The 52,193-nt window shown below is 40.6% G+C and overlaps 3 protein-coding genes and 1 long non-coding RNA gene across 9 annotated transcripts; 1 reads left to right on the top strand and 3 right to left on the bottom strand.

Moving 5' to 3' along the window:
• The first annotated feature begins 281 nt into the window (after nucleotides 1-281).
• LOC113653877 (mucin-12) lies at nucleotides 282-7,020 on the top strand. Of its 2 annotated transcripts, none has more exons than XM_047820125.1 (4): nucleotides 282-466; nucleotides 656-844; nucleotides 3,034-3,289; nucleotides 3,679-7,020. In XM_047820125.1, the coding sequence occupies exons 2-4, from the start codon at nucleotides 776-778 to the stop codon at nucleotides 5,274-5,276; spliced, it is 1,923 nt and encodes a 640-aa protein (XP_047676081.1). In that variant the 5' UTR covers nucleotides 282-466; nucleotides 656-775; the 3' UTR covers nucleotides 5,277-7,020. The 2 variants fall into 2 exon arrangements, with proteins under 2 accessions (XP_047676081.1, XP_047676080.1); XM_047820124.1 differs by having other exon boundaries at nucleotides 653-844.
• A 93-nt stretch (nucleotides 7,021-7,113) lies between these two features.
• Nucleotides 7,114-10,909, bottom strand: LOC113654059. Its single transcript, XR_003443293.2, has 3 exons — nucleotides 10,344-10,909; nucleotides 8,117-8,171; nucleotides 7,114-7,598 (listed from the first exon to the last, which is right to left on the bottom strand). It is a non-coding gene; the product is annotated as an uncharacterized LOC113654059 (long non-coding RNA).
• Nucleotides 10,910-12,613: 1,704 nt separating this feature from the next.
• Nucleotides 12,614-29,664, bottom strand: upf2 (UPF2 regulator of nonsense mediated mRNA decay). Of its 5 annotated transcripts, none has more exons than XM_027163910.2 (22): nucleotides 29,537-29,664; nucleotides 27,260-27,631; nucleotides 26,405-27,184; nucleotides 26,159-26,319; nucleotides 25,433-25,624; nucleotides 25,194-25,349; nucleotides 24,961-25,064; nucleotides 24,608-24,693; nucleotides 23,163-23,271; nucleotides 22,922-23,035; nucleotides 22,710-22,826; nucleotides 22,357-22,542; nucleotides 22,054-22,257; nucleotides 21,145-21,420; nucleotides 20,845-21,028; nucleotides 18,419-18,570; nucleotides 18,005-18,106; nucleotides 17,804-17,902; nucleotides 16,854-17,021; nucleotides 16,470-16,611; nucleotides 16,253-16,373; nucleotides 12,614-13,505 (listed from the first exon to the last, which is right to left on the bottom strand). In XM_027163910.2, the coding sequence occupies exons 2-22, from the start codon at nucleotides 27,625-27,627 to the stop codon at nucleotides 13,496-13,498; spliced, it is 3,831 nt and encodes a 1,276-aa protein (XP_027019711.2). In that variant the 5' UTR covers nucleotides 27,628-27,631; nucleotides 29,537-29,664; the 3' UTR covers nucleotides 12,614-13,495. The 5 variants fall into 5 exon arrangements, with proteins under 5 accessions (XP_027019711.2, XP_027019709.2, XP_027019712.2 ...); XM_027163908.2 differs by having other exon boundaries at nucleotides 27,260-27,628; nucleotides 29,537-29,663; XM_027163911.2 differs by lacking the exon at nucleotides 29,537-29,664 and adding an exon at nucleotides 28,944-29,239 and having other exon boundaries at nucleotides 27,260-27,628.
• A 2,236-nt stretch (nucleotides 29,665-31,900) lies between these two features.
• LOC113653905 (protein FAM180A) lies at nucleotides 31,901-38,305 on the bottom strand. The gene is made up of 3 exons (XM_027163783.2): nucleotides 38,066-38,305; nucleotides 34,825-34,922; nucleotides 31,901-32,720 (listed from the first exon to the last, which is right to left on the bottom strand). Exons 1-3 carry the CDS (start codon nucleotides 38,145-38,147, stop codon nucleotides 32,391-32,393), a joined length of 510 nt encoding a protein of 169 aa, XP_027019584.1. The 5' UTR covers nucleotides 38,148-38,305; the 3' UTR covers nucleotides 31,901-32,390.
• Between the last annotated feature and the right edge of the window lie 13,888 nt (nucleotides 38,306-52,193).

Raw genomic sequence — 52,193 nt, 5'->3', positions numbered from 1 at the left:
CACCATATTAAATACGTTTTATTTATTGTGTATTGTTTAGATCTGTGGTTTTTGGGGACTGATGTCTAGAATAGAAGACCACAAGACGCTTGGCTCAGAGACTATAATTTGCAAGGATGGATTTGGCTCCACAGTCCAAGAGCGTTTAAAGCATATAGCCATGGAGTTATGTAGGCTTTAATAAGGCTCATGAAGGTGGCACTTTGTGGTGGGTGTGTAGCTGTTACAGCACTACCCTGTTCTGCTCAGGGGCGGGGGCGGGGCCGTCGCTATGACGTCACCTAGGCGAACCGGACGCGCCACTTCAGGCGCAATGAAGCAGCTCCACAAAGTTAAAACACCAAACACACTTCCACTTACTTCAGAACTGCTCAAAACATCACGCTTTACTTACCACACGGCAAGCTGATTTCGACTTCAACCGAATTCTTTCTGAACTCCTGTGGCTTTTTCTCTCAGGCCAAAGGTGCGTATTTTTCCCTTACCAATCGTCATCATTATTATTATTATTATTATTATTATTATTATTATTATTATTATTATTATTATTATTATTATTATTATTATATTTCAGTGTATTTAGTTGGAACGAATTATAGCCCACTGTGGATGTGCCATTTAATTATCAAATGTGTGTGTGTGTCTCCTGTAGTAGCTGTGTGTTAACGCGCGCGAGCCGGAGTGTGAGGTCCCAGGCCCCAGGTGGAGATGCTCGTGTTGAACGTTACCACGTGACCGCTGAGCTGCGAGACACGGTGTCGCTGACCTTGTAACCATGGACGTACCACGTCAAGTCCAAGGCACCCCGCGTCTTCACTACAGACTCAACGGCTACCAGCAACCTGTGAGTCCTGAGGAGTGTTTCATAGACTTATAAACAGGGAGAGAAGCTGACACACACACACACACACACACACACACACACACACACACACACACACACACACACACACACAGCCAGTCTTAGTACCTTCTTAAGGACCTTCCATTGACCTAATTAATACAGTTAATAATACAGTTAATGCAGTTAATAAAGCTCCTTAAAAACCTTCTTTAGGTTTTTCTTTTCTTTTTTCTTTTATTATTATTATTATTATTATTATTACTAATAAAAATAAAAATCAACTGACTTTTGTAAAAAAAAAAAAAAGTCTTCACAAAGTCATATGTGTTCTGTTCAGCTGTTCAGAGAAAGATTTGTTAATAGAGTCAATGAGTCACAAATTGTCAATTCTAGATTCTATAGGACTGAAATTGATCTATTTTTCAATAATGAGAACTATATCTGGAGTTAACTGAGTAGATCTCTAAAATGAATATGAATAATACATTTCTGTGTGGACAAAAAAGAGGTGTCAAATAATAACACCTGCTTCATCATGACCTACACACAGTATGTATTGTTTAAACATGAGGGGAGGTTATCGTTTTATGAGCAAAAATTTTGCTTGGTTTTGAAACAAAACAATGAGAATTCGCGTATTTTTACCTAGAAAAAACAGCGAGTGATATTTTTAAAGCTTTTAGAAACAGATGTATAAATATACACATTTATTTTCATGAGGGTAAACACTATATATTCTCAAAAACACACTGATTAAAATATTTACATAGATACACACTTACACATCCAGAAGAGAGGAAGGGAAACCAGTTCTGCTGCAGTTTTGGACAGGACAGCGTGTCAGGAGAGCTCATTATTCTTCTCATACTTTTTGTAAGGTGTGGCCCCTAACACAGACGTGTCTAAATATTCCCTGAAAAAGCAGAAAATATAGAATCCTGATAAAACTAAGCTTTATTCTTATAACAGAGAAAACCTAAAAGCTTATTTGTCGTGCCAGTTTAACCGTCACAGAACATGTCACAGAATCTGGGTGATTTTTTTTTTATTATTATTATTTTTTTTTTTACAAAATTAAAGACAAATATAAACACTTATAGTAGAACAGTCATGGTTATTTTCTGATTGTATTCAGCTTGGGCTGGGATTGTGCTTAGATAAGGTCAGAGCTTAGATAGAGCTGCTCTGGCCACACCGCCACTGCCACAGAGCCTAAAGCATTGTGTTTGTTACAAAGTCCGAGTAACATGAGAGCTCGCTGTGATGCGTTGAGTTGCTTACTGAATTCAACACAGGCAGAAAAGCTGGTTCTACTTCTTTTCTCTCACCTGTCTCTTTTTCTCAGTCTGCCCCACATCTGTCATCAATAATGATGTTAATCAAGGAAAGGTTCAGGATCTATAATAGCTTTCTACTAGTTTTAGCTTCCTATTTAATCCTTCATTGATTCAAACTCTAAGGACACGGTATAATATTGCTGTGACTGCCTCTGTGCTTAGAGGGTGACTTTATGTTTTTTTACAGAAGCATTCAGGGCACCCCACCCTTACATAATCCTCCAGCACAGATGCAGGTATAGTTATCCTGTCTTCCACGTTAGGTTGAGAGGTGGGGGCATGGGACCAGAGAAACAAGTAGCCTACTGTTCACTTGTGCACACACATATACACACACACACACACACACACACACACACGAGAGAGAGAGACAGGAGGGTGCTGACTGCTTGCACACTGTGCTGTGTGTTGTGTATGTGATGCCGAGGTGAAAGATTTCTGCACTGAATCAAGCCATGGTAAAATAACTGACATGGCAGACGAGTCAGAAAAGTCACTTTTCTGCTTTTTATTTATTTTTAATTGTTCATTTTAGGGAAACTCCTTACAATTATAGATAAACCAAGCCCTCTATTTACCATGCATCTCTGGGTGGGGGTGGTTTGTTATTTATCTTGAATGTGAACACAGTTCATTTCAGATAAATAGATAACAGATATTGTATAAATTTGCACTACAACACTCTTAAATTTAGTTTTTTGCCCCTTGAATGTCTAAAGATTAATGATGCTGTCAAAGGTACGATGCACAAAATCAGTTTTTACTGTGTAGTCAGGATGTGCTGATTTTTCCTTTTCCTGAGTAGATTGCAGTATTTCAACAGCAGCTTTGTTGTTGTTTTTTTTTGTCTAGAAAGATGATGGCTTACAGTTTCTTAGTGTGGAGGAAAAGGAGTGTATTCTGTTCTTTGAGGAGACTATAGACTCACTAGAGGAGGGTTTTGATGATACCACAAGATTGACCTCACGAAGAACCGCTCCTGCTGAGAACCTTCAGACTCAATCTCATTCACCGTTAAATCCTGCCATTGCTGCAAATGTTTCCCCCAGCGTAATGGAGCATGACATCATTGACTTGGTCCATTCTCCATCTAACTTCACTATGCCAGGTACTGGTTCATATTTCTGATTACTGATTACTAAGTGATTTACTTATTTGACCAATTCTACAACAGGGCTGTGTACAAAACTATATAAATAGATAAGTGAAAAGAAATGCAATCTTATTCATTTGGGGTAAAACCTAAGCATAACAGTTATAGAATTGCCTATAAAACACAACAGAAATAAGAATGAAACAAGCAAACACTAGAGTTATGAAAGGCACGTGAGTAATAGAGTATAAATAAATCAGCACAATAGACAAAGGTGGTTGTAATGGCAGTAATAATCAAGGGAGTGATCAGACAGAGGTGGTGCAGGTTGCTTAGTCACGCCAATATGTTATATATTTGAGAAATTGAATGTAATCTAATGCTGAACATGTTTTGCTCCACAGATTTTCAGAACCTTGCTGTACCACCAGAGTTTCATTATGAAATCCTACCAAAAAAGGATCCTAATGAGAGTGTCGTCCCATCCTCGACTGCAAGCTGTAATGATTATGAGGAGAACAACCACCAGCCTCCTCCGGGATCCGTTCCCACACCCGTTGTCATAGCCAGCAAGATCGCCGAGCACCAGGGCACTGGCGGAATTACTCCATCCACACTATTAGGCCACAGACGCAGCCTAGAATCCAAACGTGAGCATCCAGTGTCTGCTAGGAACCCCCGTCTCCCCAGCAAAATCAGCATGACTCGGAGCACACGAGACACCAGCCCTCACTCAATTGCCACGGCAGCTGTCAACATTCAGGAACGCCGCTCACAGGTGTTTGCTAACCTGCCTGCTGGCAGCCACCCACTAGAGGGGGGAGAACCTTCCTGCATCCGCAACTTGCCCATACGCAGCGTGTCGTTCAAAGATACGGCACCTGAGAGATCCAGGATTGAGGCATTGTCCAAGCTTGGGCTAACAGGGGGCAAAACAGCTAATTTGACACCCAACTATGGTATTACAGGGAGCAGCAATATTTCACCTATCAGCAGCCCTAACAAAGTGAACAGCAGTGCTAATTCACCTAACAGCAGCCCTAACAAAGTGAATAGCAGTGCTGATTCACCTAACAGCAGCCCTAACAAAGTGAACAGCAGTGCTAATTCACCTAACAGCAGCCCTAACAAAGTGAACAGCAGTGCTAATTCACCAATCAGCAGCCCTAACAAAGTGAACAGCAGTGCTAATTCAGCTAGTAACAGTGCTAACAAAGTGAGTGTCAACACACAGGCTCATATTTCTAACAACATCCATACTTCAAGTAACATCTATGAGCCAAAACCCAAGAGTGAAGTCTCTTCCAACAGCTTTAACTATTATGGGGGAAAGGGAAAATCTGCAGCGATCTCACCTATGAATAAAGACACTGCCGCTATTGTAAACCAAGAAAGAAGGTCTAGCGTCCCACCTTCAAGTGCTGAATTGAAACAGACCGACTTTAACAGCTATGGGGGTAAGACCACCATTTTGAATCCCACAAAAAGTGTCAAGGAAGAGTCCGTCCCTTCCTCCTCTACAAACTTGTCTGAGCCAGCTGAAACCCATTTCAACAGTTACGGTGGCAGATCAAAAGTTATAAATCCTTTGTTGAACACAGACGTACCACACGGGGTGGATTGCACTCATAGCCACTCACCAACTAATGCTCTCACACCCACCACGCATCACAGTCACCCCACCAGATCAAGACAGCCATCCGATCAAACCAGCTATCATGCTACACCCAAAGCTCCAACCCCTTTACAGCCTGACCCAGTTCACCAACCTATAGTCAGGACCAGGCCTGCAACGCTGCCTCCTCCAACAGCCCCTAGACCCCACTATTCCTCTGGATCTGTAAGACCTCGTCCAGATCTGGTTCCTCCAGAGATCCTCAGTAAACCTGCACCGTCATTCCGCGCTCAAGGCATCACAGTACAGTTTTCTGGCAAAGGAACAACAGGAGAAGCCAGGCGAGATGCTTTGCGCAGACTTGGACTGCTAAAGAACACACACTAAACACAGTACCTTTGAACATTATTTCCTGAAACCCATTTTAACAAAAAGTCTGAGGAACTAAAGGCAAAAAAGTTTAAACAGTTGTCCTTGATAATGGAGCTCATCGACTGCTATAGTATTATTTTCTATTTTGAAAATATGTAATCTGTCATAGTTATTTGAATTATATCTAATCTCATGGAAATGTATTTAAGATTGTATAGTGCTTAAGAGTTGATACTTTGCTATTCAACAAACCACCAACTATGACACAGGCTACTTATTTAGCCAGTCTAAGGAAAAAGGCAGACCTTTTTTTGTGATTTCTGAGACAAGTTGGACTGATGTATATGCATGGCATTTAGCCCACGTGCCAAAGTGACTTGCACTTATTTCATTTATTCAGTTGAGGATTAAGCATCTTGCTGGAAGGTCCAGCAATGATATCTTGACAGTGCTGGGATTTAATCCGTCCAGCGTGAAGTCCGGGATCTCTGAGCTACTGCTGCCATAGCGTTGCTTGTTGGAAATTTTCTCTACAACAACCACTACAACAGTGGTATACAATGCAAGAAGGATCACAGTGCCACAGGCCAAATATGGTTGTTCCCTAGCAATCTCTGAGCACCTGAATGGCCTCTTGGTTGACAGTACATTGAGCAATGTCTATAGAAATGAAGTTACACACAAACATTGTAGTGAACATGAGCGAAGTCTCCTCTACTGATCTGGTAGTGGGTGAACCACATCTGGGCTGGACATTTGGATAATACGCTATAAAGGACCATGTCACTGATGATCTTTTACCAGATGTTATGCAGAAACCACACCATTCAGATGTAACACGTTTACGCCTGTCAACTCTCAGTTGAGTTATTTCTCACAATCGGGCCTGAGATTAACCTTTTAAAGACAGCAATTTGTCAACAGTTCTCAGCATTTTGAAGCACAATTGATAAACAATGAATCTGCAGATTCCAGCTCCTTGTTTAGAGTTGGCTTCTTTATGCTGTGCTCATGTCCGCAGGATATTTTTAAACGGGACGGCAGCATCTCCCACACTAAACCACAGCAATCCAAATGTAGCCTCTATAGATGAGGGTGGTGATGGAAAATATATTTTTTCCCCTCTTTTTTGGTTCTGTTTCTGTTTGGATTGGCACCCTTTTATTCTGGACTTTTTAACTCTGAATTGAAGTCTTTAATATTTGCTGCAGCTTTATTTTCAGTTTAGACAATGATTTAAGTATATTCAGTGATTTGTGTTGTATAAGGAGTTTGTGTGCAGAAGTATGTGTAAGGAAACATCTTTGTGACAATGCAAGTGTGTGTGCATTTGTATGTATGAGTGTGTGTCTGTGTGTGTGTGTGGAATGTGTTGAATGATGTATGTATGTTTTTATTATTATTTTTATTTTTATTGTATTTATTTTTTAAATACTGACTCCGGTTTTTTGTAGCAATTCTACAAACATAATTGAAGGACCTAAAACACAAGGTTGTGTCTTTGCCTACATGCACACAACACACAAACACACAAAGCAAACCAATCTTAATATCCATTTTTCATTTTATTTCAGTCTTCACAAATGGTGCCACTGCAATAAGAAACAGAACCATAAGCCTTGTTTTCTTTTACGTTTTTCCTCCATTTAAATAACATGTCTACTTTGAGCTATTTGTATTGTCAATTCTAAGTTATAAAGTTATTCCTGTATCTCAGCCTGCTATTTTTTCTGTGAATAAAAGCAGTTTCTCACCCTCACGATTGTGCTTATGCCTTCAGAATCTGTGCCGTGTTCTTAACCGAGTAATGAATTAATAAAGCTGTAAATATATTTTAATTTCAAGCATTTAATTAAAACATCATGCTTTAAGGGTAGATGTATGAGCACTGTTTCCTTTCAGCTCCCTTTAGCAGATTATGCTTTTCAAGAAGTATTAGCACACAGAATCTGATGAAAAATTCCGTACTGGAATTCCTAACTTGGAAAGAAACAGAGAAAGCATTTAGGCTTGGAAAAAAAAGAATGTCAAAACTAAATGAACAAGAACTGGCCTGGAAATAAATGAAGTACTGTATATAACAAACAAGGTAAGTGCCTTAATCCTTATAAAATGATCACATTTTATGCGATATGATGCATTATGAGATTGAATCGAGACTGTCTGTAATATTTATTAGTATTCACAACCACAGGGCTTGATATAACAGACTATATGATCTTCCTCATCAGCTGATCATCATGCCCTTTATTAGCTGTGTCAGGTGTGTTACAGCAGGAAGCTAAAAGTGTGATTAAAAGTGAAGTCCAGTAAACATTCATGTCCCCTCAGGTCCATCTGGATAAACAAACAGAAAGGTTATAGAAGAGGCAGACATTGTCATAGTCAAACTTAAAATGATAAAATATTAACCTCTGTGCAGTTGAACTACAAAGTAGGAGAAAAATTTGTACACCTCCATGTTGGTCTTTTGTTAGCTAAAAGCTAGCTAACTAACTGAAACGAACACAAAGCTAACCGCGAGGCGTGATTTCTGATGAGTAATGTATATTTTCCTCATGAAAACTTTAAGTAAGCATTACAAAATTTAACTGTCAACATTAAGTGTTTATTAACATTAAGTGTTAATTGATCTAAATGTTGACTGATCTTAAGCTAATACTTGTATAACAGATTTGAAGGTAAGAAGTGCTGCTGTGTTTATTGTTAATGTCATGAGCTGTTTATGTTATGAGTTATGTAAAGACCTATAGTTGTATGCAGCAATAAAATTATGCAATATATTGCTGCTCATAGGAATATGTTTGCAGCTTGCCCTATTAGAAGAGGTCCAGAATGTCCAGGGTGATGCCTACCTCGTGGCCAGTGTCCCCTGGGATTGACTCCATCCTCTCCTGTGTAGGATAAGTGCTACAGAACATAGTTGGATGGATAGTTAGGTTCTTTATGAAATCATTGTCAAGTTCCTACCTGAATGTATAAATGTTCTAACTTGTGCTACATACACAACAATGCAAAGATTTATGGACACTTGACCATTACACATACAAGTGTTACTTTGCCAAAAAGTGGCTCTACAATAGCTTTACAGTTTCCCTTTACCTGAACTAAGAGCCACAAACCTTGTTCCAACATGACAATGTCCCTGTACACAAAGCACAGCGCTCCCTGAAGACATGGTTAAGGATTAAATTAAAGAACTCGAGTGTACTGAACAGAGCCCTGACAGACTCAACCCCACGAAACACCTTTGGTATGAACGGAAATGAACACCACACCTCCTCACTCTTACATGAGTGTCTGATCTCACTAATGCTCTTGTAGATGAATGATCACTAATCCACACAGACACGATCCAACATCTAGTGGAAAACCTTACCAGAAGAGAAGAGTGGAGCTTTTTATAACAAAAAGGAGAGGAACTACATATTAATGCCCATGGATTTGGAATAGTTTGCTCAACAAGCATATACTGTACTGTGAGTGTGAAGGTCACATGTCCACATACTGTACTTTTGGCCATATAGAGTATAACTTCAAACTTATACATTCCATGTAGTGTAACTGTATGTTAGAAGCCAGATGCACAGACCTTGTAGAAATTCTGATCCTGACTGGCCATTATAACACACCAATGGCACATAATCTGGTTATAAATTCAGCCCAACTTGAAGGAGGGAAATTATTCCAAATGTCCTTGGTCCAGTGACTGATTTTTGCTGTGTTTACTTGAGCGCTTGGTTTTGCCAAATGGCAGGTTAGGAACAGAGCACTAAGAATAACACTAAGAATTTAGAGGAGAAAACAGAGGCCAAATGATAGATTCTTATCTTCCAAGGAAATCTCTACCTGAAACCCATGCTCCCACATCCTTAATCCTAACTCACCAGAATCCCCCTGCCCCATTGATTCTGCCTCAAAATGTAGCTAAAGAAAGACATTTAGAAGTTCTCTCAGGCCTCTTATCAGACATGATTTGATCCCACCTCTGATCAGACATGATTTGATCCCATCTCAGATCAGACATGATTTGATCCCACCTCTGATCAGACATGATTTGATCCCACCTCTGATCAGACATGATTTGATCCCACCTCTGATCAGACATGATTTGATCCCACCTCTGATCAGACATGATTTGATCCCACCTCTGATCAGACATGATTTGATCCCATCTCAGATCAGACATGATTTGATCCCACCTCTGATCAGACACGTTTTGATCCCACCTCTGATCAGACATGATTTGATCCCACCTCTGATCAGACATGATTTGGGGCTGAGGGTGTCATTCTTAGCACAACAGATATTTGTGTGGCACAACAAATATTTGTGTAGCACAAATTCAACAGATGTAGAAGTGTTATTCAGGCATTCACATGTCTACAATTAATGAAAAATGTATTAGACGCACCTACATTTTAGGTACATCCTGTAGACATACAGTTCATAATGACATTGTGTTCATTTTCTTCAACTTGAGTTTGTTTATCATACTGTCTGAACTGCTACTGAAACGCTGATACAGTTATTCCATTTCAGTGTCACTGCTGTTCCTATTAGAGCCTTTCTATAATATACATACAGTGGCTTGTGTAAGCCCCCCCCCCCACATACCCAATTTAAACCTAACCAATTCAAACTGAACTAGGATTATATGTCACATATCTAGCCAAAAGAACCCATAAAAAATAAAGTGGAGGTGAAAATCGACTTATGTTTGATGATTAGAACTGTAAAAGCTGAGACCGTATATGTATTCACCCATTATTTTGAAGCCTCTTAATTAGTTCTGGTGTAACCTGTTGCCATCAGACATCACATAGTTAAATGGAGTTGTGTGCCATTAAATTGTGTGAACTCAGTAATAGACCTGTTCTTGGAATAGTTCAGAACATTCCTAAACGAATATAGTCATGGAGAGCAATTAAAACAATCAAGGAAAAAGTATCGAGCAAGCCCTGAACATTCTGTGAAGCACGAATAAGCAGGTAAATTTTGGCTTAATCAATCAAACAAACAACAACAACAAAAAAAACAGTCAAATCAAAAAGCAAATCAGAGGCCAAAATTAACTCTCACCATGATGCAATCACTACCATGTTTCATTGTGGGGTTTCACTGTGTTCTTAGGTTGATTATCAGTGTTGTATTTCCTGCCAAAGAACCAACAGGTCTCCAACATCTCTTTTGGTTAACTCTATATGGGATTTCAGAGGTTTCTGGGTTAAAGTTGGATTGAAAGTGGGATTGAAATTTGGATCTCTCCAAGCTCCTTTAGAGTTCCTCTTGACATTTTGACTGCTTCTCTGGCTAAATTCCAGCCTTACCTTTAGTGAACAAAAAGCAGTGTCAGACTTGTGTAATATTCTTTGCATTTTATTTCTTCAAATAATAGTTTTAATTGTGCTCCATTGGACCCCCTCTCTCACACATGCAAACAACCATGTACACACTTCAGTAGAATGGTTTATTTTGTGTAGAATTATGACATAATCCTACTTAAGTCCTTTTAAGTTCCAGGTCATAAGAAAAAAACAGAAAATATGGGAGTTTAAGAGGGGGAATAGTAATGTTTGTTATTTCACCTCATTAATAAACCTTGGCTTAGCGGTTAGCACGTTCGCCTCACACCTCCAGGGTTGGGGGTTCGATTCCCGCCTCCACCTTGTGTGTGTGGAGTTTGCATGTTCTCCCCGTACCTCGAAGGTTTCCTCTTGGTACTTCGGTTTCCTCCCCCGGTCCAAAGACATACATGGTAGGTTGATTGACATCTCTGGAAAATGGTCCATAGTGTTTGATTGCGTGAGTGAATGAGTGTGTGTGTGTGTGCCCTGTGATGGGTTGGCACTCCGTCCAGGGTGTATCCTGCCTCGATGCCCGATGACGCCTGAGATAGGCACAGGCTCACCGTGACCCGAGAAGTTCAGATAAGCGGTAGAAAAATGAATGAATGAATGAATAATAAACTTCTGTACTAATTGAGGTAGCAGTAGTAACGTTCATAAGTTTCACTTTGTATCCGTTTTTGGAGTAAACTTTAAATTACCAAAAGTTGTACGTTCATCAATGGTCCGACTAATTATCACCTGATCTATGAATCACGTGTGTTGATAGTCATGGAAACTTTAAACTGCACTGTGTTCAGTCTCTAGGCCTGGAGTTGTACGCATTAACCAGTCTTTCTACTTAAGATATTTAGCCAAAGAACTTAAGACTTGAAAACAAAGTACACGGCACTCTAGCACATATCAGCTTCTTTGTGAAGAAACCTCTTCAGTAAATACTGTACGACCGATCCCATATGTGCTTGTTGAACATCTCGTTCCAGATTTATTCCCTCTTTCCCTTATAATAATACCCGCCAAATCTGCACCATTCTCAATCATTCAGCTACAAGAATATTAGTGAGATCAGATACTGATGTAACAGTTTGTGATTAAATTCATCCCACGGGTGAATGGGGATAAGCTCAGTCCTTCCACTCCAGTCCTTATACAGCATGTCTTAATGGTGCTCTATGCTTTGTGCACAGGGGGTATCGTCATGCAGGAACAGGGGTCGAGCCTATTAGTTCAATGAAAGCTACAGCATACAAAAGCATTCTATACAATACTGCTTCCAACTTTGTGTAACAGTTTGGGGAAGAACCACTTATTTTTTGGCCATAAAGTGTTTATTATTTTCTGTAGTTATGTGGTAGAAATGCTTTGTTAATTAATCATAGGCTAAAAAAAAAAACATTGTTGACTTCCACATCTGACATTTCCTATATTCTCCAGCTATTTTTGGAAACGTGTTGGTTTCATTGGGCTTGGCCAGGCTCTCCCAGCTGGGCAGAACAATTAGAAGAAAAAATAACAAAAAAATCAGAAGACACTATTGCTAATTGAGTTCAAAGAGCAATCAAGGTTTACTGAATGGTTTCCATTTGTGTATGCACTCCATTTAACAATCAGAAAGGAATGCAGCAGAACGAGGCTCATTCCATGTGCTGGTGTGTCAGACACGTACCATCGATGTGACTTCATGACCCAGATGATTTGCATACAAGCACCATTTTCAGTCCAGAAAGATCTACAGAACTTTTGTCCAGTAGTTAGTTTGTATGACCACAATGACTTTTTTAACTTCCTAATCATATTGATCTTTTGTCATGTGTTATTTGTGTATGCCCAGTGTAAGCACACCGTGTAATAGAGTTTGGATCAGTCTATACACCGATGAGTGACAAATGAAAGAAAAAAGAAACACCACCAAAAAAAGCATCTTAATCTTGATCTACTGCAACCTGCTAGAAGTTTCAGCATACCCAAAGTCAGTCAAAAACAAAAGAAACAGGAAAGGAGACATTTTGATCACAGCAAATAATTCACTTTTTAATTCATGTTATTAATATTCAGTGATAAAGCATATGCTGAGGCTTTTTTTTGCCATCTCTAAGAACACATATCTATTTTAATACAAGCTGCATAACAGAGAGAAAAATCACTTGCCACTAGAGTCAGGTGAATGTGGGATGTCAGGAAAGAGGGACCATTTGTTCAAAACGTGATAAAATGCACAAAAGAAAGATAGATAGACAGAAAGAAACAGATCCAGGAGTGCAAATGATTTACAAATTAGAAAGCTTGCCCATGAAAAATAAACAGCAACAACAGTTTTTCCCTGCTTGTCCAACTCCTCTGCTCCTGCTGAGGGAAGCAGCGTGTTCTACAGTACTCTCACACCTTCGTGTCTTCAGCTGCCCATTTTAACATTTTGCTCCTTTTATTTGGATGTTTTTTTGTTTTTTTTTAACCCGGGCCCTGTTTCCTTTTTGAGTTCTCTAACCCTGTGCAAGTTGGTCACCACGTTCTCCTTGTTGCAGTGTGATGCAGCTGCCGAAACAATTCAACACACACACCAAATATTGACCCACTGCAAGCCTTCACACATGTACAGTCTGCGCTCTGGAGCCTGTCTGTCCATCACATGGACTCTGTCTATAACTGGAGATATCCGGTTGTGTGTGTGTGTATGTGTGTGTCCATATCTTGTTCTTCTGTGTGTGAACCGTACTGGTCGTTGAACTCCGCAGCCGTAGAGCTGATGGGGCTCGTCTTTGTCGCCTTGCTCTCCTCTCAGGTTGGTGGAAGTTGGAGTCTGTAGCGGGTACGGTTTCCCATCAGTGAGGGAGCAGTGCACCACGCTCTCCCTTTGTTTCTCTCTTCTTCGTGTGATCGCTCGCTCGCTCAGCGTCTCCTAGGAGGCAGAACAGCATGTTATCATATGTGATAATCCTTAGGCAATGTGAGTACGTGTGGTTCTCTACAACTAGACAATTGAATTGGTGGCCCGTGGGCTGAATCTGGCTGCGAGGTAATTTGTTCCCCCATCAGCTAGCCTAATGTGAAAAAGACATGTCTAGAATAAATTCGGTTCAGCTGGACAACAGACCCTACACTTATGGAGTGACGCGTGCCTGTTCCGATCAGCATGAGCCACAGTCGCAGTACAGAGCGGGACTCGCGGGACGTTAGGTGAGTGATGTGAGCAACCTTTACTGTGAGACGAGCCAAATCATTGAGATGGATGTCGAAAGATACAATGAAACAATGATATTTTCCATATTGTGAACTTTTCTGTTATACGCACTTAAGTCTCAGTTAAATGAGTTCAATTGTAAATGATTGTGAAATGGCTCGGATTTATTTCCCTTTCCTGATATAATACCCTCCACTTTTCTCCTTCCACTAGATTTTGGCATGTGGCAGCGGGTGGATTAGTGATCATTCATGAACAAGTGCATTAGTGAGATCAGACACTGATGTTATAAGAGTCTGGGGATCCAGCTCATCCCAAAGGTGTTCAGTGGGGTTGAGTTAGAGTCTGGGCTCTGTGCAAGACACTCAAGTTCTACTCCGAAAATGAACTTCTATACCATGTCTTCATGGAGCTCTGTGCTTTTGTCATGCTGGAAGGATTTGAGTCTCGTAGTTCCATTGAAGGGAAATTGTAAAGCTACAGCATACAGTATTTTCCGCACCATAAGGCACACCGGATTATAAGGTGCAGTCTCAATTACGGGGTCTATTCCTGTACTTAACCCATACACATAAGGCGCACCGTATTATAAGGCACATGCTAAAACATACGGTCTACAAAAAAAGGTAACGGACGCAAAATAGTGAGTTTAGTTGAACTTTATTCTACTATTTAACAATACACACACACATTATTTTTTAATCAATCTTCTCCCACAAATCCATCAAAGTCCTTATCTACTGTGTCTTCTTAACTTGGCGCAGTACATTTTCTTGCTTCCTCCACTTCCGAACCATAGATACATTGATGTTGAATACTTTCGCAGCTGCTCTATTCCCATTTACAACCGCGTAACTGATAGCCTGTAGTTTGAATTTGAATGGTTAGGAAGAAACAAATGTTGTTTTGCAACATACCGGTAGTTATACCTACCGAAGGTAAGCGTAGGTACTGTACGTATTACGTAATGTTCTCTGATTGGTTTATCGCTGGCAGCATACGTAGTGTATGTATTACGTCCCTGTGTCAGCGGGAAATGGTCTGACAGTCAATCAAGCGGAGCGCTTACCAAAGTCACACAACAGTTTTACAGATTTTTGGAACTCGGTGCACACACAAGGCGCACCGGATTGTTAGGCACATGGCCGATTTTTGAGAAAATTTAAGGCTCTTAGGTGTGCCTTATAGTGCGGAAAATACTGTACATAAATGTTTTTATACGACTGTGTGCTTCGAACTTGTAGTAAAAGTTTGGTAAAGAACCACATATGGGTTTGATGGTCAGTCAAGAGTCTATATGCTTTCATTTACAAACATCAGGCTGCACAATGCCTTTGTAACAAAATGTTCTCCACTGTTATTAAAAGAAATATCCCATTAAAAAGCATCCTGTCATTATAATTAAAGGACCCAATACTGACACGCAGAACCAATGCGACCCAGTTTACGCACACATTTCGACAGTGTGTGAACGTTTCTGAGCTTTCTTTAAAGTCACGATTTCAAACATCTGAGCAAATCTGATAAAACGATTAAACATCGTTACGCTACTTTGGGTAAGAAATCAGAAATCCCTGTCTTACTCGGTCACCTTTGATAGAAAGCAAGTCAGAAACGTGTTTGTGAGCAGCAGAGCGCTGTTTCCCGGTCAGGATCGAATAACCAGAGCAGATTGATGTGTGCTACATAACGACAAGCAGCTTTATTGTGTGCTTTTTGAAGTGGATCACTGATCTGCTCTGAAGTGACTGTCTTCCCGGCTGCTCTGTCACCACCACCTCTCCCCAGCCCCTGGTTTATGCCTCTGGTTTGCCCTACAGTACCTTCTTTCTGCTCACAGAAACCAGGAATTGTCTATACCATAAAACCAAATTGTGTTGACCAAACTATTAGCACGGACATATATAGACTGTGAAAAGGTCAAGCAGAGAAGCTCAAATGTTAAATCTTTTTTGATTTATATTTTTGTAACTTTGTTTAATTTACAGGATCTTTCCTTTTTACATTTTAATTTAAAAATGTTTCAAGTATTTATTTCTAGAAAGAAACAAATATACCTGGCAATACAATAAAAAAAATTCTATTCTTATATTTTACATTTTAAAGAAATTAGTATTTGAAGTGACGTGACGTGACATACGGTGTGAAGTACGGTGACCCATACTCAGAATTTGTTCTCTGCATTTAACCCATCCAAAGTGCACACACACACACACACACACACACACACACCGTGAACACACACCCGGAGCAGTGGGCAGCCATTTATGCTGTGGCGCCTGGGGAGCCGTTTGGGGGGGTTCAGTGCCTTGCTCAAGGGCACCTCAGTCGTGGTATTGCTGGCCCGAGACTCAAACCCACAACCTTAGGGTTAGGAGTCAAACTCTCTAACCATTAGGCCACGACATTTCTGGAAATAAACAGTGAGAGGAGCAAAAACCTCTTCAGTTCTCTGGATATTTTACCTTCCTCCAGTCTTGAATATCAGGTCTGCATTTGGTGCTCCTTTAGGGTGCTGGTAGCGTGGCCTGCGCTCGCGGTTGGTGTTAGCAGGGGCAGGTCTCTGAGCCAGTGACTGCATCATCTCTGTGCACAAAAGGACCAAAAAAAATAGACAACCAGTCAACAAAACCACACAAACACTAATTAAGATCCTAAACAGCCCTGTTTTCCTTCCCTCACCCTGGTAGTCTTCCTGCTCCTGTCGTTCATTGATGTCCAGAGTGAGTTTCTTCATACGCATTCGCTCCTCCTGCTCAGCCTGCTGCTGGTTGAAGTGATTGGCGGCCAGATGTGATGACAGCGGAACGTTCAGGATCTTAAACTGTAAGGAAACGGTTTATGAATCAGGGTTGTGCGGAGCAGACTAAACTTTATAAGAATGTTGTAAAGACAAGTTTATTGACCATACTTTCATTTATTCGGTACATTTAAACAGTGTAGGGGATTTAACGGTGTCTGTGTTTGTATGCTATAACTGAATTTCCACAAGCCACTTCCTGAACACACCCTACTGTTTCAGCCCAAAATATTCATTCCATATCCCACACACACTTTCACACAGACCTGCTGTTTGTTGCCTTTCCTGGTCAGCATAACAAACTGCATGGTGTCGATGTCAGAATCTGCCTCTCCTGTGCAAGCGGGAGTGGAGCCTTTCTTTAACTGACTCTTCAGGTGCAGCGGGATAGCAACATCAAGCTGATGCACTTTCACTGCCTCGCCACTGCGCTGCTGCTCACACACACGCGCACACACACACACGCGCACACAACACAAATAAGTTGAAAAATGAAAAGGTGGGTTACTAGATAGTTGCTATGATATTCCAGGTGGTTGGTGGAGTGTTGCTAGGTGGTCGCTAGGCTATCCAAATTGATTGCTAAGGGTGTTTCTAGGTGGTTGCTATGATATTCCAGGTGGTTGGTGGAGTGTTGCTAGGTGGTTGCTAGGCTATCCAAATTGATTGCTAAGGGTGTTGCTAGGTGGTTGCTATGATATTCCAGGTGGTTGGTGGAGTGTTGCTAGGTGGTTGCTAGGCTATCCAAATTGATTGCTAAGGGTGTTTCTAGATGGTTGCTATGATATTCCAGGTGGTTGGTGGAGTGTTGCTAGGTGGTTGCTAGGCTATCCAAATTGATTGCTAAGGGTGTTGCTAGATGGTTGCTCTGATATTCCAAGTGTTTGGTAGGATGTTTCTGGACGGTTGCTTGATGACTGCTATGCTACACCAAATGGTTGCTAGGAGGTTGCTAATGGTGTTGCTAGGATGTTGCTGCAATCTCCCTGCATAGCTGTTAGATTAACCCAATTGGGTTGCTAGAGTGTTGCTAGGTGGTTGCTATGATATTCCTGTTGGCTGCTCAGTTGCAGGTAGGTAATGGTCATGATATTTCAGACTCCCACTAGGATGTTGTTATGTGGTTGCTATGCTAACCCAGACAGTTACAGGACATTCCAGGGGGATGCTGGGTTGCCATGGTCTGTGGTGTGCATGTTTTAACATGTTTACGCACCTGTAGGTTTTCCAACATCATCTTATCCAGAGCCTGAATGAAGTCGTCATCCTCAGCGCAAGCCACGTGTTTCAGACCTCCACCCCGGATCATCACTTCCTACACAGAACAAATTCCGAAGCAAACTTTACAATTAAACTGCTTATCAACCACTACCTGTTTGACTAGTCCAACTAAACCCATGTTCTCTGAATCACTTACATTGTTTTCTTCGTCCGTCTCGTTCTCTTTATTGGAATCCGTCAGGTAGTCGGTGTTCTCTTCCTCCTCGTCATGCTCTTCTTCCTCGTTCTCGGAGGCTTCCTGCACGTGCACATGCCAAGGCCATGATCAAATCTTACAAGAGTTCTTTAAACTCCAAACCTGTTTGTCTTTGCTAGATCGTATGATGGTATCTGTTTCTCAACCAAAATGTTTTTGTTTAAAACTAGTTTTTACTGTACAGGTAAAAAAAAACACAGGTAATTCTCCTGCGTCCCAGCGACTATCGAGTTAAACGCTGTGCATGTGGGAGCAGAAGATGCATTTCTGCTGTGGCCAGAGCCCAAAACTCACTACATCTCCTACAGTTTGTTCCCTCCGGCGGGGTGGTGTGTCGTGCCGTTCTGCACTCACCTCCTCCTCGGGTTCATTCATTTCGCTCTCGTTTCCGGACTGCTCTTCTCTCTCGACTCCACGTTCGTCTTCGTCTTCCTCATCCTCCTCGTCGAGAGCCTCTCCTTCCCCTATGCTGCTGGAACAGTTTCCGTCCTTCTCTTTAGCAAAGCCTGCACACACACACACACACACACACACACATACAGTGTTTGTCATGTTTGTGTGATAACAATAGCAGCTGGTTGTCTCTGCAGACCCGTTTGAGTACGCACAGATATCCTGCTTCACTTCCACAAGCTTATCTGCTTCGGTCTGATTTCCCCTTTTATTCAAAGTGATAACAAAAGAGCTAATAATTTACTAATCGTTTGGGTAAACCAGGCACATGCTTTTCTGAGCGCGTTCTAGAGCACAGGCTGAATTAGCATTCACAGGTATAAACAGGATTAGGTTTTGAACAATGAGTGGAACACACGCTGACCTATTTCACGCTACAGGCAGAACAGAATTCTGTCGATGGCGTAAAAAGACACCAGAGTTTGTGCCCCATGACCCGTGGTGCAGGTGTGAACATTTTTACATCAGGTGACGATGACAAACCCCTTAAACTCTTATCTTGTATTAGCATTTTAAGATGTTTACTTTAATAAACATTTCATTCCGAGCATTAAATTTGAATGCTAATAATAATAATAATAAAAATAAAAAATTATGCACTTGTACTGAAAACGACAATCCTACAATTCTGGACAAAAACATATTAAATAGACCAAGTGGCCGAAAGTACGTAAACATTTCACCATAACACCCGCATGAGGTCAGAACCCAGAGAGATGGCTATTTTAACCTCTGTGCATTCAAACTTAATCAGTGGAGTAGGAGGAGTACGGAGGTATGGAACACAACCGGGGGAGAGAAAGGAGAAGGAGGAGAGGGAAAAAGGATGGACACCTCCATGCTAGCTTTTTATCAGCTTTATCTGTATCTGAATGTTGATGGATCTAAAACGAATAACAAAACACAGTGCAAAGCATTGCAAGGTAAGAAGTGCTTAGCCATGAGCAGCCATATATTGACTTGAGGTCACTTGCTGAACTTGTGAACTGTCCAACATTTACGAGTGCGAGTTCCGAGCTGGGGGAGAATTTCTACGTACCGAGAGAGAGAGAGAGTGTGACAGAGAGACAGACAAACAGAGAGAGAAAGATTTCCTAATCAAGACAACAAGAGTTACAAGATGCAGTCGAATGTAACATCAGACTGAATTTAATCCAAAGAAAAATATCTATTTTTCCAGTTGATGTATTTGTTGGAGACAGAGTGATTATTATTTTCGTTTCCTTTAATATGTCTGAACAAAATGTTTTATTACATGATTTTATAAGCAGGTTTATATGACTGCCATCTAAATCATCACACGTTCGAGTTCCATTCGTTATAACAGAAATAATAATACTATCAGTTCAGATAAACTGACTACGATCAAACTGTAAAGGTGCAAAGACAAAAAGCACACGCATATATTTAGCCTGTTCCACGCGTCAGAGATACTGAATTACTAATGACTTCAATGATCCCACCGCAGTCACATTACACGGGTTTAAGCTTGTGCAAATTCTTTTATCCAATGCTGGAAAAATGCAAACCCTTTTGTGTCACAACAAGGAAGGAATAAGGATAGGTTGTGAGCCAACTCCTATTTCTGCTGCTATTAGAAAGGCATTTACTCAGAATAAACACCCCCCCCCACCCCCCACACACACACAGATAGAGGTATAACTGCATTCCAGGTCAACACCTTCGGAACACACCATACAAAAGAATTCTGGTGCTAATATAACTGTACATCAGAAAGAACTCTTTCCGTCTTTCTCCCTTCACACCTACATACCGAGAGAGAGAGAGAGAGCAAGCATTCTTTACCCTGATGATGAACAGCTATAAACGAGTGAGTCAAAGTACTTCCTCTGGCGTCTCACAAACACACACGTGTATAGGAATGCTGCTTAGCAGGGATGACAGAAACGCAGAACTGGGATAACAAGCACAACAATGTATCGCTGTCTCACACACACACACACACACACACACACACGCGCTTTTCTACTCGTCGGAAACATTCCAGTGAACTTAGCCTTGGAACAACTATTGAAATCCTCCGGTTGTTCTTTTCTTTTTTTGAGAACGTCTTCTCTATAAACACAGACGACGTAAGAGGCTTTGTCATTTTAGCCATTCAACGCTAACCTAGTGAGGCTTGCAGTATCGCTTAATCACAAACAGATCATTGTTTCATTTCGTTTCCGATCTGTACTGAACTGAAGGCTGAGGACCTCAATCCAATCTTCATTTCCATCCAATCGGTTAGATCCGTCTCTTTCGTGGGACACGCACACAGACGCACACAGACGCATGCACACAAAGACATATAGAAGCAAATTTACCCAGTTTGATGAGGACTTCTCTCTCGAGTTCGGCGACCTGATGGCAGGCTTCCTCCAGAGAGCAGCACAGGTGCATTTTGGGTCTCAGTAAATCCAGTGTGTCACTGATCATGTAGTCGATATCGATGGGAAACTGGTGATCTTTAGTCCACACATCCAAACTCTTTTTCCACCAGATATACCTCTACACACACAGAATAATGACAGGGCTGATAAGTTTCCAGTCCAGGCAGATTCAGGCCAGAAGCTGAGTACATTTAAAGACATTCACACGATGCACAATAAGGAGGAAAAAACAACCTGGAAGTAGATGAGGAAACAGTCCAGCTTCTTCTTGCTGGAACCGCGATCGAAGTACTGGCCGCAGGTGTCGAGCAGCGTGCACACCATGCGGATGCGGAACAGGTGTTCGGGGGGGTCCAGGGGACTGGGCGAGCCGTCCTGATTCACGCCGAACGAGATGAAAGAGAAAAGCGTGCGGAAGATCACGGCCGACTCCACCATGCGGTAGTTGTACAGCTCGCCGAGGAACTTTGCGCAGCTAATACGCCGCTGGTTAAACTTCGGCTGGTTCACCTGAAAAATACAAGCGTTCGCACTGTTCTGACCGGCTGGGCCAACTATAAACAAAATTGTAGACAATATAATAAAAGTAGGATGTCTTGCCAGCTGTGTGAGTGTGAGTTTTCATAGCACAGCAAATGTCTTATAAACAACATGTAAAATATATTATGTAAGAAACAACACACGTTTCTTAAAAAAAAACAACAACGTAGTAACATCAATAAATTAAACTGATGTCTTCACATTAAAAAAAAAAAAAATCAGTTTATTCTATAAACAACACGCCTCTGGTTATACGCGAATCACATGCACCGTCTGACCAATGGGATGCAGGCATTTAACGGTGCTGTATTATAACATAACACTCTGGAATTTTTACCTGAATAGAATTCTTGGAATAAGAAGTTGAATGAGCTTATAAGATTTTTTTATGCACTTTCAACAACAAACACTGGCACAAAACTTTGAACTCGTGCAGACATGAGTGACACCCGGAAAAAACCACAAGCCACAATAAAAAAAAAAAAAAAAGATATAAAGGTCATGTGATGCTGATAGCTTTTGACTGAGAGTATGATTCTTTCGTGTCTTGGCATTCGTTCTCTAGCACAAACAAACGGTTAGATGTGTGTACAAAACACGCACCTCCATGCCGAGGCGTATGTCCTCCAGCACGCCATCCACGACGTGAATCCCCACATCTTCCTGATACGCGACGAGACCGGCCAGGAGGTTCGCCACACAGTGGATACTGTTGTACTTCACGTTCCAGATGTTCACCATGCAGCAGATCAGGTAGCTCTTCAAATCTGCGTCGTGCCAGGGCAATTTGCGCATCTGCCTTAAAACCTGAACAGAAAAAAAGTAACCAAAGGAATTTATTCTGAATTGAAAGAAACCTACTGTATGTGAGAGAGAGAGAGAGAGAGAGATGACGAGGACTCGCACCTTCTCCGTGGTCACCTTCGACAGGTCTTTGTAGAGCAGCTTGCGGATATACTCCTGCAGAGGGGGCCTCTTTTTGCGCACGGTTTTCTCCATGGGTGGTGGGTTGCAGTAGTAGTAGGCGTTCTCCACCATGGTCACGTAACGGGCATCCAGATGCTGTGCCTGCTTTTTCCGCATCATTTGCTCCTGTAGTTTACCCAACATGCACATATATTACTACAGTGGCAATATGACTAAGAAGTAATAATAATCAAAGAGAAAAGAGGTGTTTGTGAGCTGTGGTGCTTTATTTCACTCTCTCACACACACACACACATTTCAATTCTGTTACGAGCAGCTGCCTTTGTACTGACCAGTAAGACGCTGGTGCGCAAGTGAGAGTCAGGTGACCTAAAGAGGAAACGTCCACACGTCTCCAGTAGAGTGCAGGCCATTTCGATATGGTGATGAGAGAAATCAGACAGCAGCATCTGCAGATCACAGGTGTGTTACATCGCTACGGAACATACAGCGAGTCGGTTTGTGTTTAAAAAAAAATTAAATTAAAAAAATTACGCGCTCTCACCTTCAGACAATGCAGTGTGTCCGTTTTGGAAAACATTTTGAACTTGGCCAACTCGCCGATAAACCTCACCGTCTTGTTCTTGGTCTCAATGTTAATTTGGTCCTTCTTTCTTACCTGTAAGAGAAAATAAGAAAGGTTTTTGCTTAAAGAATTGATAAAGGGAAGGCTGTAAGCAGGGTTGATGTGTAACACGGGCTGTGTGTACGAGTGCGTGAGGCTAGGACGAAGATCTAGTACGCACATGGAATCGGAAGTCTCCTTTGAGCATGGAGCAGAGATCCTCTGCAACATCAGACATGCACGGGTGCAGAGTCGCCACCAGCCGGGAATAGAACGGCAACAGATCCAGCCTGAAGGAGCGTGAAAGGAAAGTGATTTTAAAAACACAATAACAAACAGTCCGTTGCTCGGATTAAAGTAGATACAGATGCAAGTCCTACTTGGGGAAAAAAAAAAAAAAAGAGTCATAGACCATTATTCCTGTTTCTTTTAGGTTCTTGTGGCTATCGTCGCATCATCGCCGTATCGCATACTGACACACTATTGCACTCTGTTTCATAGTATAAACATTTTGCACAGAATGCTCCAAGTGCACTTCAAATACCCTGGTGATTCATTTATTCAGCAGAAGAAGAAAAAAAACAGTGTGGAATGCTGGACCCTTTCGTAGTGGTAAAGGGGCGGGTCTACGTGGCACTCATACTGTGCCTCATTTAAAAAAAAAGAAAAAAAACGACGACGACGGCCGACGACTCTCCGGTGTATGAGACATCAGACAAGGAGTCATTTATTTTCAACATATAAAAAAAAAGTCTTTGGATTCTGCTAAAGCTCGCGGCGTCACATTGTGCATGCAAGTTTGTTGTTGTTAGCGATCAACTGGAAAATGGCATACATTCCAGTTAGTGTAAAAAAAAAAAAACAAAAAAAAAAAACACTTTCCAGTTAAGATGACGCTACGCTTCCAACACACAAACCACAAGATGTTAAAAGCAAATAGTGCTTTTTAATAGTGTTGTACCCGAGAAAAACAGGGTCACGATACGGAGCGTTACGGTATTTATGTACGTAATTATGTGTGTCTCTATGCTGAGATCAGGGATTAATAAATCTGCTGGAGTTAAACGCTGCTAGAGTTTATGGTTCGGTAACTGAATAGGTTGTAAGGCACAACAGCTCCATCTAGTGTTCGCTGACGGTGTAGACCTGTAGATTGTTCTGAAATGGGGACAAACTGTTAGTAATTAGTGCAGCAAAAAAGGTGCAGCAAAATGTGTTAATGTAAGTCACACATGGGAAGAACGTCCTCTTATAACGTTATAATCCATCAAGATTGATAGTCAGCAACTCTGTGAGCTTACTGTGGCTCTCTTTTTAGCTGTACTCCTTATAAAATCAAGGATTCATCAGGACATCGTTTAATTTCGGGATGTTTTAGAAAACAGCCATTATATGTAAATGGTTTAAAAAACAAAAAAAAAGGTTGGTTCCATTGAGTCATGTTGCTTTCTCACAGCGCCAGTGTTCTTTCACTTGTTTTGGAGCGGATTGGAGCTCAACTGCCGTGTTCATAAACGTATAAAAGAACCAAACCGAGACCAAGGGAGAAAATGCACCAGGAGCGGAATAAAATTCTCTTAAAGAACCAGGTACGAGAAGCGAGGCAGACTTGAATACGATTGCTACCTCTGTCTGGGAACGGTGAAAAGCGCACGGACGAGCTTCCTGCGGTTAGACTTCGTGTTCATATTCATACAGAAGTCCATTGCAGCCTGGAAGAAATCAGAACCAAAAAAAAAGATTTTAGGACATTCAAAAAAAATAAATAAAATGAAATACTTTAAATTCGGCACAAACGCGGTACGGCGGAATTCCAACTATTGGCACGAAAGGTCTTTAATTATGCATACAACAAATATGGTTCGGCAGCATTGCTGAGGCGTCACACACTCGCTCGATAAAGCACGTACGATCTTAAACACCCAAAGGGATCGAAATAGGTTTGTCTCGCTGAGGTGTGAGAGCAAAGCGGCGTTTACCTTTTCGATCAGGTCTCTGTTGACACAGTTGGGAAGCTGCTGGATGAAAGCATCAACGATGAGTTTAAGATGAGATCCAGTGCTGGCTTCTTCGTCCTCTTGTTCTTTAAAAGCACAAATTTATTTGCGCTACAATTACACAGCGTAACTCTTTATACATGCATATTTCAGGTACCTGAAAATATCTGCAGTTTTAAATCAAACTGTGATACTAGGATCACGCATCTACTCACCTTGCTCATCGAGAAGTTTCTTGGCCAGCTCTTCATTCTCAGCCTCGTCGGCAGGCTCGAGCTCCAGAGGGTCCTCTGCGATATCCAGAGCCTCCATCTCCAGTTCCAGCTCCTCCGTGCAGTTCACGTCTTTCCCCTCGCGGCTTTCTTTACCGTCTGCGAAAGAAACAGAGACTCGGTTACAATTTATTTGCAGACGTAACAAACTGACCGCATCAGACGTAACAGACTGACCGCACCTTTGCTGTCGTCCTTGTCTTTGCTCTGGCTGCTCTTCTCGTTATCTTTGAACAGAATGGCAGGTACAAAGGCCTTCAGGTCCACCAGGTTTTCGTAAAAGTTCCGTGCATCCTCGTCCTCCCAGATCCCTCCGTCCAGCTCGTAGTCTCCAGGTTTTCCTGGAGTGAAGATGTCGATCCCTGGGCCATGCTCTGCCACGCAAACACACAACACGCCGTGTCACAACGACAAACTCTGACAGATCGATCAGGAAGTGATGAAGAGAAAGTCTGGAATATATTGTGGTACTGCACAGAGGTGCATCATAATGCAAATGAAAGCTTAATTTTATTCCGTTTACTGCATTTAACTCCTAAATCCAAAGTGATTATCCAAAGCGAGCCACGGCAGAGCTTCAGCATCGCAAACCAGTTGAATAAGTCAAATAAAACTAATCTAATTAGTGAATTTTAAAAAGTTTAATAAATAAATAAATAAGAATAAACCTAGAGATCCTAGAGATGGCTGTAAACTCCTCAGCTGATGGAAGATTTAGCAATCGCTTATTATTATTATTATATATTATTAAAATATTTCTTGGCACAGTAGTGAATCAAAACAATTCCCACCCCCCCTCTACAATGACACAGTTATGTCCCAGTTCAAGGTTATACGCCACAAATTTGCGGGTGGAGGGGGTAAATACTTTTGCAACCCACAGCAGGAGTAAACAAATTTGTGTGTACCTTCCTGGACCGTTTTATCCTGAGGTAGATCAGGCATGTTCTCATCTAGTAGATCCGCCAGAGACTGAGTGTTAGCCAGCAGTTTCTGGTAGCAGGTTGCAAACTCCTCATACTGCTTATGTCTGTCCTCGCTCAGCTCTCCTTTCGAGTGAAGGATACGCCTGAAAGGAGAGAGAGAGAATGTTTTTGAGAACAGTTACAGGAGCTCAGCTTTGTCTGAGAAATAATCAGGGCAGAGATTATTACCTGTTTTGTCTCTCGATGTTCTGCAGCTCTCTGTGGTCTTTCTTCAGGTGCTTGGTGAGAGACGTGAAATACTCTCGGAGCAAGTTCTGGAAGGGTTGCTGCTTCTCAGCATTGATGATCTCGCTGGGAGGAAAGACCAGGCTGAACTTCTCCGCTGCACTCTTCACGCGCCGAGGGACCAACCCGGCGATGTCGTCACCGCAGTGCTTGCAGAAGCTGATCACCACGGATATATGGGTGTGGGTTTCGCGGTCCACCCCGATGATGTTTTTCAGCTGCTCGTAGATCAGCGAGAGCCCTTCCTTATCGGTGAACAATCCCACTATAGTGAGTTCGGCTATGAAGCGTAGGTCTGTGCGCAGCTTGCTCACGTTCGGGGCTTTCTCCTCCTTGCGCGCCTCAAAGTGCCTCTTCCAGGTAGCTAGCAGCTGTGGAGCAAAGTCTGAGTAGCGCTGGTGGAAAAGCGAGCACAGGTGTACGGCGCAGCCCACGTCGGAGATCTTCAGCTTTGCTTCCACCAGCGAGCTGACTGCCTCGCCAATGTACTTGCTGAGGTTGAGCGAGTCGAAGTCGTGCGAGAGCGAACTGCGCTGTTGCTCTGTGAGTGTACGGAGCTTCTTAACGAATGCTGTGTTCTTCTTCAGGCTGGAATCCAGGCGGCTGAAAAAGGCTTCTTCGGGACGGCTCTCTTGTGCATGCTGATTCCTCACACGCAGCTCCTTCCTGGTTTGGTGTCTCTCCCAGGCCTCCTGGTGCAGCTGCTGAGCTTCCTCCTTCTCCCTAAAGAGAACAACAGATCATGTAACTCCTAACCACAAATCACCTAACAAAGAATTCAAAAAGAATTCAGCTTACTTTAGCTGAGCAGCCTCCTCTTCTTTCTGTCGTTTAGCTTCCTCCTCCAGCAGCTTCTTCTCCTGTTCCTCCTGTTGCTTTTGCTCCTCTTCTTCTTTCCTCTTCTGCTCCTCTTCAGCCTTCTGCTTCTCCTCCTCCCTCTTTTTACGCTCCTTCTCTTCTTTCCGCCTCTTCTCTTCCTCGATCCTTCGCCTCTTCTCGTCGGCAGATTTGCCGCCTTCTTTCTTTGCGCTCATTTTGCCCTCGTCTCGGCCCTTGTCCCGGGAGAATGTCGGTCTTCTGTCTCCGTCTTTCTCCCTCTCCTTGTTACCGAACAGACCCGTCTCTTTCTCCTCTGCATTTACTGATTTTTTGCGTTCAGCCGGCATGCTGCTGAAACAGAGATTGATTTTATTTTGCTAACTGTGCCACAAACAATAACAAAAAAAAACTGACCCAGCTACCTTAATAGTGCTAAACAATGTACTGAGCACTCCACACTTTCTTATTTATTCTTTATTCTTATTGTCCACGTGTTGTCTCTGTGTATTGGAAGCGTGCGCGCGTACTTGGCAATAAAGCTCATTCTGATTCTGATTCTTCTGTCTTTACTGAAATAAGCTATAAATATGGTAATGTACAGCTAACAGTATTGTATATCGAAATGATATGTGACCGTTGTAAAGCCAGAGCAAAAACAGAGGCCAAGAAAATAGTTCACAGCCTAAATTGTTCATTTAACTTTAAACAAGCTTGATCGATTAATGTTCAAGAGAAATGTATGAACAAAAAGGATCTAACCTGGCTAAGAGTCAAAGACACACACACACACACACACACACACACACACACACAGAGAGAGAGAGAGAGAGAGAGAGAGAGAGAATGCTGCAAAAAAAAAAAAGGCAAGAGAGAATGGCCAACAACCAAGATGTCAGATTATAAATGTGTAGGTAAGAGAACAAAAACTAAGAAGGGGTGTGTGTGTGTGTGTTGTAAAGAAAATGTAAAAAAGAAAAGATGGGAAATTGTGATTCTTTCTTTATTATAAGTTTAACTAAGGTTTAGTGGTTTCACCATTTGATTGAGACACCGATGTGAACAAAAGTCAACCCACCATCACATGCTGTGTAAAAGACAATTTTCAAGTTAATTTTCCTCCTCAAGACATTCAGCGTGCAAAGTGAGGAAGCCAAAACAAACAAAAATAAAAACATGGACTTCAGTTCGAATATAGTGACCTGCAAAGCACAAAATAGCTGGCTAACGTTAATTATATGAGTGATAACTAATGGCGTTCGCGGTGTCTGTATGCTAACTGCTCGAACACCAACACTGCTATAAACTCATGTAAAAGTAGAGAAGGACTTTACACCGCTCACAGTGGGAGCGGCCATGTTGATATGACGTCAATACGGAAAGAAGGAAGGAAACTGATAGCCAGGTTGACGAGTTGGGACGTTTTCTGTGTTGTATACCGAGAATTACAGCATTAAGGAGCAAGAAGTGTTTATAAAACGTTTGACAGGAGGACCGGAAGTCTGTAAAATAAATAAGCAGCGTGGACCGGAAGTCTGTTTTCCAATCGACTTAATAAACTTTTGCTAAGCCCACCCGTTTTCGTTCTTACTCACGTTCTATATATCTGCCTTTTTTTTTTTTTTTAAAAAAATGCTATATATTTATATATAAAAATCGACTGCACCTTTAGAATAAAAGTCCCTTCAGCTAGCTAGCTGCATCTCGTTTGCATCCGCAACATGGCCGTAATAATTATACATCACTGTGGGAAATAAAATGCAGTTGCAGGTATGACGATATTAGCTGGCTGCACTTTCCCCGTGTCGTTGAATTACACACAAATAAGCTCACAAGTTAGCAGATAAATAAACATTAATGACCAAATAACCGAAGCATTTACAGTCCCCGCCGTTCAGTTAGTAAACACTGGGCGTGTTAGCTAACACTTAGGAGTGCTAAAAACTTCCCACGTCTATATTCTCCTCAATAATCCAAACATTAACACGATTCTGGTTCTGATTCGGATAATATCTTTTCTGGTGATGAAAGCTAGTGCTCACATCTAAGTGTCAGTGGCACTATTCGGTTACTGAGCGTTAACTAGTTCGGTTTTATTTCAGGCCGTTCGGAGAGGTTTGTATGTAAACACTGATCAAAACACCAGCAACAACGACACCAACAAACAGGTCAATGCCACGCACATACACACAAAAAAAACATCGGATGATGATGATGACGCATTTTCAGTATGTATTGTCCATAACAATAGAATCTTACCTTCAAAATAATCAAGAAGAAAACCATGAAATAGTTTTAATGAGACGGTTTACTCCTATCGCTTCCGCTAGCTTCCGTTGCTAGTTTAGGACCCCAAAGTGGATCATTTTTCAGAGCCTGAACAAAAAAAAAAAAAAACATACAGTGTCAGTAAACAGCAAGGAAACGTGTGTTTATTTAAATATCTGTATCAAAAAATTTAACCACTTAAAATGATTTACATTTATGGAAACCCAAAGGTTTTCTTTCCCCAGGGAATCACCCTGATTAACAACTCACCATAATTATATTCCCTGCTTCATATCTATAAGTACTGTATTATCAGAACTTATCGGTGTATTATTATCAGACCTGTCAGTCATCACATCATCAGTATATGTTACACACACTACTGCTGCTGTATATTGTACAAAAAGCACAATGTTGCACAATACTGTTATTTGCACTACCATACACTTCTCACACTTTATGTACATTACTGATTAATCATATATTCTGTATTCTTATTTAATACTCGTACTGTCTTTATTGTCTCACATCGTCTGCATCGTCTTGTCTTGTATAGTCTGTTTTGTCTCGTCTTGTATACCCCAAGCTAAATGTGTAGTATAGTGTTATTTATGTCTGTACTTTTGAGAGTCACAAACTGCTGGAACCAAATTCCTTGTGTGTATGAACACACTTGGCAAATAACCCTGATTCTGATTTATATGTCTCTAGTTTATTTTTTGAACCATTGCCTGATTTGTTATAGTGATGCTGCACGAGGCTGGTTTTATATTTAACTTAATTTATTTTGTGTAGTGCTTTTAATAATGGACCTTGTCTCAAAGCAGCTTTACAGAGCATAAGTAATTGAATATAGTACAAAATGTGTATTATACAAAGATTAATATGATACAAAAGTTCAAAATTAATATTAGACATAATTAAATGTGTTTGTATTTATCCCTAATGAGCAAACCTGAGGAAGTAACCTTGAAGCTGTAAGCAAGCTGAAATCATGGTTTTTACAAGCCTTATAGCAGACAGCATTTAAAAAGGGAAAATCACAGTGGAGCCTGGGCATACAAGCTTTGCACTGCGGCGGCTGGGGGTTTGTTTCCTGCCTCTGAGCTGTGCTTGTGAGGTTTAATTTGGGTAATTCAGTTTCCTCCCCCAGTCCAAAGACATGTCTAAGAAGGATTGGCATCTCTAAATTATGATCGTGCCCTGCCATGGGTTGGCACACTGCCCAGGTTATCCCTCACCTTGTGTCCCTAGTCCACCGGGATAGACTGGAGCCTGGAAGAGTGGATGAATGAAAAAAAATCTAATGGATTTTTATCTGTCCTGGGACTAAATTCCAATTTCCAGAATTTTACCCCAACTACTTCCACATCAATCTCCATTTACCAGCAATCTGATGACAAACTCTGACAGCCACATGACTTATACCCAGACCACAAGCTCAGCAAAAGTGTTCATGATCTCTCTCTCTCTCTCTCTCTCTCTCTCTCTCTCTCTCTCTCTCTCTCTCTCTCTCTCTCTCTCTCTCACACACACACACACACACACACACACACACACACACACACACACACACACACACACACACACACACACACACACCTTTAAATAAACCAGTCTTTTATTTATTCCTTGTGAAGCCTTGTTTCATGCTTTACAGTCATTGATTGATTATCTGATTCTGATCATGCTTCATTTGTTCATGTTGATTCCCTCTTCACCATCTTCACTGTGCTTTTATTTGAGATTTAGGTGTATTTAACAAAACCCCAAAATATGCTGGATTTTAGTCTGAATTATAAATTTACATCTTGCAATTTCATGTTTTTAACAAAGGACATGATCACAAAACTTACAAAATGCACAAAAAAAGATTTCTATTTTAAATGAATAAGTCTCTATTTAGCTCAAACTCAAAATGATGAATTTTGTATTTTTCCCTTTCTTAAAATTGTGCATATGGATGACTGTCTTTAATTCAAACCATAGTGGAGTCCATGCGGAAAACGCTCAATTCAAAATAGTGTTTTTTGTGTCATCTAAATAAATCTTGTCTATACATTTACCTCGTACTAAAAGCTCTATCTGTGACCAACCTCCTCCACAGAGGCAAGCAGGTGTTAAGGCCGAAATCCTGATGCTTAGCCAAAACATTAACAATCCACCTCCATATTTCACAGCAGGTGTCAGGTGCATGTCCTGAGACTCACTGATAGCATGCAACAACGAAAATGTTTGGCTCTGCTCTCACACACAACACTAAATTCTGTAATTCTGACGTTTCTTAAAAAGCTTTCTTACAAACATCTTCCAAGTGTCATCTTTATACTCCAGAGTATACAACGGAGTGACAGAAGAGTTCCTGGGGAATAAGAGAAAATCATTTTTTCTTTGAAAAGAATGATTGTATTTATTGAAACTATTAAAACCACACGATTGGCTGATTGGATTAAAGCAGGAATGAGCAATATTTAAACTATTAACTATTAAAGTAGCAGTATGTGTAGCTTAAGCATCTAATCAAGACATCTGGACATCCAAAGGTCAAGAATGTATATTTCAACTTATTCATTAAAAAAAAAAAAATTAAATTTTAGATTTGTTTGGAAAAAAAGTGAATTTAGGTTGATTGCGGAATAAATGATGCCTTTGGTCTTTATTGTTTTTCTCCACCTAGGTTTATACAAAAAAGCTCTTTAGAGTTCTGGCTCAGTCAGGAAGTGAAACAGACAGCGAAAGAAATTTGCTTGTAAGAGTGCTATACAATGCCAGTACAGTAGTATAGTGGTATACAATTTTGACATAATATTTTGTACATTAGTATTGTGTTGTTTTGAGAGTGTTGTCACTCTGCCCCAAGGTCTTTTTTAATACTTTTATAGAGTTGAAGCAGTGAATCAGCCCACAGCTCCCTCTGATGGTCCACGTTGCTCTGTGCTATTCGCTGAGCCGTGTACACCATGGTAAGCACGGTCCGCTCAAAGTCTTCCTTGCTCAAGCGAGCCCGGTGCTGTTCCAGATGATGGCAGAGGCGGCGGATATCTGACAGCGTCCTCGGGAGAACGTCTTCACAGACTACCTCCAGGGGCTGCAGTCTCCGAAGAGAACCAAGTTCCTCATCAGCCACGTGGAGCACGTTGTTCTCTGCTTCCACATACAGCCCCGACCACACCACCTAACACAAACATGACAGTTACGTCAGGAAGAAGGTATTTCCATTGAGTAAACAACACACATGGATATATTATCTCCCCAATAGAGTTTTTAGTCTGATAAATCTTTAGTCCATGATCAAGTGAACCATTATGAGGGTATATTTATTGATCACGACTTCAAAGTTCTTCTGTAAGTCGCGCTAGAAAATAGGTCGCATCTACCAGATGCCATGAATGTAAACGGATCAGCTCAAGAAGAATTCAAATAGTAAATGATAAAAATACAGCCACAAAGTTTGTCAAAATCGTATTTGTTGGGCAACGAGTCCCATATGCAGCAGTCATACTGTTTCTATATTCAGCGCTGACTTGCATCAAGTTCAGCAGAAAAGCATGGTGCTGCAACCCCATGAATGAAAAAAGCCCATGTGTGCTAATGCAGGTGGTTGCTATGCTACGGGTCTGGTGTGAATTAAAGATAGAGACGTGGGTATTATGGCAAGTTCATGAGGGTTGAATTGAAGAGTTTGACACCTGTGGCCTGGATCTCTTTTTGTCTTTAAGCCCAAAAAGACAGTACACTTTATGACCAAAAGTATGTTGATATCTGACTATTACATCTACCATATGTGCTTGTTAAACATCCCTTTCCAGATTTCGCTTCTAGTAACCACCATTGTTCTGGGAAGGCTTTCCACTAGATGTTGGAGATTCGTGTTCATTCAGCTGCAAGAGCGTTATTGAAATCAGACACTGATGATGTAAGAGTAAAAAGGTCTGGGGTGCAGTAGGTGTTCCAGTTCATCCCAAAGGTGTTCAGTGGGGTTAAGTCAGAGCCAGCATACAGAGACATTCAATACAATTGTGTGCTTCAAACTTTGTCCATATGGTGTACACAGTATTTACATTACTCAATACGTGTATTTTAGGAATTGTTGCTAAATTGTACAACCTGTCAGACCTCAAGTCAATGTCAGCATAATCTGTAGGTAATTCTGAGGTCTGAAATCTGTTCTATGCAAATTCCTGAACTGCATTCCAGTTACTTAGTTACATCGCTTTAAAATATGCTTTCCATTATCTAAACTAGTTTATTACAACTTACAATTTATCAGTATTACAGATTGCTTATTGATAGAACTATGGAGTAAAACTATTCCTAGCAAGTAATAGGTGTTTTTTTCTGTTTTTTAAACTATACACCCAAGATGACCTGTAAGATTGGAATGTTCAGAGTCATCACATTCTATAAACCTGAACATGTCCGTTTACCTTTATCTGTTTACATCCGCAGCTTGTATTCAGAATACACATAAACACTACTGGATGTTGACAAGCCGTTCTTATGCTGCAGCCGACAGACTGCTAAAAGCTAGTTTCCTCGTTGCTTCGGCAATCTTTCTATCTTTCTAACAAAACTTTTCTATCAGCATGAAGTCCTTAAACAGCTATATAGATAGATAGATAGATAGATAGATAGATAGATAGATAGATAGATAGATAGATAGATAGATAGATAGATAGATAGATAGATAGATAGATAGATAGAACAGGGCATGAAAGCCTTTATTATTGCCACATATACATTACAGCACAGTGGAATTCTTTTCTTCACATACCCCAACTGAGGAGATTGGGGTCAGAGTGCAGGGGCAGCTATGATACAGCGCCCCTGGAGCAGAGAGGGTTGAGGGCCTTGCTCAAGGGCCCAGCAGTGGCAGCTTGGCCTGATTCTCTGATCAACAACCCAGAGCCTTAACACCAGTTGAGCCACCACTGCCCCATATGCTTAAACTGTAGTTTTAGGAATGTTTTATAGATCTTTTAGAAAGGTGAGCAAATCAACAGAACATTGGTTTATATCCAATTATTCATATATTTTATAATATGGATGGACTAATTACTCTAAAGATGTACTGTAAGTAGTTAAACAGCAGTTTACTGGAATAAACAGTGGGCTTCCGGTGCCATGATGGATGTTATGCTCCTGAAATAATATATCATTACTGTTGTCATGCAGCAAATGACTATCAGTGTCGTCGTAGATGCCGTGTGTTGGGTAGTCTTTAAAAAAGTAGTGAAAAACAAGCCATACTTTTGATGGAGAGAATGATTGAGGAGTACCTCATAGAGCAGGTTGGCATCCTCCACTGATCTCTGAATTGAGGGGTTAAGCAGTGCTGGAGTTCCTCTCTTCACTCTAAAGGCAGATGGGTACAGTACTGAAGAAGAGAAGATAATAAGTCATTGCATGTTCATGGTACCACATTTTCTTTCTTGTCTCGGTTGAGATACATGTAAACCCCAAACGCTTAAATCACCTGGAACAACTGCAGGGAATGTATAACAGCTTGTGGTTGGCGGCAACCGCACTTTACTAGGAGACGCCTCATCTGCTCCTAGGTCACTACATGCTTCTCATGTTCCACATATGAGTCACATAACAAGATTTCAAAGCAAACAAGCATCTGTGTGGCAGGCATCTATGCACTGTGTCTGGTCCTCATCAAATATACAGCCACTGGTGTTCACAGAGCTTTAGAAGCTAGAACATACATCATTTTTTTTTTTACTTTTCTTTACAGGGGCATTATATAGTGGTTTCCATACTCTATATACAGTAAAGGACACTATATAGTGTAGAATATAATGGCCTATGTAGTGTTTTATACTGTACATCCAAAATATAGTTGTACAGTTATAAAATATAATAAAATATAGTTGTAATATAATTATGATTGGTTGATTGAGTCAAAATATCATTTGAAATTGAAACGGGGCATTATTAAGTTATTTCCCGAGCAGTTTGTTGGCTGTTTATTTTCACAATAAAGTGCAAACCATTGTACTTATTTTCCATTTTCACTTTATTGTGGTTTGATAAAGATTTCTAATTATGCTTGTGTTGAGCATTCCTTACAGTCACAAGCTTATAAACAAATATTTCACATCTTTTATTGTAACTCATTGTGCGGTCAACGCTATGATTCACATCCATTCCTCGTTACTCTCAAGAAATAAAGGCCATTCATCCTGCAACTCTCTTTAAGATGCATGTATTTATTTTCATGGCCTAAAGTAAACTGAACAATTGTATTATGAATTAAGCAAGCAAGACAACTTCATTTTTAAGCCAGAACCTCTTTATCTTCCCATGATTTATGCCTATTTTAGTCTTGGCAAATTCCATCCCACCAGTTAGGTCTTGCCTTGTCATACAGCTGGCATCTTGGAACATGAAAGCTATCACATGCTTCCTTTACAGTTTGAGCAAGGCTTTAAAAATATGTAGTTGGTTAGCTTGGTGTCACTCAGAGGAAAGCCCCACCGCCGTCTACATGCACAAGCTCAAAGGTGCTCATGATTGGCTAAAGTGATTGGCTACTAAACCAATCCTCGTTCTCGCCATCACTGCAAGCTTGGCCAGGTTTTTTGGCCTCTTTTTTGCCGTAGCATCAACAGGATCTGAGCCTGACCTCTCTGTTGCGCCACTTGGCAACCTCAATACCTCACTATTAAAAGCTCCTATCTAAGTAAAGCTTGAATAAAGATTAAATGCCCTTTAATATTAATGGTGCCATAATGAGTTCTTCCTCACATAAAAATAAGTACGAGTGTATACCTTGGAATATTATATAGCACCTTTAAATGACTGTAACTGACTCCTGGTCCTTAAGTCATGTTTAAGTAGTTTTTAATTGGGGTTTTACAGTACACTATGAAGGAGGAATGATGAATATGAACTCTTTGGCAAAGAGCTGAAGATTGCCTTCTCACAAAATTTCCTGTCTGACTTTAATATCCAGTGAGCAAATCTGTGACTTATCATGGGTTTTAACCAAATGTCACATTCAGGCCAGCTCATTAAATTGACTTGGAGAACTCACACAATAAAGTCATGAAGACTGCATCCTGAGCCCTTGCAGTGAAATGGATAGAAAGCAGCGTTCTGTAAAATGTCAAGATAAAATCGTGCTATACAGGATATACAGAGGTCTATCAGTAGCCAGTGAATCTCAGCTTGTACCATAGAAAAAGTTCTGCCGCATGCGATGTCGAGTGAAAACAAATCGTTTACATCTGTATACAAAAGAAAATAAAACAAATTGAATAAGACAACGATATGCATCAACTGCATTATAAATGGATCAGCACGGATCCTGTCTTTCAACACAAAATAAAAGTGCAGTTCAACCGTTTAATTGTGTAATAAACCAAAAAAAGCGACTTTTTTGCACACCATATTTTACAGTATAATACAATTGTGTACATACAGTATAATTACTCATTTATTTGATATCTCCCTACAACCTACTGTGAATAACACTGCAAAGCAGCACATTGCACGTTTGTACTTTGTCATTACAATTTTGTTTAAATAGGATTTTAACGAAGTTATTCGCATCCTCGATTGTATTTCTGTCGCCTTACCTTTTACTCTGATGCACATTGTGCATCTCATTATCAGGATGGTATGAAGAAGCAATGCTGGGGCTGATACTGCATGGCCCAGAGAGGTTATTCACACAGATATGTATTGTTTAGTCTACTACTGCTTTTTTTTCTACAAAAAATGTTTGGAGGAGAAACTAAGTGTGCAACAACAACAGTGTTGGTACATTCATAGTCCACTTTGGAAATCCACTTTAGTGGACACACACTTTACAGATTCATATTTTTTTTTACACATATAACAATTCTACACAGTGTTTTTTTTACACTTTTGCATGTTTATGTCTCCATCTCTAATTGGACATCCATTTCCAGTTTAAAACCCCTGACACACCGGTGATGCATCTACTGTAATTATTTTTTTTTAATGCATGTAGCTTTGCATTACTTCTACATATGTTTTTTTTTTCAACAATTTCATAGAAATGTTTAGTTCTCCACATACTACATGCTTCCTCACAACTGTTACCAGACATGAGAAATTTAGACCAGCTCAGGACTCTGTACGATGTGTTTATTTGGGACACTCGTGCATTTATGGAAGCAGTTTGGATTCCAAAGAAGCAGCAAGACATTTAGTGAGCCAGGATCCAGGCATAACGGAACAATTCAAGGTCATGATGAAGAAAAAAAAGGAGAAAAAGAAACAACAAGCAGAAGCCAGAAGCAGAAGCCAGAAGCAGAACTGTTTTCTCATCTGATAAAAGCAAGACTTAGAGTTTCGAAATGAAATGCCTATGAAATGATTTCCTGTTGACATACTCTACTTTTAATGTGCTGGATGAAAACAAAATCAAAATCAATCATTTGAGTCATTTTCAGTTATTTCGTATGGTTTTCTGTTTTAGTCTTACAGAATTTAGTTTCTTCTATCCATTGTATTCTTTTTAAATTTGTTTTGTTTTGTATTTACCTCTCCTCCAGTGCAGTGCAGCAGTGATGGACAGATGGCAAAGGACCAATGACAAAATCACAAGGGCCAAGGTGGTCTCCATGCTCTCTTTTGTCTCTAATGCTTTCTTTTACTATCGCTTACATAGAGTGATGGCCTGAATCTCTCTCTTTCTCAATACACACACGCACCAAACTACTAACTCCTTCCTCCTCCTCCTGTTTCCCCCTCACCTCACCTCTCTCTCTCTCTCTCTCTCTCTCTCTCACACACACACACACACACACACACACACACAAGCTCCATCCTCCACCTCCTCCATGCTCAATCTCTCCTCCTCTTCCTCTCCCTCTCTCTGTGACAGAGAAATTAATGTTGTGCGGGGAGCAGACGGAGGGTGACGTTCATCTGGAAGTCATCATGACATTGGGACGGTCTGCTTATTTTTCTAATTGACTGACAAGTCACATCACAATAATTCATTCAAGGTCTTTTTCTGATTCTAGCCTCAGCACATGTAGATTGTTTCCAAAGTGAAAGTCAAGTCCACAAACATCCAGGTGCTCTTGCCTTGGAGCCCAAGAATTTTCCAGCATCTAAAAGCGACAGTCCCACTGGCCCATTGATCCACTTTATTATTCTAATAAAATCTAAAACCACCAAAATGAGTATGTTTTGATTATTATCGAATCTTTTTCCATTATTTAATTAATTTATTAATTATTTAATTTATTGTTTATTATTTATTTAAAAGATGTTACCTTCAGGACACCAGTAGCTGCAGTAGCTTCACACACCTGCCAGAGCCACTGAAAGAAATATGGTAAAAACATTAGGATCCAGATAGCTATTACTATTTCCAGTGAACTTGCAGATGAAAACCAGTCTTGGGACGGGGCTTTAGGAATTCAAAGTTCTCTATTTTCATTGGCCCAGTCACAGTGAGAAGGAACTCAGAGTTCCACAGAAACAGGATGAAAAATACGCACACACACACACACACACACACACACACACACACACACACACACACACACACACACACACACATACACAGACGCACTCACGCACACACACGCACGCACGCACGCGCGCACACTCACACACACACACACACACACACACACACACACACACACACACACACACACACACACACACACACACACACAGACGCACTCACGCACACACACGCACGCGCGCGCGCACACACACACACACACACACACACACACACACACACACACACACACACACACACACACACACACACACACACACACACACCAATAGCAACTGAAAGTACCCAAGGATATACTTTGTATTCAAAGACATACAAAGATAAATCAACAGCTTCATCTTGTATATTTTGATGATGTATATTTATTATCCAATCCCCAGCTCAATTTGGCACAAGGAAACATTTTGAGGACCCTTAATTCAGAAATAGTCTCTTGGCAGGTGGTGAATAAATGAATATTACGAAACGAAGCGATGGTACAAACACATGAATATAATTGGCCTTCAGTGCCAAGCACTTCAGACTCGCCTTCAGTCGGAAAGAAGCATTCAGCCTCTTTCATTTCAAGCGCTAATATTGTGTTGTTGGTGCTCAGTCAGAACAGATGTTTGCAAAAAAAAATAAAAAATGCACTCCAGAAAGCCATATGGGCTACAAATGGCACTGGCCTTTTACTTTAAACACAACATTTCTGAGAAAAAGCATGCTTTTTTGTCCAGTTTTCTGTTCTTTATAGTTCTGACATTTATCCAGAGGAGCCTGACCATGTTACTGATCTACATTACTTGCTCTTTGGGAGATTTCTAGCACATAGTCTCAAAAGTTCTGGGATTTAGTAGGTTAAACGGTCTTGGAACAGACCATCAACCAGTGAATATTATTCTTCCAGGTTCTACTGACCTCATAAAACATGATGAACTTTATATTTATATTTCTCTATAATTAAAGGCTACAATTAAACAATCTGATCTTGTTAAGTAGCCACATAAAGCATCTCTATTCATTCACAGAGCAGACACTGCATTTTTCTGCACTTTTCTATAGCACACTGATTCTACAAAATCCTGAAGGAGTGTCTGTTCTCTTAGATCACAATTAGACCTCAAACTTGATCCATTCCACAAATCACACCAGATTATGAAGCACTTTACAACCTGCCACGAGCGTGTTGCTTAGTGTATGCTGACGCTAAAACATAAAACACCAGCAAAACGGTGCTGGTGTTTGGGAAAATCATTGGTGGGATTGCTGTTTTGTGGCTTTCAACTTTTACCACCTGACAATATCTGCTTCTGTCCATTTGTGCCAGCAGGTGGCACTGGTAGACCACATTTCTGTCTTCCTGGCACCTTGCCACCCCAGCTCTGTTTGCATTGGGTCCAGTTTCTAGCTCTGCAACAATTATAGAATGAAAAAAAAAAATCTAATGAAACTATGCAAAGCACTTTCCATGTTGTGTGAATTTAAATGCAGGTGGGTCCCCTTGTAAAGCCCCTCCATGTAATTGCCTGGGTAAACCTCAGATATGTAAATGGTCTTAGATTGCTGGCTTTGTATGTTTGAATAGCCCTAATTGCTGCATCGTGAGGCTGCATATCAAAGCAATGCTTTATCTGCTTTTAAAAGGAATGAAAGACAGAAACACGGTAAACAGTGTCTGGCCTTCTAACTCTACCTGCAAAAGGGCTTTTAGTCTGTGACCCCAAAGTCATAAGTAGTCCACAGCTCTCTCATTCTATAGTTCACACCAAAAGCTATGATTTCTTTACCCAGCATGGCATAAAGTAAAAAGTCTCTTTTTTGCACAGTCAGTCTCAGCTGGGAATTACTAACTGCTTCTAGCTTTGATTTATTTTACCCTGTGAAAAAATATGGGGTAAATTCTCACCGCACTATTTTCCCAAACCTGTTTCTCACCACACTCCTGCCCCTTCCTTTTGTAAAATGAAACACAAACTTCCATCACTTGATTTTTCCATTAAAAAAATAATTATTTAATATATTCAAAAGTATTAACACATCAGGAAACTTGAACATCCTCTATGCTAAACTTGACATACAGAGAAAAGAAACAATAAATAAATAAATAAATAAATAAATATATTCAGATACTTGCGTTTTTGTTATATAATATATTTTTAGTGCAGTTTAAAATGGACTCGCATGGGAAACATGAATGTTGCACTGAACTAATAAATATTAACAAAAAAAATTTGTATGCTTGAGCATAAACCAAGATGTTAAATAATTTACAAAAGTAAAAACAAGTAGAAACACTTGAATCTGTAAACTTTGTTGCAAAGCTGTTTTGTATGCTTTCAGAAATCCATGATAAGAAATAATAAGCTGTTTGCAGAACTGTGGTTCAATTTCTGCCCCATTCACCTCAGGTTGCCTCACACCTTTAGTTCCTCATGGTTTCCCTCTGATGTTCTTTCTGATGGACTTACCTTTATGAATTTTCAATGGGAATCATGTTTAAGCGTAACAGCATAGATGCTGCAGAGTTGAGAACTTGCCATATAACTTTAATAAACCCAGAAACTCAAAAGTGTGAAATGTTGAAACTTTATCAACTGTATTTCAGAGCAGGATGATGAGCTTGTTCGAGGTTTGAACATGCTACAGGCACTCATACTGTAGACCGTTGCCCTAACCGGAGAATGAGGCCATCAGCAATGCACAGTGTGTGCCTCTTAGTCTATAAAAATACTGCTGGCTATTCAGCTTCTTCCTCTGGCACTGCGCTGCCACGGTGACGAGAGAAGTGAGTGGTGGTGTTACAAAAGGAAAAAGATAAGTTGGTTGGATGAGCGAGTGCATTTACTGTATTTGAGTTTGAATACAGAGTACACAAACTGGCAGAAGACATGGTCCAAATGCAAAAACTGTAAGCAACAGTGCAATGAAGAGCAGAACCTCTCAGAGCTACATAGCCTATTCCCACCTCACATACACAGACAGACCCTCATGCATTTTCAGTGGCCGTGTCTCATTCTATAAGCACAGTAGCAGACAGTTCTTATAGCCTGCAAATAGAGTGGTTACAGATCTGAGGGTAATGCAGGAGTGTGACTCAACATCACTTGCAAATTCACATAACACAGCGTATTAAATGGTTAAACCAACTAATGGTATAGATTTAATGGTGTAGATAAGGTATAAACTGTGTTAAAGAGGCACACGCAATAGCACATCAAAGCTGTGACCTCTGAAAAGGATAAGGATGTTGGCTGGAATGTCCAATACCAAAGCACTAAAGATTAAGATTAATACCTCTGTTAGAGGCTGATTCCTACAGATAATGCATATAACTGCCAATAGCCACAGGGGCAAAGGGAGACAGAGCAGTGAAGTGCAGTAGATCACGTAGATCAAAAGTTAAGATGGGTAGCTCAAAGGCTAAGATCAGTTTGGCTCAAATGTGCAGACTGATCATTAAACCCAACATCGCTGTTGCACATACTGAAGCAACAATTTCAGCAGGACACCATGTATGAGCTGTTATTTATTGATGCTGGACAGTAACAGGAGGAATGACAGTAGCTACAAGATTACACTAAGAGTCGCAGTGAAGTAGCAGTGTGGTGAGACACAATGCTTTCCACATACAGTATAATCACTTGCACATTAATCAATTTATTGTACCCATTATGAATCAGGTTCTATAGTCCATTGCAGTCTATACCAAAATACTGAAGAACATCCACTGTGTCAGCAAAAGACCCTTAGACGCCCCAAATGGCCACCTCCATTGTCCCAGTTCCGAAAAACTCCAACACGATGTGCCTAAATGACTACCGCCCAAGTAGCACACACACCCATTATCATGAAGTGCTTTGAGCGACTTTGAGTGAACTAAAGAACTGCCTTGGACTCACATCAGTTTGCCTACTGGAGCAATAGGAGCACAGAGCATGCAATCTCCTTAGTGCTGCACTCTGTGCTCACACATTTGGATAATAATAACACATGCATGAATGCTGTTTGTGGACTTTAGCTCAGCATTTAATACCATCATCCCTTCCAAGCTAATGACCAAACATGGGGATCTAAGCATCCCCACCTCCCTCTGTCACTGGATTATGGACTTTCTGACCAGCAGACCTCAGCATGTCCGGTCAGGCCACATCCGCTCTGCTACTATCACCTTTTAAGAAAATTGCCCAGATCATCACAGTAACTTTACTTCCAGCCAGCGAGGACGACGAAAGGAAATGCTGTGTGTCAAGCTCGCAGCATTCTTAAAGAAAATTCTCTCACCCTCTCCATAAACCCTAGACACCCTGTTTGTCCAACTACCCTCCAGTAGGCACTTCAGGAGCCTCCAGTAGACTGACTTTTCCCTAGGGCTGTCTCCTTACTGAACTCTGCCTCTAATCTAATGAGAGATCTACCCTGACTTTTCATCAACTTTGCATAAATTCAGAATTCAGAGTTGTAAATTCAGGCTATAAATGAAAAGTCTTTGCACCCTCAGATCTACCAGCACTGCTCTACTGGTCCCACCATTTCTTAGAGTAAGAGGTGGGTATACAGTACATCAAGACTATTTTCTGTTCTGACACTGACGTGGTGGAATCAACTCGATGTCTGAACGGCTGAGTCACTGTCCATCTTCAAAAGACGAGTGAAGACCTGCCTCTTCCTCTACACTTTCCCCTGTTTGTGTTCTATTTGCATGTTTTTAAAAAAAAAAACAGTTTTAGGTTGGGAATAAGAGAATGAGAAATATGAGTTGGGAGATAAATACTCAAAAAACTCCAATCCTACTTTTTTCCTATCCCCATTAGAGACCATCTCAAATAGATGCAGAGAGCAGATGTTGAAATATTACACAATATTACACATGCCTATTGTGATGGTTCACTGAAACTAAAAGAAAACTACACAAATACTGCATCAGGATAATTATGAACAACAAGCCATATTTTACACAAAAAGTTCAAGACAAATTGGGGTAAATGCTAAAGTTGGGACTAATAGAGGTGTCTCTCAGTGACAAACAGCCCCACTGTTCTTGTATCCAGGACAAATGGGGTAGTATTATTCTGTGTGGAGCTTTGCAAGGTGAATGCTAGATGAGGTTCATTTTTATTTAAACCTGGATATTTTCCCTTATCACCAAACTCCAAGGCTTTCTTCACCGTATTCCGCGTATACCTTTTTGTCTTTCTTCCTTGTGTTTTTTTTTTAGCACTGACTAAATTTCAGTAGCTAACTACAGTGTATATACGACATTGCTAGATTTGATGACATAATAATCTATAGCAACATGTAAGAAAAAACTTAATCCTCAAGCGACCTGTGGTCAGAGATATACCAGCAGCCTTTAGTAATAAGGACAGTGATGGCTCAACCAGATAAGGCTCTGGGTTGTTGATTGAATGAAGAGTGTTCAGGCCCCAGCACTACCAAGCCGACATTGCTGGGCCCTTAAGCAAGGCCCTTATCTGCTCTAAGGTTGCTGAATCATGACGCCTCTAACACCAACCTCCAAAGTTGGGATATGAAGAAGATAAGAAATAATTTCACTGTGTTGTAATATACAGTATATGTGACAAAATAATTGAAGGGTATTTTGAAGGTGCCCACCTTCTACCCTTTCCTGACTTTTCTCTGCACTTTAGACAGAGGACTGGGGCCATTCTGTCCCAAGTGGTGGAATGTCAAGCTCTCTTTGCTACAGTTACAATACCGAACCATCAAATTAGTGTCTGGTGGGCAAGTCACTATATTTTACTATTATTGGAGCAATTCTTTGTACCCATTCTCCCCTGCAGTGGGTCCACACCAGGAAAGTCTGATAACTCATCTGTTTCAGGATTTTCACTCCCACAGGGAGGTCGAGTTGGTTGTGTTGTTTGTGTTGAGTAGTGGAGATCTGTAGCAGAAGGGGGAATGATTTAGCGTGGGTCTTCAATAGTTGGGAAGTGTTTGGGAATGATCTACAGGGCTAATGACTAATTTATGTGCGTTCCTAAGCCCTGGATCTTCTGAGATTAATACAGAACAACTGCTTTATTAAATGTTATCAGCAATTAGGACTTTAGTTCCTCAGTGGATTTCTAAGAACAACTGTAGTAAACTTAAAAAAACAAACAAACAAAAACAAAAACCTTACCAGGGTTAAGCAGACCAATGACTTTTCCTCTCCTTATTAAGAATAACATCAAGCAAGTTTTTGTGGATTTGTAAACACGGAATCCGAACCAGATCCAATAGCATCTGAGATATAAATAAACTGATGAGGGATTAAACAAACATTTGCTCCCCTATGACACTTAGTTGCTAGAATTCCACATTCAACTGAATATGACCTTCACTTAATTAAGCCCTTTTCCAGTAATTCTGACATTTGCTAGTTCTTTATATCTATTTGTAAGCAAAGTAATGTGTGTTTGTCTCTGTCAATGTCTTAGAGACTTGTTTACCATAGATGTGCTGGCTCCTAATGCCACATGCTGTTTGCATTCATTAGCTCCATTAGGGATTTCATTACCGGGGCAATTGAAAAGTGCCTCACACTCTAGCAATCACACCAACTCATATAGACGTAAACAAACAGAGCTCTGACTGCAAGCATGGATACTCTCAGTCAGAAAGAAATTGTTCAAGGCAGAACCATGATTCCCAATAGTTTAGGCATTTCTGACCTCTTTGTCCATATTCTGGACAACAACTCATCCGATAGTATAAACTCTGATCTGTTTAAAAACTTCTGTACTGTATCATATCCTGACTTAGCAGTTTTTAATTACTTCTGATCCTGTAACTTTAAATTTGTATCTCCGGTGAAGCTTATGCATATTTTACTTAGATCTTTGGGGACAACCTAAATAAGAAATTAAGTAGGGCATGTAATTAGGCATGTAATCAACACTGATGAGTACAGGAGTGTATAGTGTAAGTGGCACAGGCAGGAGAGAGTCGTACATTCAGCATTCATGCTTCTATACCTAACATGGCACTTGCTCATACCGCAAACTGCTGAGCTATTTGCTGTGTAATCAGTACATTTTACTAGAGGCATGACCATTATCTGATGGTTGATAAATCTCTCCTCCTGTGATGTGAAGTACATGCTTCGGCCTCTCTGAAAGTACAAGAAGAATTGGTGGTGGCTGAATTATCTGTAGATTTCAGCCACTGTGTTATCACCAGAAAAAGAGAGAGAGAGAGAGAGAGAGAGAGAGAGAGAGAGAGAGACAGAGAGACAGAGAGAGAGAGAGACCAGTGGGTAAGAACAAACCTGTCCGTAGGCACTATTAAAGAAAGAATTACTGAAAGACAGATAAGTAAAGGAGACCTTTAGTGTCTCTCTTTCCCTCTGTTACCATAGTTTTATGTCTCCCTACTGCCACCACGCACATTTTTATTGCTGGATGGTGTAAATGCAAAGAGAACATGAATAGAAAAATGTGCGACGAATAAAAAAAGAAAAAGTAATCTAGTTCGGTGCTGATTAGACTTTTGGAAGCAAAAACATGTATGATTTTATAGTTTATAAGTCGGAACACACTCACTCACTCACTCACTCACTCACTCACTCGCACACACACACACACGCACGCACGCACACACACACACACACACACACACACACACACACACACACACACACACACACACACACACACACACACACACACACACACACACACACACACAAACACACACATTTCTCTCAACATTATTAATACAATGTTGATTTAATATGCCTGCCACCTAACCTCTAACCCTAGAAATCTTTTGAATCGTTTATTTTCTCAAATTGAAACTACATTTAATGACTTTCTTTTGAAGACCATGAACGATGTACCGGTACAGTACGTTATTCAGTGCTGTGATGCATTTCATGTTTGAAAAAGCATGGGCCTTGCAGTGCTTTTGTCTGTGTGCACCTTTACATAGAGTACTCATGCACTGTAAGAAACTGTGTTCATTCTAATGTTACTGCACAAAATATAGTCTGAACATTCAGTATTCACACACAGTATTTACACTGGTCGGTCGGCACTGTTTCGGTTACTGTTTATTGTCTTTTGTGTATTGCATTTTTGTACTTTTTGTATTGTCTTGTAACTTTGTGTCTACACTGTCTTTTGTCCCACACTGTCTTGCTTGTCTTGTCCTGCACTGTTTGCACCAGGTTGCACTTTATGTGACTAAGACTACTTACATGTCCTTAGCCCTGTCTTTTTGTTTTATGTAGCACCATAATCCCGGAGAAACGTTGTCTCATTTCGCTATGTACTGCAATAGCTATATATGGTTGAAATGACAATAAAAGCTTCTTCTTCTTCTTTTATATAAATATTTCTTCTCCTAATGGCTTACTTGTGTAGGCTTGCAGAAGAATTCAGTTTGAAACCCTTCTTACTTGAGACCTGTTTGGGAATCAATTCACTGAACCGTTGCACAAACACATATACACACAATAATTCTACTATTAAAGGGATTACCTTCTACTGACTTCTGTATTACACATTCTTTAATTTGGCCCTCACAAAGAGTTAAAGATGTCCTAGTGATAAGATGTCCTATTAGACCAATAGCGGGTTTTGAAAGCTCTAAAAGCTCAGTCACAGCCAAATCAGTCTAGCAATGCAAAAGTTACACAGCTCAGCCACACATGGCTACACGGGAGGATCTGATGAAAGAGTTGCACAGGCAGTGCAACATCAGCGCACCTCCAGGGTTAGCGGATCTTTCATCTTTTCTGAAAAACAGATTACAGCACAATGTTTAATTCAACATGAACATTTCATTGCTGTTTTCCGGTTTCACTTTTTAGTCAGAATAAAGAGCCGTAATTTTATATAGCATTTGTGGTGCAGTGGGTAGCATCGCCACCTCCAGTGTTTGATCCTGAAGTTTCTATATGGAGTTTCTTCCCACTGTCTTAAAAAATTCAGGAAAGTATATAAAGTATGTTAAATGGCTCTCAGTGCCCTGTAATGGGATAGAATCCTATCCAGGGTGAATTCTCCCACTGTGCATCCAGTGTTTCTGGGATTAACTCCAGATCTGCCTTGACCCAGATCACAATAGAACCGTCACTAAAGATGAATGTATGAATATAAAAGAGCAGCCGATTCGCATGTGCGTGACTTCGGCGTGTTTCAGTACAGGGATATACTTTCACGATAAAGATCCAACACGCTTCATCAGACCCTGGGAGAAGTTTTGTAGCAAGGTGTCAGGATTCCCACTGCTTGTGTTTAATAAACCACAAGTTCCTGTCTATACAGTAGATGCAGAGGTCTAATTGCTCCTGATTTTCTTATTGGTCAACAGCCTTACAAACATACACCCCTTTCACCACCTACAGTATATGTTAATATGCTTTTTAGTCCATAATATTTGCTGTAATCTTTAACAGATTTAGCATGATGTCCACAATACATTTTGTTTCTGCAAAAACCACCCAACCAATTTTGTGTGTTTTTATTCTTGTGCATTAACAGATTTAAAGCTCCCCAGTACGCCAAACTTTTCCATCCATTATATTACAGTGAACCTTCTGTGTTTTTGGTCGAAGCAGGATCTGGTTAACTCAGGGATTTGTTAGTTCTGTGTATTTAAGGTGTCCTGTGTATCCAGGTAATTAAACCCTAATTAAGTCAAAGCAACAATATTTTCACAATCAAAACCCAGGACATTGACTCTAAAAACGACTGGGGTTAATGTATTTTAAAAGGTTTATTTCTACCACATGAACACGTTCACATGCAATAAATTGTCCTGCTACGCACAATACTGTAGATTTGGGCAAATTTACATTTCAAACACTTTAAATAATTTGTCTTCTTTAGTCCACACTCTTGAAGTCGGCCGGTGACTCACTCATAGATGATGCATCCCGGTCTGTGCCATTGATTTGATGAATAATACCAACCACTGCACCAATGTACAACAGTTCTTTCACTGACTTGCTCCAGTTTTTCCTGTTCTGCTTCTCAGGCTTTTGGCTTTTTCTTCTGTTATCTTTTTCGCAGTGCTGCCCTCAATATCACATGGGCTCTCCTGATAATTTTCTATTATCTATTAATCGCTTGATTGCTGTGTCTTTTTTTTCTTGCATTAAACTTTCTTACATTCACACTTAAACCCGTCTCCGTGTAAAGTACTACAGGATTAGGAATTACTGCCTAATAAAACTGTAACAAATTCGATCTTACTGTAGAGGCATACTCCGACACTTTTTTAACCAAAGTTAGTCTGCTATTAATTCCACAGAAGGCAAAGCAGCTATCTGGCTTTTTACACTTTCATAAATATTTCAAGTCATTGCAGGAGGTTGGAAGATGAGCGCAATTTGCAGAAATATGTGATGCCAATTTGCAACATAGGCTGGTTTGAGGGATGTCAGAACTAGAGCCCTTGGGAAAAATATATTTAGCTGAGGCTTCTTTAAAATAACCAGAGGGTGGTTTTAATATTAATGGTGAATGTCAAGAGCTACTGGGACAGTTCCCTGCCATACCACTAGAGGGGGCTGGCAGACATTTCATCATAGTCAGCTTTTCTATTAGACGGCTTTGCTACATAGTCAGTTTGTTGTTCCCTGCGTGAGGTGTGCCATGCCTTGCCTATGGTTCCGCTTTCCCGCCATGTTACCCGTTTACTATTTACCCAAATGTTTTGTTTTTTACATCTATAACACCCGCCTTACCAAGAATCAGACCGACACGCTGGATAAAACTGAAGCACTGCTTAATTAACTTAAAACTAACGCTACAATAAGACCTGAACAATATACAAAACAAATAAAGTGGGAGTAATTAAAAAAAGCGGGGGCACGGTGGCTTAGTGGTTAGCACGTTTGCCTCACACCCCCAGGGTCGTGTGTGTGCGGAGTTTTCCCCATGCCTCGGGGGTTTCCTCCGGGTCCTCCGGTTTCCTCCCCTGGTCCAAAGACATGCATGGTAGGTTGATTGGCATCTCTGGAAAATTGTCCATAGTGTGTGAGTGTGTGAGTGAGTGAGTGAGTGAGAGTGTGTGTGTGCGGTAGGAAATGAATGAATGAATGAATGAAAGAATAATAATTATAATAAGTTTCAGTTGATCCTGATATAGTTCTTTGTCCTTTAGTTGCTATCGTGTGTCTTGTATCTTGGGGCTCCCCGTGACCCAAGGTAGTTCGGATAAGGGGTAGAAAATGAGTGAGTGAGAGTGAGTAATTAAAAAAGCCACCACACGCATACACAACGCCACGTCACATACTGCACAAACACAAAACAATGATAGATACAACACGGCAGGTATATATAGGGCAGAACGTCAGGGTAAATAGGAAACAGGTGACAAGGCAGAAATCCAGAACAATATGGAGGGAGTGGCACAACACATGACAAAAAAAAAAAAAAAACACCTGCCAGAGCCCCCTCTAGTGGTATGGCAGGGAACTGTCCCAGTAGCACCTTACTCGATTTCCATTGCACTAGACTTAAATGCCGATCCTGAACTGGATTTGAAGTCAAACAATAAAACATTCTGAATGACTTTAATAGAAAATCTGTCCACAAATCATTAACTGCTTACATTCTTCCTCGGTGTTGCTTTTGTTATTATTACATTAGCACAAAGTATTTCTAAACCTGATATAACAGAAGTCCTATATACAAAGACAGCCTCAGCTCAGGATTAATGGTGATGTCGATTTCCAACACTTATTTCCGAGCACAACCAAAAAGCAATCTAAAGTGGGTAATGCATCAGCGAGCGCACGGAGCATTTGTTCATTTAGCTGTGACCCAGAGAAGCTGCTTATTTGATTTTGTGCATGGCATCTCTGTAAACAGAAAAACAAATAAAAACTCAATCAGGCAGTAAAGAAGTCCACTTTCTTTAATCATGATGAACACTAAAACCACACTAGCATGAACTAAAGCTCTATATCTGAGGCTCTGTTTTTTCTTTTCTCTTGTCTGCCATTAATTTAACTCACAAGCTGCCCAGTGGATAGTTAGTGTGTCTGATTTGTGCCGAAGCACACCTCAGAGGATCGGGCTAATAAAGCTTCGATACAGATTGCGAAGTAAACACAATTCCTCCTTCCGGACTGTAGGACAGCGTTAGAGCCTGATAGGAAAAAAAAAAAAAGAAATGCTCATAGAAGAACACAACCTGCACAAATCGAACAATTTCTTTTACAGAATAATAAAATTAATATAAATATATTGATATTTAGACACTTTTGTGTGCCTGAAAATAAATTGGACATGGTTGCAGGAGCACTAGACTGCTTATATAGACAGTGGAGTCAATGCATGAAGTCCACCTTGTTAGATTAAGGTTAAAAATGATTCATAAATTATAGCTGTGATATAAACAGTGACCAAGAATGACTGACTGAAACATAAGGGAATAAAGTCTGTGTTTGTTCACAAAGGGCAAACTCACCTCATTCAAAATGAATATGTCCCTGTGAGTCCCTGTGAGTGAGACGTCCCAGGTGATGCTAGATTCCACAATGTGTAGGACTAACCTTGCTGCTCTTTTCTTTTCTTACTCACACACACGCACACACACACACACACACACACACACACACACACACACACACACACACACACACACACACACACACACACACACACACACACACACACGACTCTTTAAATTCTGATTAAGATTCTGAATCCACTTGGACCCCGGATACATTAATTCATTGGCCTTTCCTTTAATAAGAGATGATTAGCTTCACAATGACTTTATAATCTCTAGGCTGGTTCTGTCAGGAGCCATTAATACAGCCACTGCAAATCTACAGTTAACGCATCGTGCCATCAAAAGTCTCGGAAAGCCAATCCACCCCTGTGTGTCTCTCTGTACCTACTTGTATGGTATCGTCAGCCCTCGATGTACAGCAATGATTGGCTTTAAGCCATAGGGATAACATGGACACAGTGAAAGTCATAATGAGAAGGCTGTCATCATTTCAGATTACAGCACAGGATAGACTCCTAAAGGAAAAAAAAACAGTGATAGAGCTCTATTTATATTCTGCTATGTTTCAGAGCTGAAATTAATACTTAAGTGTTTGCCAACATGCTGCAATAAAATGACTTCTTAGCAAGCTAAAGTTAATACATATCGAATATATTCCAAATGATCTTATAT

The sequence above is a fragment of the Tachysurus fulvidraco genome, chromosome 10 (assembly GCF_022655615.1).
Source record: "Tachysurus fulvidraco isolate hzauxx_2018 chromosome 10, HZAU_PFXX_2.0, whole genome shotgun sequence".
Classification (NCBI taxonomy): domain Eukaryota; kingdom Metazoa; phylum Chordata; class Actinopteri; order Siluriformes; family Bagridae; genus Tachysurus; species Tachysurus fulvidraco.
This window is presented reverse-complemented; position numbering and strand designations above follow the sequence as displayed.

Excerpts from the sequence above, each read along its gene's own strand:
- upf2 (XM_027163910.2), bottom strand. The coding sequence starts at position 27,627 with ATGCCGGCTGAACGCAAAAAATCAGTAAATGCAGAGGAGAAAGAGACG. Across the intron at positions 22,827-22,921 it reads ACACACTGCATTGTCTGAAG|ATGCTGCTGTCTGATTTCTC; the intron begins GTGAGAGCGCGT and ends TGTGATCTGCAG. Across the intron at positions 16,612-16,853 it reads GGAAAGGCAACAAACAGCAG|TTTAAGATCCTGAACGTTCC; the intron begins GTCTGTGTGAAA and ends GTTTCCTTACAG.
- LOC113653905 (XM_027163783.2), bottom strand. The coding sequence starts at position 38,147 with ATGGAGACCACCTTGGCCCTTGTGATTTTGTCATTGGTCCTTTGCCAT. Across the intron at positions 34,923-38,065 it reads TGCACTGCACTGGAGGAGAG|TACTGTACCCATCTGCCTTT; the intron begins GTAAATACAAAA and ends TCTCTTCTTCAG. Across the intron at positions 32,721-34,824 it reads ATGCCAACCTGCTCTATGAG|GTGGTGTGGTCGGGGCTGTA; the intron begins GTACTCCTCAAT and ends TGTTTGTGTTAG.
- LOC113653877 (XM_047820125.1), top strand. The coding sequence starts at position 776 with ATGGACGTACCACGTCAAGTCCAAGGCACCCCGCGTCTTCACTACAGA. Across the intron at positions 845-3,033 it reads TCAACGGCTACCAGCAACCT|AAAGATGATGGCTTACAGTT; the intron begins GTGAGTCCTGAG and ends TTTTTTGTCTAG. Across the intron at positions 3,290-3,678 it reads ATCTAACTTCACTATGCCAG|ATTTTCAGAACCTTGCTGTA; the intron begins GTACTGGTTCAT and ends TTTGCTCCACAG.